The following is a 60,827-nucleotide window of genomic DNA, read 5'->3' on the forward strand; positions in this document are numbered from 1 at the left end:
ATTTAGTTTTAACCTAAAATTTGATAAGCTTGTATGTGTTTGATTGAATCTGGGCTTGGGATTGAAGAATTTTTTTATTTTCTATATTCTATTGCAGTTGGGTCTGAGGAAACTCTTGATTCTCTCTAACAGTGAAATGAAGTTTAAGGCATTTATGATTGAGAATGGTGGGAGTCTTTTAGAGAAGATGTTTCTTCCAACATTTGAAAAAATGGGGAAGACCTGTCATCTTCTTCTCACTAAAGAACACTAGGTATTCCTTTATAACTTTCTCAACGATGATGGAGTGTTCAGCTTCGCAAAGATGTTCTCTTTGAATGTTGTTTTTCTGTACCAAGCAGTTAGAAACATTGTTAGTATTTGTACTGAGTTCAGTGGTGGGTTAGCTTCAAATAAATTGTAGATCACTAGTGAAAAATCAAATCTTAGGTGTTTCTTATTGTGATTTAATTTTGTGTAGTAAATCGTCAGATGCTTCTACTGTATAGTTGTTGATGTTCAGATGATCGTGTATTAATTCGTTTCATAGTCACATTTGAAGATTAAGGAAGCATTGTTGAGAATTCATGAAGACTTTCCTGAAAATTATTCCATGATTTCAATATTTATTGCAGGAAATGGGGTTGTAGATTTCTCTAACCTACGTGTTCTATCTCAGATGACACAAGATGCAAGTATACTTTGGATATCTGCTGATGAAACTGTGTTCCTTTATTCAGTTTTACTTTATATATTGTTTAGACATATATGATGTTTATGTTAGGATTTTGCTTTAACTGTGACTGAACTTCATGAAAGATTGTATGAAATTCGAGAAGAATTCTATGAAATTTAGGAAGGATTGTACGAAATTCAGGAAGAATTCTATGAAACTCAAGAAGGATTTCCTTGAACTTCATGATGACTTTCATAGAAAATTTAGAATTCCAAAAATAAGTTTTTTTTTTTGACACAACAACTAGCTAGATTGGCTCATACAAGCCTATATGATCCAAACATCAGAATGTAAATGTCATTACCCCTCACTAGTGGAGTAATCTACAACTATTTGACACATTGAAGCAAAACACACAAAAATAGAGTTTTAGAAACACATTTGTTCAAATTTAGTAAAATTACAATAGTACTCAAGAAGGACACTTTGAAATTCAGGATATTTTTCATAAAAGTAGTGGAGTAATGATTGAAAACAATAAAGTGCATGAATTCATCATAGTTGAGTAATCAATGATACATATAAATAGAAGATTAAAAATTCATTTATTCTAATGTAGGAAGAATTTCATAATGTTTAGGAAGGATTGCATAATGTTTAGGAATGCGTTCATGAATTTTAGGAAGCTATTCCTAAATATACCAAAATCTCAAAACGGGAATAACTAGAACCAGAAGATACAAGCAGATTCATATAACTTTCACGCCAAATACACAAAGCAATCAATTTTGAAACTAAGAAGCCACAAATTCCAATGAAACCCATCAAAAGGGAAATTATCGAGGCTTGTGTACTCGAGACCATGTTTGTAATGACGAGTTCTCCTAAGCTCTTCACCGCAGTAATTGAAAGTCTCAATCTGAAAATCATGCTCCTCATTTCGTCTTTCTCCTACGATTCCAATGGTGATTCTTCAACAAGCGAGCTTCCAATTGATGCGTCAACACTGTACGACTTCGAGAATCGTGATGATTTAAACGACAACAACGAAGTTTCTTACTTTTTACCAACTACTTTGTTCCCAATGATATTATAACAAACACTTGGTATGCAACAACTGTGGTGTTGATATCTGCTGACTTCGTATAACACCCATCCAGTTTGGACATGTGATTCATCAAAGAATAAACATTGTTAGAAATTTCAAAACCAAACATAATCCATTAAACAATACTCTCAAGTTCTTATTCAATATGTCAAAACTGAATCAAAGTGACAAGAAAAGCTGCAAAACTGTACTCTCACATAATCCATTAAAAGTGATTTGCATCTTCTCCAACAATCACTAAACAATTTGTTTTATTTATTTTTTATTAGAATAGGTAGAACGCAACCTAATAAGATGAATAAAGTAAAACACTAATTACCTTTAGGATTTGTCTTTCCCTGAAGTTTTACCTCGTTTTCAATCACCTTCGTACATGCACCCATCTGCCGAAGATACTTGCCAGATCTGTGTCTAAATCTGCTGAAGAAGCTTTCAATGTAGAGATCTCTGTTGGGATTTGGGAAGCAGTTTCTAAACATCAACTAAAACGTGGGAGTCACATGCCTAGTCGTTTCTTGAGATCTCGATCTCAAGAAATTTAAGCTGCAAGTGGAGAAAGAGACTGGTGCCATAATCAAGACATTCCGGACAGATCGGGGAGGAGAATTCACGTCACACGAATTCAACTTGTTTTGTGAAACCACTGGAATTGAGAGACATTTGACCGCACCATATTCTCCTACACAGAACGGAGTGGTAGAGAGGAGGAATAGAACATTAATAGAGATGACCAGGAGCACGTTGAAGCATATTAAAGTACCCAATTACTTGTGGAGTGAGGCGGTAAAACATGCTACGTATCTTCTAAACAGAGTTGCAACAAGGGTCTTGATCGAGAAAACTCTGTATGAGGTCTTCAAGGGACGGAAACCAAATATCGAGCATCTTCGTGTCTTTGGATGTATCGGGCTTGCAAAAACATAGACACCGCTTCTCAAGAAGCTGGACGATTGTTCAAGACCGTTAGTTCACCTCGGTACGAAGGCCTATCGGTTGTTACACCCAACTACTCGAAGAATTGTGGTCAGTAGGAACGTGGTCTTTGATGAATCAAAAGGATGGGAATGGAGCAGTGTAGTTAGTGAAGAATCTGGAAAACCAGGAGTGTTAAGGTTCAAGTTTGGGGAGTTTGGAAACAATGGTCTTCAAGGAGAAGATGCAGTCGAAGAAGGAAATTGATGTGTCTGTATTTTATAGGTTTTTAACCATAGTTTTATATTTGTTTTGGGTCTTTTATTGAGTCAAAGTGTGTTTTTAGAGTCTTTTTAGTCTTTTGAGAGTTTGTATAGGTTATAGGTTACTTTGGAAGGAAGCTGAGTGTTTTGGGGATCAAAACAAGCTTCTGGAGCCAGTTTGGTGAAGACTGATCGGACTAGCAAGCAGATGGAGCAAACAGAAAAAAACATCCAAGATCGGCTGATCCGCATTCGGGATCGACCAGTCCCGTACCCGACTCAAGTTTTCCTTTTTTTGTTTTAAATCAACGTTTAGGGTTTTATTTTGATATTTAAGTTAGAGGCTCAGCCTCCAAAGACATAAGCTTTATTTTCGGAGACTATTTTGTATATAGAGCTGGGAGAGAAGATCTCTAATCCTTCTTGACACTTTGGAGAAGATTTCTAAACCCTATTTTCTATTCTTTTGCAATTCAATTATGTTTTCTTCATCTTTAATTTGCTGTTTCTGTTTCTCCATGTCTGAGTAGTTTCTCTATTGGGTTTTGGGTTTCAAAGGGGTTTATGATTCTCTAATGATGGTGTTTTAGATTTGGGGTTGATCTCTTTTGTTCTTCATATATAGTTGTTCTTAAAGCCTAAACTAGATTAGCTACCTAGTTTATGATCATAGGTTTAATTCATCGTGGCACCAAAAGTGTTGTTGAGTTGCTGGAAAATAACTTAGGTGAGAAAGGTGGACTTTAGCCAACAAAAGATGAAGTTGAGGCACCTTGTGAACAGATCAAACTTGAACTTTTATTGCTTGCTTGGTTTGCTAGATCCAAATGACGGTTTAGGGTTTAGTGAATTCATTGCATAAATTGTTAACGCTGCGAAAGTAGGTTAGCTTTACAACCGTGATTTGAGTTTTAGAACTGTGTCTAATGCATCCCCATCTAACCACCTTAGTCCGAGATTATATTCCCCATAGATTCCATGTGCCCAATATTTCCTTTTTGATTTAGAAACAACTTATTTACTTTCCGTTTGTTTAATTATTACTTGTTTCACAAACTTCCTCTTTTGTCTTAGCTATATTTGATCTTCATAGTTTCATAGTGCATTGCTTGGTCCCTGTGGATTCGATCCTGAAGTGTTACAACGATACCATTAGATCGTGGTGGAGTACACATTGGGTTTTAATTGACCTGTTGATCAGAAATCCTGAAGCAGAACATGATACAGAGAAAGATGAGAGTGACGTTGATGGAGATGAAACCACAAATGATATTCCCAGGCTCGAAACAGAGGATGTATCTGTACAAGAACAGAGTCAGCCGATGTTGAGGAGATCGCAGCGACAAGTTATAAAGCCCAAATATCTTGATAATTATGTTTTGATGGCTGAATTGGAGAGTGAGAAACTGTTACAAGTAGTGAATGGAGAACCATGGGATTATGATGAAGCCAAACAGCTTAAAGCATGGAGAGAAGCGTGTGAAGAAGAAATCTTTTCCATTGAAAAGAACAAAACTTGGGACTTAGTTGATCTTCCTTCTGGAGTTAAGCCAATTGGTTTGAAGTGGGTGTTTAAGCTGAAAAAAAAACTCAGACGGAAGCATTAACAAACACAAAGCGAGGCTGGTGGCTAGAGGTTATGTGCAGAAACATGGTGTTGACTTCGATGAGGTATTTGCTCCGGTAGCAAGGATTGAGACGGTACGGTTCATCATTGCAATGGCAGATTCTCACGGGTGGGAAGTTCACCATCTTGACATCAAAACCGCGTTTCTTCACGGTGGACTAAAGGAAGTAGTATACCTAACTCAGCGGGAAGGATTTACAGTCGAGGGAGGAGAGGATAAAGTGTATAAGCTGAATAAAGCACTTTACGGATTAAGACAAGCGCCTAGGGCTTGGAATCACAAGCTAAACGAGATTCTTAAGGAACTCAAGTTCATAAGGTGCTTGAAGGAACCGTCATTGTATCATAAACAAGAACAGGGTCACCTTCTTCTTGTTGCAGTTTATGTGGATGACCTCTTGGTCACAGGTTCGGGTTTAAGCATGATACTCGATTTCAAGAGAGGAATGGCCTCAAAGTTTGTAATGAGTGACTTGGGAAAGTTGACTTATTACCTTGGAATCTAAGTTGTTCAGCTTAACGGTAGTATAGTGCTCAAACAAGAAAAATATGCGTAGAAGATTCTTAAGGAAGCTGGAATGAGTAAATGCAATCTGGTTCAAATACCAATGGACTCGGGGTTGAAACTGTCTAAAGAAGCAAGAGAAGAGTGTATCGATGGACAAGAATATAGAAGGAACATTGGGTGCTTAAGGTATTTACTCAACACGGCCTGATCTCTCTTATTCCGTTGGTGTACTAAGCAGGTATATACATGAACCGAAGGTGTCGCATGGAGCAGCATTAAAGCAAGTCCTTTGATACTTGCATGGGACAGTCTCCTATGGTCTCGTGTTTAACCGTATGGATAAGAGCGGACTGGTTTGCTACAGTGATAGTAGTCACAACGTGGATGAGGATGACGATAAGAGTACAACTGGTCATATCTTTTACCTTGATGGGTGTCCTATCACATGGTGTACGCAGAAACAAGAGACGGTGGCTTTATCCTCATGTGAGGCAGAATTCATGGCAGCCACGGAGGCAGCAAAACATGTGATTTGGTTACAAGACCTTCCTGGAGAGTCCACTGGTGCGACAAGTGAGAGGGTAACACTTCGTGTTGATAACAAGTCTGCCATTGCACTTACTAAGAACCCGGTGTTTCACGGTCGGAGCAAGCACATACATACTAGGTACCATTTCATCCGCGAATGTGTTGAGTGTGAGCAGATAGAGGTTGAGCATGTTCCCGGGAGTGTGCAAAAGGCTGTCATTTTAACAAAGGGACTTGCAAGGATCAAATTTAAGGAAATGAGAAGTCTTATTGGAGTACAAGATGTGAAGGAAGATGATTTCAAGCTTAGAGGGGACAATGTTGGTGTAAGCTTGAAATAGCTTGGGGATCAAGCTAAGTATATTTAGGAGATATCTAAATATACATATCTAAAGATTTGGGAGTTATCTAAATTATGTAATATTTCCTAAAGGTTGATAGGAAAAATATTTACCTCTTCTCTATATAAACTCTAATGTTGAGTTGTGACATTAGACGTGAGAGAATAGAGATTTGAGAGAAGAGAACTTAAGTTTTTAAGTGATTTTTCTTAAGCAAATAAAGTGAGTTTTACTTTTAATCTTCTTGAAATTCTTAAACCTTGATTCAATAGACATAACATCTTAAAGACTAACCGTAGAGATGATCACTCATAAACATTTTCACTGATCGACCGACCATTTTCTATGCTAAAAAAAAGACTGGCTGATGTCCACTTGACCTCTAAAATAAACCACTTGAGAATAAAGTGATCGACTAATCTCACTTGTATTAGTAAAACTGTGAAAAATGAATTAAGTTTACGCTTCCTAAACCTAATTTTTAGTTAATCACCTTCTCATACAGTTATAAATCGCTGTCTTGACTGTCGAATTACAACTTGATAGCTTTTTCTCTACAACAGTCCACTTGTCCCTAGGCTTAAGACTCTCAACCCCTTTCTCATCCACAACTTTAGGAGGCTCCCAACCAAGCTCAATCGAATTCCAGCAATCTTCATCAAGGTTACTAATAAACGCTTGCATACGAACCTTCCAATACTCGTAATTCGTTGAATCAAGCAATGGTGGTCTTGACATAGATGTGCCTTCTCTGTATGAATTCATCACAAATAATTCAAAGCTATGCCTTACTTCCTGAACTACCCTCAACCTTGATCTACCCGAAACTAGACTTAATCTCTATCGAGAACCCGCTCTGATACCACTTGTAAATGCGGATGAGACAATAATAAAGTGCAGAAAGTAAATAACATAAGAACTTTGTTAACAAGGTTCGGTTTTTCCTACTCCCAGGGACCATGTCCAGATTTCGATTTCACTAGAATAAAAAAGCAAATACAACCTATTCGCAAACGCGTAAATCAAGCACAACCCTCTTAATTCACCATTTTGTTCTATAACATTAAATACATCTTCATGGCGTGCTTCAAGACCAAGAAAGTAGTGTATATCTTTGGGGTCTTTGAGTCTGAAACGTTGTGCTAGGGATTGAAGAGTTTGTTGGAGGATAGTGTTGTTGTTTCTAGTGACGATTATGTTGTCCACGTAGAACATGATGTAAATAAGCCGAGTTCCAAGGTGAAGAATGAAAAGAGAATCATCCGCCAAGGATTTTTTGAAACATGCACAAAGGATCAAACGTTTGAGTTCCTCATACCAAGCACAAAGAGCATGTTTAAGGCCATAGAGACCTTATGGAGGCAACACACATGATTAGGGCAATTGACATCGACAAAACCCTCGTTACTTGACATACACCTCCTTAGTTAAAGACCCTTGAAGGAATGCGTTGTTGACGTCAAGATGTTAGATTGTCCAATCAAAGTTGATGATGGTTTGAAGAACAATACGAAGAGTAGTTGCCTTGATCACTGGACTAAAAGTCTCAGTATAGTCGATGCCCTTGCGTATATTATACCCTTTGGCGACGAACCTTGCTTTGTATCTATGCATAGACCCTTTAGGTGAGTCCTTCAATCGAAAAATCCATTTCATATCAAGGACGTTTTGTCCTAGAGCAGGAGGAAACAGAGACCAGGTAAAGTAACATATCTGGGAGATGAATTCATTAGACATGGCAGCCCGCCATTTTTCATCGGCATGGGCTTGAATCACCGTGCATGGTTCGACAGCTTGTTTGGAGATGGCAAGGGCGTACTTGGAATTGGTTTTGACAATCCTTTTCTTGGTTCTAGTGGCCATGGGTGATGATTTATGAGTGGTGGTGGTGGAAGAACCGCAGCAAGAGGAGATACAGTCGGTGAGGCAGATCGCGATGAAGGAGTAACACTTGGGCCCTGATTGTTTGGTGGACTTGATGGTGTTATTGGGCTTTTGCGTGATGGTCTGGAGTGAGATGTTGATGCTGATGGGCTTGTGGGTCGAGAAGAATGAGCCGAATTAGTGATATTGTGCTCCAAAGGAGTATTGAGAGATGTGGGTGATGAGGAAAACAAAGCACCGACGAGTGAAGATGATGATGTCGGAATCGGATCGGTGGTAGAAAGAAACGGCGAGAGAGTGGCATGGATTGACGATGTGGAGGTTACCGGTGATGATGAATGATTTGAGCCTAGGGTCACCGGAGAAGATCTCACGACGTCTACGAGCGGTGCTGCAGTGAGCGGACCTTCCGTCAGTGGAGGAATCCAATCGCCGATTGGCTCAGATACATTGGGCACCATGGATAAGGTATGAAATGGAAATCGATTTTCATCAAATTGGACATGGCGAGAAACATATAAGTGTTGTGTTGAGGGATCGAGGAAAAAAAGGCGCTATGGGTGAGAGAGTAACCGAGAAAGATGCATGGGGTAGAACGGGTTTTAAGTTTGTAAAAACGGGATGGTCTTAGCCATGGAATATAGAGGCAGCCAAAAATTTTGAGTTTGGAATAGTTATGAGGTGTCCCAAATAGACGATGAAACAAAGAAGATAGAGAGAGAACTGAAGTGGGAAGTCTGTTTATGATATAGACAACAGTGACAAAGGCGTAAGACCAGTAGGTGATTGGAATATTTGATTTTGTGAAGAAGAGAGAGGCCAGTTTCAATGATATGATGATGGTGTCTTTCGGCGAGAACATTGTGTTCGGGTGTGTGAGGAGGAGACATTAAGTGATACTGGCGGTAGATAGGAAATCATGGAGGGCAATGAATTCTCCACCGTTATCGGAGAAGAGAGTACCAATTTTTGTTTGAAACCGGGTTTCAGTGAGAGCTTTGAATCTTATGAAGGTGTCTTTGACATGAGATTTCAGATTTAGTGGATAGAACCAGGTGTATCGAGTGAAGTGGTAAAAAATAATGAAATAGTGCTTAAAGGAGTCTATGGAGAGAATTGTAAAAGTCCACAGGTCGATAAAGATAAATTGCATAGGTCTTGTAGAAGAGATGGAGGTTTGAGAAAAAAGCTAGTTTATGAATTCTATTGAAAAGCAATCAACGCATGACAACTGTTTGGATAAAGATTCAGAAAATGGTAAAGAAATTTTTTGAAATAACAGTTTTGATAATCAGACGAGAAGGATGCCCATGTCTTGAGTGCAACTCGGAGACTAAAGTCTTTACTGTGAGAGTTGCAAATGTAGTTACTTTTGGAATTGGCCACTCTTATAGTTCATTTTTAGTCCTTCCTTGGAGTAGGCGGGTCCCCCGAGCTGAGATCCTTCACTTGAAAGGAGGCCGGGAAAAAATTCAATAGACAAGTTATTGCCATTGCATAAGCCATAAACTGAGATCAAATTCTTTTGGATATTAGGTACATGAAGAATATTTGTAGGAGAGAGTGAACATGTTGAAGAAGGAAGAGAAGTGGAAACTGTATTGACAATGGGAAGCACTGCCATCACTGATGAGAACTTCATCGCCACCGGTGTACGGCTGACAAGTTGGCTAGATTAGAACTGATGTGGTGAGTGGAGCTAGAGTCCATGAGCCATGGATTTGAGCTTGAGGCATGAGCAAGGTTAGCACATGGCATCCATGAGGTTGGTGGAGTGGGCAGCAGTAGAGGCTGAGAGTAAGCATGAATTCGGATTAGGTTTTTACAAAATTGTTGAGGAACTATGATGACAGAATCTAATGATTTGAATCGATCAGAATCCGAGTCTGGTATCAGTGCCGCCACCCAAGTTATTTCTACCCTTTCAATTGACTTTTCTCGAGGGTATATTTTAATTTTGTTCGTTTCTGAATTGTATACATATATTGTGGCTACTTATTATGATGGATTTTGTTTTTTTTTTTTGTTTTTTTTGTGGTAAAAGATGCAAAAGAGTGAGTGGTCCTACGAGAAGATCAACTAAAGGAGGATGGACTTCTGAAGAGGTATGTAGATCTTTTGCAAGTTTTCATGTTTTGTGTGATTGAATTATTTTTTCCATGCATCATCTACAGGACGAACTTTGGACGAATGTTGTGCAGATGTACAAAGGGCTTACCAGCTGGAAAAATATTGGTAATTGATATTATTGTTATACTCTAAAACCAAATTTGTAACTCTTGGTCTCTTTGTTTAGTTGAGCGTGTTCCTGGATTGAAGGACAAGAGGAGCGAAGTCCAGTGTCAGCACCGTTGGCTAAAGGTTCTTGATCCAAACCTCTACAAAGGAAATTGGACAAAAGATGTAATTTTTGGTTTCCTTTATCGATATATGCTAGCTATACCGACGTTGTTTCATTAGTACTGAGTGGTCATATCTCTTGCTATATATATATATAAACAGGAAGATGACCTCTTAAGTAAATTGGTTGAGAATCATATGAAGAATGATAGGCCTCAATGGTCGAAAATTTCAAAGCAACTCCCTGGTCGCATCGGCAAGCAATGTCGTGAAAGACCTTTTACATTGTTTTTCTTTTCGCATTTGGTTTCCATGCATCACATTTTTCCCATAAAGCTGGTTATGTTAATTTTTTGTTATGTATTTTAGGTGGCATAATCATTTGAATCCGACTATTATAAAAACTGTGTGGACTAGAGAAGAGGAACTCATTCTCGTTCAATCACAAAGAGAACACGGCAATAGGTGGGCAGAGATTGCCAAGCTCTTGCCTGGAAGGTTTGTGCTAATTATAACTTAGAATAATACTGATCAACTTTGTCAGGTTTTAGATGAAGAGATAGTGGGGCTGGTTTGCCTTTTATTTCTCTCTAAAATCTTGGTCATGGAAACTCACAGGACGAAGAACAATATTAAGAACCACTGGAATTGCCGAGTGTGGACAACGTTTTGTCAAATAGAGTAAGCATGAATAGGCTGAAACTGTGGACAACGTTTTGCTGAGTGTCCTTTTGTACCACAGATTTGACAGCGTCTGAGATAAGTTTTAGGAGTCCGATGACTAGCAGAGTGCTGCTAGTTAGACCAGGTTGATGGAGAGTTGTTTTTGGACGCTGGTGATTGTTCTTGAAAGAGCGAGGAAGGTTGTTGGTGTAGTTCACAGAGATCGAAAAAGAGGAAGTAGTGGGAGCAGAGGCAAGCAACTTTGCTTCATAATTGAGGAGCTTCTCATGGAGTTTCGAGAGTGAGGGGGGCGGGGAGTGTCGTGAGCTTTAGTCTTATCAATGATGGGTTTGTAGTCCTCGGGAAGACCATCGAGGATGTAATCAATCTGATCTTCATAGGTTTCAGGTTTTCCCAGAAGAGAAAGTTGATCAAAATTGATGGTAAGTCCTTGAAAATACTCAACAATAATACGAGATTCTTTCTTCCAGACATCAAGTTGGTGCTTGAGTTGACGATCGTGACTCTTGCTTAGGTTGGCATAGGTGGTTACCAAGGTATCCCATATTTCAGCAGCCGTGAAAGCTCGAGAGAGAATTGGTTGGAAAGAGATGGAGATGGCACCAAGAATAGCTTTGTAGATCAGCTTGTCCTGGCGTTTTCACACGGTGAAGGTTGGGTTAGCAGAGGTAATCCCATTCTTGGTGATTGTGGGATCCAGTTTGGTGATGGCAGAGTCGAGAAATGGAACCAGATCATAGCCATCGACGAGAGCGTGGACTTGACGGCTCCACATAAGGTAGTTGGAGGCAGTGACTTTTGTCACGTTGTCCATGTTGATGTTGAGCATAGAGAAGGTGTTGAGAGGAACAACTTCAGTGGAGGCAGCGACCTCTGGGTTTTGGGCGTTTGTGTTTGAGGAAGACATGGTTTTTGCAGAAAAAGAGAGTAGAGGATGAAGGAGAAGGAGACGTGAGAAAGAAGAAGCGGTTAGAAGTTTAGGTTAGGTTAGGAGCGATCAGCTCTGATACCATATAAGATTAATGTGATTGATGATCATTAAGAATAGCATTGTACAACATATATACAAGGCTATGACTTGCTGATCAAGTATAAGACATAATTACAAGATATAAAGTTTACATATTTAGGTGATATGATTTAATCCTCTTCATATCTACACAAATCCAAAGAATTAGGTCGGTTATCTTTGTTTTTAATTAAGACTAGATGATCTCCAGTATACCGCGGAACAAGTTTTAATTTTAATTTTTTGTTAATGTATTTTTTAATATTAGTTTTGTTAATGTACTATTTTGTTAATTCTAGTGATTGTGTATATAACCTGCGGTATACCGCACAACAATATTTGTATAATACAATCATAATCATATCAGTTTGATTCCATATATTTTATATTGGTATTATTAAAATAGTAAAATGAGGATTTAATCCATATTGAAGTATCATATTAATAATATTTTATTTTTTAGTATTAAATCAATTCAACCATGTCATGTCATATATAACTTATCCTACAATATAACTCATTTCTATTATTTTCAATTATAATATTTTAAACTTCTTAAAAGTTTATTATTATATATGGATAAATTAAACAGTTCAATTAATAACTGTAACGTCCTGACCGCCACTTCTTAATGCGCCTCATGTCCAATCTCAGTGCATGGGCCCACTTTCCTTAATGGGTCTTACATCCTCTCACTATGCCTTTGAGTCCATCTCTATTTGACGGTCGGTTTGCTACGTCCGAGAGATTTTAAAAACTTATTATCGTCCCTACAAATGACCACATGATCTTTCCCTGTGTTTTGTTCTCACTCGCACAGTTCCGACAATCACTTCTCGGAAGGCCACCCCTCCTGATACTACTCCAGCTCAAGCACGATTAACTCTAGAGTTCTCTCATGACCCTTGACCAAAAAGATAAGTGCACATTGGTGACATAGGTGGCCAAATCAATTTTTTTAAACATCTCCGCAAGTCTCTGAAACCGGGGTGTCATAATTCACTCCTACTAACAGATCGCAACGTCTTCGTTGCGCATCAAGACCGTCACCCCCTGACGGTGTGAGCCCACTCGACTCCACACTCATCTGGGTTCGGCTCTGATACCACTTGTAACACCCCGACCGCCACTTCTTAGTGGGCCCCATTTTCAATCCCAGTCCATGGGCCCACTTTCCTTAATGGGCCTCACTTCCTCTCACTAGGCACGTGAGCCCATCTTTATCCGACGGTCAGTCTGCTACGTCCGGAAGATTTTAAAGACTTTTTATCATCCCTACAAATCACCACATTATCTTTGCTTGTGTTTTGTCCTCACTCGCACAGTTCCGACAGTCACTTCCCGGAAGGTCACCCATCCTAAGACTACTCCAGCTCAAGCACGCTTAACTCTGGAGTTCTCTCCGGACCCTTGACCGAAAAGATAAGTGTACTTTGGTGACATAGGTGGTCAAATCAATTCTTTTAAACCTTTCCGCAAGTCTCTGAAACCGAGGTGTCACAATAACTCAAATTAAACTCGCGATATACCCTAGAACTATATTTGTTTAACACAATCTTATTTAAGTTTGACATACATTGGTGTTGTTAAAATATTAAAATTAAAATTTAACCTGTATTGAAGTATCAGATTAATGGTATTTTATTATGATTATTGTTGATTCAAAATCGTCCCGTTATATATATATATATATGACGTCATGCAATATAACTCGTCTATGTTATTTAAAATTATAATATTTTAAATTTTTTATTAAGTTTAGATATATCATTTATTTATTTTAAACTTCTTAAACATTTAAAATTTATTTATTATATACAGTAAATTTAATATATATGTATGTTGAACACACATTTTTATATTAATTGGTAATATATGTCCGTTTAAAAAAAATTAAATCACAACATATTCAGAAAAATACAGTTTTATTAACTTTATCTATTATAATATGATTCATAACAATTAAAATTAATTTCAAACAAAAATGATAAAAAAATAAAAAATTTAAATATCAAATACATCTTCTAAATCTATATATACATTTTTGAAGTACATTTTGGGTTCTATCCTTTTATTTGTATTTATTTAAAAACTTATTTACAAATATAATCCCTATATATTTCAAAAATACCATTATTTCAGATTTTGTTTCCTAAATATTTTACATTCCATTCCAACTAAAACAAATTACAGCAAAATAATTATGGAAACAGAAACTATGATATATTTAACTACACATTCTATTGTGTTTTGAAGATATTCTATCTCTGAATCATTTGCAAACAAAGAAAACAACAGTTTAATTCCCATTTTGTTTTCCAATACATGTTAGCTTTGATTTTTAACGTAAGAAGAATTTCGATTCACATTTATTTAAATATTATAATTAATATATATGTATATATCAACTTAATAAATTTTAAAAATATTACGAATATGTAAAATTAAAAAAAATTAAAAATACTATGTAATATGGTTATATAGTAGATGAGTTATAAAGAGGACATTTTGAAATTAAGAAAATATCATTAAATTTGTACTAGCACGGGTTAAATCCTCATTTTATTATTTTTCAACACTATTAATATTAGAATATTGGACATATAAATTCAAGTTGATTTAACTAAGCTTGTATAAAATAGTTAAATCATTAGGAACAATGTGACTTAATCATAGCGTATAAATGACTTATTATGTTTTCAAATCTCTTAATTTTTATAATAATTAAAAATCAAAATAGAATTTCAAACATTAAACAAAACAAACTAAATATAACAAACAAATGGTCATGAAGTATATTGCGGTTAAAAAATTAATATAAATATTTAGCCGTATAAATGGCCGGAAAATCATCTATTTACAAAACATCCAATACTTAACGAACAAATACAACATAAAATATAGATAATAATAAAAATTATATGCACGCGGTGTACCGCGAGTTTTAAAATCTAGTATCAATATTAATTATTAAAAATTTATATATATGGATATTTAAAATATTTTAATTATCTATATTAACATTTTTGAAGTACATTTGTGTTATGCCCTTTTACTTTTGTTTATTTAAAAAATTATTTACAACATTAACCCCTAAAAAATTTCCAAAACTAACATTACTCCAGATTTTGTTTCCTAAATAGTTTACATTTTATTTCAGTTAAAAAAATAACCATACATTATGTTGTGGAAATATAAACTATCATATATTTAACCATACATTATGTTGTGTTTTGAAGATATTCTATATCTGAATTCTTCGTAAACAAAGAAAAAAACAATTTAATTCCCATGTTGTTTTCAAAAATCTGTGAGCTTCGATTGACAATTATTTAAATATTATAATTAACATATATAAACTTAATAAAAAATTAATTATTATGAATATGTGAAATTCTAAAATTCTAAAATACTATATAATGTGGTTATGTAGTAGATGAGTTATAAAGAGAACATGTTGAAATTAATAAAATATTATTAAATTTGTGTTAATACGGGTTAAGTCTTCATTTAATTATTTATCAACACTACTAATATTAGAATATTTGACCTAAAATCAAGTTGATTTAACTAAGTTGTATAAAATAATTAAATTATTAGGAAAAATGTGACTTAATCACAGCGTATAATTACTGATTATGTATTTAGATCCCTTATTTGTTGTTATAATAATTAAAAATCAAAATAGAATCTCAAACACTAAACAAAACAAACTAAATATAACAAAGAAATGGTCATGATTCATGAAGTGTATTGCGGGTTAAAAAATAATATAAATATTTAGCCGCACTACAACTAGAAAATTTAGTTATTCCTCTATTTACAAAACATTCAATATTTAACAAATAGATACAACATAAAATAGAAATTATAATAAAAAGTATATGCCCGCGATGTACCGCGGATTAAAATCTAGTGTTTGGTTATAAGAATAGTAGAGAAAGTTAACTAAAGTTGTTTAGATATGGATTTAAATAATTAATGGTATTCAATGCTAATAGTTTCCAAAACAAAGATTCTACAAAAAATACTAGTATATATGAGGCAAAGTTTTCCATAATGAAACCCAATATAAGTCAATTAAGTAGAAGTTTTGCAATCCGAACAAACCAAAGAACCATAACGAATGAGCTAAGCAAATATATATATAGTTGATTATTATTGTTGGTCTTCCCAACATAACTAGACCAACCTGCCATTTAGTCCAATGCATAATCCCCTAATAATCTTGGAAAAAAAAATCAAAATCTCTAACAACTATCATTACCAAATACAGTAAAACCTCTATAAATTAATAAATTAATAAACCCTATAAATTAATAAATTTTGGTAGTTCCAAGTCGGGACAGTGTAAAAAATAAAAAAATTCGATAAGATAATAAGATAATTTTTTTTTTGAAATCCCTATGTAAAATATAGTCCCAATAATATCATAAATTAATAATCTTGTAAATTTACATATACTTTTTTCTGCTTCGTAAATTTATATATATATATATATATATATGTTTATACAGTAAAGTATGATTCTCTTAAACCTCATATTATAAAATAACTTTTATGTTGTATCTTCAAACTATAATGATATAAAATATTCTATAACATTTCATAAAACAGCTAAGACTTTTAAAAGTTTTCAATTTCTAAATATGCATCATTTACATTTTGATAGTTTGATAGACTATTAAAATAGTATAATTGATATTCTTATTCATAAATTTGAATATTTATGTCATTTGTATAAGTGAATTTATCTATAATATTTGTAATTCATTGTCAATAATATTTTTTAATTATTTCAAATTCAATTCCAATACCATAAAATTTACAACATCCAAAATTCTAATCTTATTTTGCAAAAATTGTCTCAATTCATAATTTTTTAAAAATTAAACAATTAAAAATATACCTATAAATTAATAATTATTAATTTATACTATAAAATAAGAGTTATTAATTTATAGATAAATTAATATCACTATAAATTAATAAAATTTTTTGGTACCAACATTATTAATTTATAGAGGTTTTACTGTAATACGTTCGGCGTGTCTTGTGGAATGCTTGGAGAGCTGTTAAAAAATAGGAACATCATCCACAAGCTGGAACTGTAGGAACTAACGGCAATGATGTGTCTCTATCACACATATCCGAAGTAATGTTTATGACTCGTTCACCCTGCCATGTTTAATTATGAAGTTAAAAAAATATGCAACTTAGAAACCAATTAATGTAAATGATATTTTCTTGAATTAAAACTACATTATATGAATATGTGGGTTGTGTTATTGACCAATCTGGCTTTGGTTTGTAGTTAGTCCACCAAACTAGGGAATAAATTCATATAAACTAAATCACAAGGAAATGATTTTGTTACCTTAGTGATGAAGAGATTTAAAAAAATTTCGAAGTAGTAAGATATTAGGGTTGGCTAGGTTTTGTTACCTTAGCGATGTTTCTGAAGTATGAAGTTGTATAGTTTCCCGTTGGAAACAAGGCTTCCACAATATCAGCCAGTACTAGGTTTGGTTGTGAGATTGCTCCGTCGTACCAGTCTTCTCAGTTTCAAATTCCAAAACACGGTTGTTAGCTTAAACCGATAGAAAAAAAAACAAAAAAAAAAAACAATGTAGTAAGACTTTCTTACCAAGAGTTGTTCCGTTTCTAACCCTTTTGTCATATCTCCAGATGCTCTGATTCGCAAGAAACGCAAAACAAGAGTTATCATCCACGTTTATGTTCGCCAAAAACGTTGTCTGTGTGTAATTTTGAGGGTCTGACGATAGCGTTTCATCGATCACCGCATCCACAGTCTAATAAAATCAAATTTGTAGAAGCAGATAAGTTTTTTGGTCATCAAAAAGATAAAAGCAAAACAAGTGTGTCCCGCTTACGCATAAAATGGCATGGAGTGCTTCCAAATCATCATGATCAGTGATATTGTACGAGACTTTGTTTATAGATTTGTCGATATTTTCTCCACCCGCATCTTCTATAAACTGTTGTATTTGTAAGCAGCATGTTCAGTTGCAAAGATGCTTTCCAGATATTTAAAGGAGTAATTAGAAGTTCCAAATGTTGCATTCCTGAGTACCTTTAGCTTGTGTGATTCCTTAGTGAAACTCCAAATGCATCCCTTGAATGAAAAAATACACACCATGAGTTCGTAAACACTGATGAGCAAAACTACCAGTTAGAACAATCAAGTTTTCTTAACATTTTGATCATATCCCATCCAGGCTACAATTGGCTTGAAGGATTTTTTCTTGTTGGCACCCATTTGAGACAAGCAAGTATAGCTTGCTTTAACCTACAAGGTTCCATAAACATACTTTATTAAGAGCAAGAATAGGCCATGTAGACAATTGCTTCAAAGAGAAGCACGAGTTGTGTCACTCACCGCATCATAGACTTGATTGGCTTTAGTTTCAAGATTGGTAAAAGCTCCAAGGAATTTGATCCACTCCGCTCGCTTATTCAAGATTAAAAAACCAGCATAAACACAGATCAAAATGTGTAAAGTTGATCACTATTGGTTAGGTTCAAATGTATGCAAATATTATAATTTGATACCTGAAGAGGTGTGCCTTCACTGAGTGGGAAAAAATTTGCAAAATTGCAAGTCTGAGGTTGGTCAGTGTCGCTGATGAAATGCGCTGCGAACTGAGATAACACCTGCCCTTGTTGTCACCTTCGTCAAGCTTAACCACTTCCCTGCCTCATACAGTTTCAGAACACACGGTGAAGCTACCGCTTCCGATGTTATTCCCTTCAAGCTCCCAAGTAATCCAAGTAGCTGTGGATATAACAACAAACTTTGTTGTTCTGCTTAGAAACCAAATTTTCACCCATTCTAATGCGTGATCCTAAAGAATTGTTTACACTAGTGCCAACCAAATCTAGATCTGATTTAACGCAAATCCAAATCTTAAAATTAGCTATAAAGGAGTGTTTACCTCAAAGAAAGAAACGGAATGCCTCCTGAATAAGCAAACACAGAGAGATCTAAAAAACAAAGTCTCTAAAACAAAACAGGGCAAAAAAACAGAGCATACCTTGAGAAGATTGAGTGTCAACTGAGTAGTTGATTAGTGGAATCACATATGACTTAATCCTGAAGTACAATACTTTGTCCGAACGGCCATTCTAGAAGAGTTCTACATATTATCCTCAGATTTTCAGACACGGACCATACCATACATTGGGAAGCAAAAGATAAGAAAAAGACAAGTTAATGATAAGAAGCAAGGACCTGAATAAGGAGATAGCTCTTGCCATCAATGGCGTTCTTGATGACTTAAAGGTTTGTCCATAATAGATATGGAAATTCTCAGCATCTTCCACTTTTGAAATGCTTCCAACTTTTACATTGTTGGGAGCTCCCGTTTGATTCTCTAACTACCATGCACCACAATACTAAAAACAGTACCAGAGGCCAGGAACCTTTAGACAATGAAGACATTATCACTGTTAATGGTGTTAAAGAACGAAGATAAAATCAACTAAACCCTTTATGAATTTAGATAGGCTCTTTTTGAATTCACACTACAAGTATCTGTAATGTTTCAAGAGGGTAGGAGAGAGAGAGAGAGAGAAATATTTTATGACTATTGTTTTCTTTTGGAATGATATACTTTTTTTTAATATAGGCTAGCAATTCTATTGAATGTACTTTTGTTTTTTGTTTGGTTTTTAAACAATTGTGGAATTCAGATGGAATATTTTGCCTCACTGGACTTCCTTATTTAAGAGTAAATTTATATGCAATGCAAACACTATTTTATTATAAAGACCGGTACAATATTACATTCTACATATTTATGATGACTATATGGAGCTTTCTCTTATGAAAGTTCAAACATATATAAAAACTTAGGTGTCAACATTGCTAAGTCATGCGAATAAACCACTTACTCACTTGCCCATTACCATATAGAGTTTACAAACTCTAAAAAGAATAAAATGTCAAAACTTAACATTTCATTAAAAAAAAAAAAAAAAAAAACAAGAAGAATGAGGTATAGTAAGGACTAAGGACTAAGAATATTATGTTCATTTTTACTGATGGTAAATATTAGTTTGATTTACCGTCAAGCTATTTCGACCTACCTTCTTCATTACTCTTAAATGTAGAATAAGATTCCGGTTTAGAAATATAAAAAAAAACTGTATTATTTTTTTTTTACTATGCACAACAAATAAGGATTGTAAAAAAATCTAGTTGTATGTATAATGATTTAGTTCTTTTAGTGAAAGTTAAAAGTCAGCCTGAATGGAGTGTAATCATGTTGAGGTCATGAAAAGATTGTAACACATACAAATAACTTCTTATAAAAAAAATATCACAAAGAAAATAGAAACTGATCAGGTTTTTTGATTGGAAGTGAGAACAATAGAGGTGGTGACCGTGAAGAGAGAGCACGCGACTATTATTGATTTGTCATTTTGTGTTTCAATAGTTAGCACTTTCGCTTTCTTGTGATTTTCTGTCTTCACCCATTACGTCTCACCACGTGCATCCCATCCCCATTACCACAAAGCTCGAGTGCTCGACTCCAAAGCTTTCTGAGATCGTAAAGTAAAGAGATAATAATGCAAATCATGGTCATTTTTAAAGTATTATAGCTACTGCTAATAAATAATAGTAAAGGTATTAACACTATTGAATCTTGAAAGATATGGGGAGTTGATTTTTGTCCTTCTTTAATGTACCCAAGTAGGGATTTATCATATAGTCCACGCAAGCAATAGCCAAAGCCATAGTAGTACGTACGTAACGTATATAATAGATTGTAACACTTCAATTCAATAATCATAAATAACTTAAAAACATTCGATGAACTTTGTAACGTAACACTTCAATCCGGCCCATTAAAGCCCAAATACCCAAGTCATTAAACGGCAAAGAGATGTGGGTATGTGTTGCTCGTGTGTATATCCTCCACTTGGTTAAGCCGCATAAGTCACCAACGCATCTCAATTTTAAACCCTAAACAGAAGAAGAAACTCTCGAGCCGCAGCCACCATTGAGTTTGCAACTGTTCGTTGTTGTTGTGGTCCGATCTGATCTGAAGGAGTTAAGATCGAGTTTTTTGCAGTGGTGAATAGATCTCGCTGCGAGGAAACCGTAGATAAAGATGTCTGATCAATTTGAGGTAAACCTTAGTTTTTCATATAAAATTTCCTGATTCAAGAATTCTAATTCTAACCATACGTGAGCAAGTATGGCTATATTAATTATTAAAGCTGATTTCCCACAAAGAGGAAGCCGTAAAAAAAAAGATTTAGCTGTCACATAGTATTCTAGCTTGTCGTGTCAACAATAATTGTATTTGTCAAAATATCCAAAACTCCTAATCTATTTTTGAACTGTTTCTTGTGTTAGAAGTTAGAAAGTGCAATAACTGGTTTGAACTACATTTCTGGATTTTTGACATATACAGATGACTCTTGCATGACAAGCTAATATTGTGACGGCTCGGCTTTATCTTTTTGGTGATTTCAATAGCCTCTCTAGACCTTTGATCTAGCGGGTAACAAGTCTATTTCAACATTTACACTTTTCATTGTACTTATTTATACCCTAACTTTGATATTATGCTGATTTGAATTGAGATTTAGTGATCAAGCCTTACTTGCTTAGGTTTGGCCAAAATTCTCTTCCGAAAGAATCTGAAATTCATTTTTAAAAAAATATGAAGTCAATGAATTTTCACCAACGGGCTAGACAAATTGCAAATGGAGTTAACCTTTGATTGATGAAGTGTTTGTGTCTATGGTAAAGTGTGACTGTGAGATCAATAACGATGAGAAGGAAGATGATCTAGGGACTTATCGAAACGACCGACTCATTTTTTTGTTTTTAATTCAATATTAAACTATTGATCTCATACTTAATAACATCTTAACCTCAATAAAACACAACAACAGAAATAAACATCAATAAACCAATAACATCAACCAGCAAATATCCAATAACCAATAAACCAATAATAATTCAATAGCAACTAAACCAATAAATCATTCCAAGATAAACCAAGGAACTAACAATCCTAAACAACATTCTAAAGACTCAATTCTTGCAACCTAGCAGAAGTCAGACAACAACCAATCGAGTCACTAGAACATCCTCCTCCTCATTGCCTTGATTCCACGATCACACTTTGTCTTTACCTGCACCACAAACAACAATTGAGATGCATGAGTATTGTCATAAACACTCAGTAAGACAATCCTTTCATCTACTGGGCTATAAACACAAGCGACTCATGGGCAAAATACCCGAACCCAATCCGAAAATCCCAATCCGAAATCGTATCCGAAATTTTAAAATACCGAATGGTTCTAGGATTTATTTAAATCGGATACCTAAACCCGATCGGGTATTATCCGATATCCAAACGGATACCCGAACTAATACGAACATATATATATATTACTCTTAAACCAGTGCAAAATAGTAACTAGTGGGATATGACCCAATCACCTTAAGCATTTAATGGGTGCATTTTAACCATTTTCCGACTTTAATCTTTATGACTAATATTAAAACCTTGAGTATTTATATATTATTAAGTGCAACTTTTTTTTTTTTTTGGAATTTTAGATAAGAGAGATTTTAATTATTATATTTTTTATTGCATTTTTTAATTCACACTCATGAATTCTGGATAGTAAAATATTGTTTTTACATAGAAAAAAAATATAAAAAATGAAAAATACAAAACAAATAGAATATTTTCAACAATAAATATGTTTGCTATAGTTTTTCTTCACCGTTAGTATCTGAGTCCGAAAGATTTGAATTCAGATTTGTTTGTAATTCGAATTAAATTCTAGTATTTTCGTTAAGTTTAAGATGTAAATATTCAAAACGAAACTCAAATCTGAAATATATTTTGGGTAATCGGATACCCGAACCCGATCCAAACCCGATGGGTGTTTATCCGAACCCGACCTGAATACTAGAAATACCTGAATGGGTCTAGGACTCCTTTACCGAAATACCCGAAAATCCAAAATACCCGACCCGAACCCAAACGGGTACCCGAACGCCCAGGCCTAAGCGACTGACACTTTTTAACAATCAACAAACAACCAAGATAAACAAGTACCAGCCCCCTATTGAAAGGGTTGGTGTCGACCAACACTTTCTCCCAGTGTCGACCAACACTGCCTCCTGGTGTCGATGGACACCCTTCTTCGACCCGAAAACCTTAGCATCGACACTTGTCCAAGTCTCAGCGTCGTCAAATTCCTTGGTGTATCGACACTGACCCCGAAAATGCGCTCGAAGCCAAGAATCTGTTTATCGCTTCCCACTGCCTCCAAATCGTTCAAGGCTCACCCAAAAGCCACATAAGGCCATAGGAACCATGAAACAACCACAACAAGCAAGAAAATAATCACAATCTGACATAAAGCAAGCAAAACAAAGAAAATTCAGGCTTAAATTAGCCATGGTCATGCAGTCACCTTTCTAACAGAAGATTATGACCAGCAATTGACGAAAGCACACTCTTAGCAAGTCTTTAACACCATCCTAGCCTCAGATCTCTCAATAACATGTAGATTTCTCCAACAATCTCCCAAAAGTCTTAAGAACTTCTCTTTCTCTCTAGTTCTCTCTAAAAACGACAATGAGCGGCCACTGAAACCCTCAAGTCGACTTCTCCCTTAAATACTTTGGTTTAGGGATGTCACTTAAATCAAACCGAACTGAATCAAAGATTTAAGGAAAACCCATCGAACCGAAAATTGGTGGTGCACTCCCCCCCCCCCCCACCCCCAAAATCTCATAATTTGGTTCGTGGATGTTACACTTATTGATTGTAATGGCTTTCTATGATTTATTGTCAGCTAGGTTGTTAGTTTTCGAGCTGTTGTTGGTTAGAATTGCCGATTAAGTTATTTGGTTATTGGATATTTGATTTATGACAATTGATGATTATTTGGTTTATTGTTGGTTTATGTTTCCGCATTGGTCTGATGACATGTTTAATGTTGGAATTTATTAGTAATTATGGAGTTATTAATTAATGAATTAAAAAAACGAGTTGGTTAATTTCAGTTTGGTTTCAGAGCCCTTACGTAGGACATCTTGAATGGATCGTTTTAGACTGATTTAGGAATATTTAATTGGTTTAATTATTTCTTATTGCATGATGCTTGATGTGATTCATTAATTGATTTAATTAATTATGTGGTAGTTAATCAATTGTGTGTGGCATTGAGTCCTAAAATCAACTTATTCAAGTCTTTATTGAGATTCTTCGATGAGAATACATGGTAAGTTGTATGTTTTGTTGTGTGGTGGTTTATAGTTCTTAGTTTTTATTCTTTGTAGCACAGATGGCAAGAGGAGCTGGCAGACGTGGTCGTGGAGGAGCCTCGAGAGTGACGGGAGTGTGGCCTAGAGTACCACCGCGGAGCAAGTTGGAGGTTCTCATGTGCATCAGGAGGAGTTCGTAAGTGTGCCCAGTGTAGGTGCTAATGAGCCCGGTTTGGAAGCCGGTGTGGGAGCCGGTGAGGCTGACATTAGTGCTTGTTTTGCTTTTGTGGCCAATGTGGGTGCCAGTGGTGTTGGAGTTATGGGTGTGTGGGCATAGATGTCAATCGGGCTTGTGGCCCGCGGGCATAGCCCGTTAGGTGGCATAGCGGAGCGGATATGGGCCTTGTAATTGAAGCCCAAAAAATAGCGGGTCTGGAGGATTCATACCGTTTTGTCTGCGGGTGCGGCGGTCATGTCCATCGCGGGCAGTGGGTTATCCGATGGGCGATGAAAAATTCTGCTGCATCGTCTTTGTTAGTCTCCTAATTGGATGGTGAATCAGAGATTCGAATACGGAAGATATTAGGGATTCAGATGCGGAAGAGATTACGAGAGTGATTGGAAAGATGAATCGAGAGCACAAAAGTTTAATGCTACGGAAAACTACGAGAAAGATCTTGCAAGAGGTTCTTCTTCTTTTTCCATCATAATTCATAAGTCTCTTAAGATCTCTCAGTTTGTAATCCTACTTTACATGGGTTTGAGTATTTGCAGAGGTTGAACAACTTCTTGAACCCAAAGAAAGAGCAATTCTTCAACAAATCTGAAGATGATATCAACAGTAAGTTCTCTCAAGTGATTTTATCTTTAAGATTACATTTCACAGTCATTCTCATAGCAATCTAATGACCATTTGCTTCGGTTTAAATTCACAGTCATTTTTTTGATTGAGCTTTGTGCTTTGAGTTAGTACTCTATTGATGGTTTCAACGGTTCAACACTTTGTTTTTGTTTTTTTCCAGAGCTGAATTAGTGATTTGTTTTTGTTTTTGTTACTCTCTTTACTGTTTGTTCTCTCAATTTGGAAGGATACTTCATGTGGTTGCGTTAAAGACACCTAAGCTCCGGGGACAAGCATGGTTGTCTTCACTGAAGTCACAAGCCAATGGTACCTTTTCTCATGTCTTAAGTTCCAGCTCTTTCCATTATAAATTTGAGACTATAAAAAGCTCAGAAAGTTGCAGAGATTAACTTAGGAGTGGTAATTGAGTTTGATTGCTGATTATATTAAATTGAAGGAAATATGATGACATTAGATGTTGAGGGCAGACACAAGTGATTGCTAAGTAGTATACTAGTGAAATCTGAATTGCCATTACACATTACTATTCATATCATGGTGATGTGTGATGATCTGTTTGGGTGCAGCGGATACAATATGCAAAATCAAAGTCAGATTGTGTTCCTAAAGCCGAAGGGACTTTTGTGTTAATTTAGACGAAGCCACTTATTTTTTTAATTTTCTTTTGTTTTGTAGCTGGTGACATTGTTTGCTCTTGGGGTCGAGGAAAGGATGGGCAATTAGGTTACGGAGATGCAGTGGATCGACCTTCTCAAGTAACATGTTTACGTTGTTGCCATGTGAGATTCTTTTTTATTTGTCTTTAAAGTAATGAACAAAATTGCAGGATTTGGTTTCATGTGCGGACTTGAGTTTGCATCTAGTAACTCACGTCTTTTGGCTTTTCAGGTACTCAAGTCAATAGAGGAGAACATCGAGCTTCAGTGCAGGCACTATTGAGGATTCAATAGGATAGACCCATCAAAGTAGATACCAACAGTGGGACATGCACTATTGAGGATTCAATAGGATAGACCCATCAAAGTAGATACCAACAGTGGGACATGAACTTTGGTTTGGCTACAGCCTACAACAACCTTTAGGTAACCTTTGTCTAGCTTGTTTTAAAGTTCAAACCAAACCCTGTGACACACCTAGAAGCTTTGAAAGATAATTGAAAAATAAATATTTAGTAATTAGTAAATACTAACTAGATATTAAAAGATTTAGTCGTTTAGAGGTTGTATAAAAGCTGAAACCCTAAATAGTTTAGCAAATCACACACGACTTCATCGAGACACACGACTTCACGAGACACACCAAACCACGTGAAGTATTTGAATGCAGATGTGAAGTTTATAAGCCGGAACACAGCTGCAGCAGACGTTTACAAGTTCTATGAGAATGAAACAGAGAATTTAAAGAGAGAATTAGCTCACCTTCCAGGGAGGATTAGCCTCACTTCTGATTTGTGGACTGCAATCACTCATGAGGGCTACATGTGTCGAACAACACATTATGTTGACAGGAACTGGAAATTAAACAGCAAGATTATTGCTTTCTATGCTTTTCCCGCCTCCACATTCAGGTATGCACATAGCAATGGAGATTCTAGAGAAGTGGAAGGATTGGGGAATTGAGAAAAAAGTGTTTTCCATCACGTTAGACAATGCTACTAACAATGACACAACACAAGAAATTCTGAAATCTCAGCTTATGTTGCGGAATGATTTGTTGTGTGGAGGAGACTATTTTCATGTGTGATGTACAACACATATTCTCAACATCATTGTTCAGATTGGCATGACAAATATAGGTGATACAATGGATAAGATCAGAGAGAGTATCAAATATGTTCAAGCTTCTGAAAAACGTGAGATATTTTTTGGAAAATGTTGAAGCGGTTGGTCTACAGTTGATACTGGGCTTGATTATGGATGTGAAAACTAGATGGAATTCAACATACAAGATGCTTGATAGGGCTCTCAAGTATGGAGCTGCCTTTGGTAATCTCAAAGTCATTGATGGGAGAAACTATAAGTTTCACCCTACAGAAGTTGAATGGTACCGATTGAAGCAGATTTGTGAGTTTTTGGAGCCTTTTGATGAAAACACTAATCTGATCTCAGGTTCAACATATCCAACTTCAAACTTGTATTTCATGCGAGTTTGGAAGATCAACAATTGGTTGATATCGAATTCACATAGTCAAGATGAAGTCACCACCTCTTAAGCGGTATGTGAAGAGAATGGTATCAAATGGTTTCAGCCCTGAGGAAGGAGCATTGCTTACCAAGGATGTCAATGCAGTTCTTTTGAACCAGCCTCCACAGAGGAAGAAGGAGAGAAAGCATGATGTGGTTGTCTCTAAGGAAGTGAGTCCAATAATTCAGTGTAGAGTTGCAGAGAAATTACCATATCTTGGAAGCTTTGTACTTGATTGCTCTATCTTTGCAAAACGGTTTGCTTACTCACTTTGTGATCTAGGCTCTAGTATTAACTTGATGCCACATTTTGTTGCTGTGAAACTAGGGATGACAGAGTTCAAGCCAACTCAGATTGCTCTTATCTTAGCTGATAGATCCAAAAGAATTCCTGAAGGTGTCTTAGAGGATATTCAAATTAAGATTGAAAACTTCATGATTCTCACTGACTTTGTGGTGCTGAAGTATGATAAAGAGCATAAGGACTCTCTCATCTTAGGAAGATCTTTCTTGGCTACAGCAGGTGCCATCATAGTTGTACAGAAGGGCCACATAGCATTGAATGTGGTAGGTTTGAGTATTAACTTTGAGATGGATAAGCTGAGGAGGGCTCCTACTATTGATGGACAAACTTTTTCGGTTGAGAAAGTTTCTGTTACTCGAGTTGCAGGCTTAGCATCGATCGATGCTACATTAGCATCGGTCTACATCCCTCCACATCCAAGACCGAACTTGTCCAAAACAGTTGCTCCTAGTCAGAAACCTGTTTCCAAACAGAAACCTCCCCATTCCACACTCCATAATCCTCAGGTAAGGCAAATGTACACATCTTCTGCACCCAAACCCCCTCCTATCATCAACAAGGCTTTCAAAGGTACAAAAACTGTTTTGCAGTTAACCAAGCTACAAGATTATCGTAGAGCGCTTGTTTCTTTTGTTGATGATTTTGCAGGACACAAAAAAAGCAAACCCATCCCAAAATCCTGCCTGGTCCTGTTCCTCATGTCCTTGGTAGACCTCACTCTTCTACTGCTTATACACCACCTTGGATGAAGAGGTCATGCTATGGAAGGCATTCACTGCCACGTTCTGATCCACCCGATGCCTCAGCTTCAACGCAGTCCAGCTAATGACTGAAAACAATCGCTTAGTGGGAGGCAACCCACTTCTAGGTTTTTATTTTCCTTTTGAATCATTTTTTTTTGGCATTGAGTCAATTTTTGTTTGAATTTTGTTTGAAATTATGAACTGTCTATCTATCATGTTGCTTTTAACTTGTGTTTGAGTGCTTCTTAACAGAATAATCATCCAAGGATTGATCCAACAACTCATTAACACAACTAACTGCAACTAACAAGGAGTCTCGGCCAAGAATTCACCATTCGTCGAGAGCATCGATCGACACTGCAATGGTGTCAGTCGACGCTAATGGGTAACAGAAACAGTTCATCTTTTCATTACAATTTTCAATACGTTTTGTTTCTTTTAGCTTTCCTCTTACTTGAAAACACTAGGGAAAGTGTCGTTTAAGTCTGGGGGAGGTTAGTACTAACTACTAACATAGTTTTGGTTTTTAGTGTGTCAAAACCGATTTTTGAGTCAAATTTTTCAAAATTGTGTTGGGGACTATGGGGGATGTATTCAACTTGACATTTTAAGTGATTTGTGTGAAAATTACAAATTCTATGTTATTCAATCATGGATTTTAAAAAGTCTATTAAAATTCACTGTTATTGAACTGATGATTTAAAAATCTACTTTAAAATCCATTAAAATCCACAGTTATTGAACTGATGATTTAAACATCTACTTTAAAATCCACTATTATTCAAAACAGTTTTGTGGATTAGGATTTTAATAATTTTTAGGATTCTGGAAGATTCTAGAGGATTTGTTTAGTTAAAAATATAGAAATCCAAATCTCATGGTTTTAGGTGGGATTTGAAAGAATTTTACAGAAAATCATATGAACTTCTCTAAAATCTATCAAAATTCTAAATTTCCTAAATCCCATCAAATTCTCCAAAATCATGGTTTGAATACACCCCCCCTATGATTTTTCTTTTTAGGTGTATTGTCTTGGTTGATTAATGTTGCAGATTGAATCCACTAATCCGACTAATGAAAAATCCAATGGTTGACCAGTAAACCAGAGACATCCAAATTTCCAACGGAATTCATAAAAGCCTAAGGTAACTTCTGCACTTTTCTTTTATCTCATCAAGGAGATTGATGTTCATAGAGCTTGACTCCTTGTTCATACATGACAAGTAAGATTTTCAAAAGAAAATGGTATTCCTCTCCCTTATTTAAGTTGAAAAGATTATTCCTGAGAGCTTTGTTTAGAAAAAAAAAAGAGAATAAAAGATGAGATGATTTTGATCAGTTTAGAAAGGTAGGTAAATTACCTGTGACCTCATTATTCTACTCTTGAGTCAAATGATCACACAAAGCTTGGAAACGAGGATAGGTAAATTATCGATGACCCCATTATTCGCCTACAACTTTGAGAAAAAGAATTAAAAAAAAACAGCAAAGTAAGGCTCAAAGGAGGATAATAATAGAATAAGTCTGGGGGAGAGGAAGAATACCATATGTTGTAAAGAGTTATATCTTGCTTGTTATGGTATAGTACGGGAATGAGTCTAGAAGATTCTTGACATTGATCAAATTAATGAGACCCACCGATGAAGGCTTAACGGAGGAAGTAGTAGAATTTAGTTTGAATTTGGGATGCTATGAAAGTTAACGGAGAAGTACATGGTAGTTCAATTTGGATTTGTCTGCTAAGCATATGGATTATGGTTTGGATGATCATGGCATTACCTTAGAGAGAAACTGAGTTTCTGTGTTTTCAAACCTCTTTCACAGGTCTAAGTTTCTGTTTTGCTTGAGGGCAAGCAAATGCTAAGTCTGAGGGAGTTGATATATCATGGTTTTTATGGTTTTTAACCATGATATAAGGAGTCTTTTAGAGTCTTTTGATTTGGTTTCTAGGATGTTTTTGAGTCTATATAGGTTTTCTAGGATTTTGGCATGAAATGAGCAAAATAGAGCAATTAGAAAGGATTTTGGAGCATTTAATCAAAAAAATCAATTTGGAGTCTGATCCTATGAAGAGCATCGACCGACACCAAAGGAGCATCGGTTGACACCAAGCTGATCCGACACAAGACTTCAAAATTGGAAGTTTTACAAAGTTGCTCGAAGTTTTCCATATTTGCATCATTGGTCCCTGACGTGTTTTAGGACATATATATAGTGTTTTTGGGTTTTGTAAACCTTTAAGTTTTATTCAAGCAAGTTTTATTTTTCTGTAATCCTGTGAGATTTTGAGAGCTTTTGGGAGAGAGATCTGATCTGCTTTGAGAGAAGAATTCTTAAACCCCCTCTTTATTCTTTTAATCTCAATTGCTTATTATTCAGAATTATGTTTTGTTCTTCATTGAATATGTCTGAGTAGTTTGCTTGTTAGGTTCAGGATTTTTCACAGGGATTTTATGATTTATTAGATCTGTTTATTTAGAATTCATTATCTTTCTAGATCTTTATCATAGGTTGTTATTCATATTAATCATTGATTGGCCATCTAAAATTAATAACCTAGGAAAATAAATTGATATGAGAATATCATTGATTTTCCTGATAAAAACTTTTGATGAGCAAAATTATTTTCTGCAAAGAGATTTGATTTAGTAATTTTGGAAACTTATGTAAACTTGTTTTTAAAGCTGATTTTTAACCTAAAATTTTACAAAGAGATTTGGATTTTCTGGTTTTAAATTTAGATAATATTTGCAGTGAGAACTGAATTATTTTACAAAACTGTTTAGAGTTCTAGATCTGATCTTAATTGCTTGAATCCTAATTAATTTATTGATTTAATATTTCATAATTTCCTGAGAACTTCTCTGGACCTAGCTTTTTGATCATCTGAATTTACATAGCTTTTATTTAATATTTTGCATTGCTTTTCTTTATTTAAATCAACTTGTTTAGCGTAATCATAAAACTCTATAATTTATTGTGTAGACTTGAGTCCTTGTGGAATTCGACCCCTAAGTATTACAGTGACCTCTTAATTTGAGAGTGTAGCTTTAGGGTTAAATTTGAGCATATCACTCATTATCTGAGCAAGTTTGTTTGTGGATTCAACAACCTGTCAACAAAGCAAAACAAGAAGAAAGTGAAGGTTGTTAGTAGAGAAGTCATGGCCCGCGGGCATGCCCATTAGTCTGCAAAGCTAGGTGATACTAGGATTTTTGTTTGTCCTAGCAGGTTCAATTAACCTTACGTGTTGTAGTACTTAAGGTGTCAATCCAAATGGGATGTTGCTACCACTCAAAATTCAATCAAGATTTCACAAGTCCAGCCAATTCAAAAGAGTGTTTGTCTAACAATCCTAGAATGATGAAAATGCAAAACAAAAATGGACTACAGAACTAGAAACAAAGATGTACGACAAGAAGTAAATATGAGTAAAAAGCATAAATGAGTCTAAGCGTGAACTAAACAACAAGAACCGAAACAGTCTCATGAAAGCAATAAAAATCAGAAAGATGGAAGTCCTAAGGATGGGAGTAATTGATGTCGGTGGAATATCCTAGTCTACATAGTGTTTAACATGCCGCAAGCAAACTATCCCTAAACAATGAACATCACGACTTAGCTAATCCAATCTCTTGACAGAAGCTACTCAGACTCAACCACTTCCATACCTAGCTCTTGCTAGAGAAACATGGTCGAGCAGGCATGACAAACAAGTTCATTCACGTCAACATACATCCTAGACAACTAATCTCTTAGGCTAGGAATGCAAGTCTTTGGCAAAAGTTGGTCAGACATTTCATCGAACATCTTTTGGGTGTGGAAATATCTAAGACCTAGTTCCAATTGATCAGAGAGAAACTAATATTTCTAACTCTAGTCCAGAAGGGAATCATACAAATCAAAGCTTAAACACCCTACATCCTAAAATCCTCCATATAGTATATCCCATCCCCAAGAACTCTAACACTACTCAGATCCGAAATTCATCATCAAGAATGCAAACCCAGAAAACATTGAACAAAACATAGTAAGATAGATAGAAATGAGAAGAACAACTTTGTAGAAGAAATCCAATGCAAAAAACTCAATAAAATCAAAGCTATCGGGATTACAAGATCGGAGAACGTTTTTGGTGGCTAGATAAACCTTTAGAAAAGAAACGAGATAAAAGATGTCTACGACAAAGACTTAACAAAATGTATATATAGTCCAACATGGAAAGCCCTAAACATAAAACGACAAGGTAAAGAGACGGTTTGGGAATCTCCTGAAGCGTGTAAGACAAAGCGTCTTCTGACATGTGTGATCGAGTCGGTGTGCGTCTAGTGGCTCGATTGGTATATGAAAGTGGCTCGAATGGTGTGAGTAGGATTGGCTCGAGCGGTGTGAGTGAAAGTGGCTCGAGCGTGGTTGGTGAAAGTGGCTCGAGTGTGGTCAGCTCGAAGGAGGTGCGGGGAGGTTGGCTCGAGCTGGGTATATACGCATCCACTAAAACGATGATAAATCTTGAACCACACCTCCGATTGGCTTGAAATAAACGACATTGGAAATATAACTCAATTCTGTACAACTTTTTTTAAGACGTCAAAAGCTGAATACCTAGACCAGGGGCTCGAGTGATGGCTCGAGAGTGGCTCGAGTGGTGGCTCGAGTGGTGGCTCGAGTGGTGACTCGAGTGTGGCTCGAGTGGTGGCTCGAGTGGTGACTCGAGAGTGGCTCGAGTGAGTGGCTCCACTGGTGACTTGAGAGTGGCTCGATTGGTGGTTCGAGTGGTGACTCGAGAGTGGCTCGAGAGACGGTTCCGGGAGTGTTGTGAGATTGGCTCAAGAGAGGGTTCCAGGAGTGTTGTGAGATTGGCTCAAGAGAGGGTTCCGGGAGTGTTGTGAGATTGGCTCGAGAGAGGGTTCCGGAGTGTTGTGCAGCGGATGGGTCGAGTGATGCGTTCCTGACGTCTCCTAGATACCTGAAATACTCTGAAATGCACAATATATGCAAGGATGATGCAAGAACTACCTAGACATGCAAAATGTATAGAAAGGACTAGAAATGATGCAAAACAATGAGTTATCCTAGCTAAATGCATGATAAATATATGCTAGGTATAGACAAAATATAGACATATCACTAGGCGGAGCGGGCATGGGAAGTGATACGTCGCTCGCCGCTCGTGGCAGACCTGTCTGCGGCGGATCACTGAAAATACAGGACCGTCACGGTCAGTCCGAACGGGCGCGGGCATGCCAGTTTGACATCTCTAGGTGTGGGATGAAATTGGAGAGAAATTTCCTCTCTATCAGATGTCTCTTGAAGTGTACCAGGTTGACCTAGTGGTTCAAAACCTGGATGAATGTGGCTGCCAGGAGGGTGCAAGCTGATTTGGTGTGGGTGCCTTTGTGGCAGAATTTAATGCCAAGTTTTCCTCTAGTAGGCGGGGGGGAGCGGTTGGAGTCGCAATCCCTTTGTGGTAGAATATAATGTCAATCTAAATGTCCATTGCATCATGCACAAAGAAATTGGAGTTGAATTCAACCACAAAATCATCCCAAATCATCTTAGCATGCACTCTTCTGGAAATCAGTCCTCCACCACGGATGTGCATCTCCCGTCATGTAGTGCATCGTTAGGTCAACCTAGTACCTCTTGGGACATCAGAGAGATTGGAAGTTATGCTTCAACCTACTCATCCACTCATTAGGCTCACCAGGTCAGTACTTCCCGAGAAGAAACCTGTACCAATTCTTTGCAACTGCTCCATCATCCTGAGATACGATGGGAGCTCCTCAGAAACTACAGCCCTCAACTACACTCCCACCACATGTATCACAACTGGAACTTGCACTAGTACAGATCTCGATAATCGTTGCAATAGAAATGTTAGTAGGTCCCCCAGCCAATCATCCCAATTCTAGGCTAACCGTGTTACAACTTCCCCACCCGGGAGTCCAGCACCAGAGGCCAAACCAGCACCGATATCGACTCCATCGGCTCCCCCGGCCCCGGCATCACCTCCACTGGCCACACTCACATACCTTTATGCCTCAAGCAACATAAAAATAATTCACCAATTAAATTTCTAAACCGTTCTAAACACTCATTCAATCCGTTCTACAACATGACCTGATTAAAATTCTTTAATTAATGATCCCAAGAATTCCAACAATTTACTTTGAAGCATTAAGCTCATTTTAATTGAGATATCACTTGGTAGACATTTCTTTTCGGGTTTGAACCATTGGTTAATAAAAAAATTGATAAGAAACATAATCTGGATATTAATGTTTAAATATTATAGTCTATGTATGCATTACAACAAAAAAAATAAGAAAAATATCTTTAGTAATAAAATTAACAAGTAAACAGTTTTCCACCCAATTTATCTCATATGGGCTGATCTTTTGTTGTCAAAAAGAATAATAATAACATTAACAAAAAAAACAATTAAACTTACTCATATTTTATATTGTACAGTGAATACTGAAATCGTTGACGTCCCAATCTATTCATGTATATGGCATGAATCTGCTCAGATATAATCTTACATAACAAAGGAAAAGAAACAAAAGATTGATCGTTCAGTCTGAGAGGTCATATAACTTAATACAGAAACAGAAAAGAACCACATATAATTCGAAGAAATCAGTTTGGTTTAGAGAAATGGGAAAAACAAAAGAGAGGAAATATGACCTAGCTAGTTTAAGGCATATATGACTTCAATACTCAAATAAGACTTATGGTAGAAACAGCTAAGATGATAGCAAGGGAAATCCCCAACTTCTTCAACAAGAAAATATCTTGAACCCACAAACCACGTTCATCAACTCTGCCTTTTTCCTTCTTCAAATTTTTCTTCTCTCGACAGCATTTTCCATCATGAGTATTGTGCCCGGATTGTTGCAATCTCCTACCTTGGGCTGCGCCGAGTACCTTTCACTGCTTTGGTTTTTGTTATTGTTACCTCTTTGATGAACACAACGCATCAATAGAAGCATAGGAATGAAACCAAAAACATACGCGAGTTTTCTCCATGGTCCGAGAAATGTTGAGACTACTCCGTTCGTTTGAGGATTTATCTTTTCACGGACACGAGCCTCCTCTTTTGATGTCACGTTATGACAGAATTCATGGACACCCGTTGGATTTATATAAACTATAACGGTTTGCGATGGTACAATCTGTTGAAAGAATGTATTGGTTACTTGACGAGTTGTAACAAACAGTCCATGGCTAACCTCAACTTTCTTAACCACGTCAAAACGTGGCGAAATCTTTGTGTCATGATCACTCTTGTCCAAAAGAATCTCATTATGTTCGTTTTCTGAGAACTCAAGTGTAAAAAGCATCATCCACATCTCCATTGTTGTTGTTAACGTCCATAAGATCTTCAAAAAAAAATAAATAAATAACAAAAACAAATAAAGAAATGACACTAAAATTAATAAGATAAACTTAATTCAAGATATTTAAAAAAAAAAAAAAAAGCTACCTTGATTTTCGTGTTCTTGAGTATCTCTATGATAGCTCCAAATATCTTCTATAGGAACCACCGTTGAGTGTTCTTCAATGAAGCTCTGAAATTTGAAACAAGATCAAACATAAAGTTATATTTGATAACACCAGTCACATATAAAATATTTTGCACTTAAAATATATTGAAGTACCACTACCTTTTCTAGTTCCTTGCTTGATACTCCTACCCATCTCAAGTTTTCAACAAGCCTTTCTTCCTTATACCTCCCATAATGTTCTTGCATATCTACAGCCTTCATGTTCGCCTGTATGCATGCGAGTTTTTCTCCGGAATAATTAAAGTCTCCATTGAAGGTTCCAGACGCAGAATCAAGACTGTTCCGTGGCTCTTGGGAGGATTGAGCCAATGCTATGATCTTGCTCAACATTTCATCTGTATCATTAGCTACGTTGTTTCCCAAATATTCTCCGTGTGTGAGATCTTCTACATAAAGTGGTGGCACCGTTGGCAACATACGATTTTGTAGTCTTGCACATTCTAACTCTATCTCAACCTATTATGAGAGGAGAACTAAAGATTAGTTTGAAAAAAAAAGTTTACATTTCCATTATCATTTAAATTTACCTTCGTTGGAGGATATGAGATTGTTCCATATTGAGACTGAGCTGGGAAGTTGAAGGAGGTGTCATGCGACATAAACTGATTCCATTTGTTTTCTATCGTTTCCATTTCTAGCGATGACGTATTACCGAGTTGAGTTAAGCCTCCTGTGTCGGGTGAGATTGGATATTCCGAGTTTTCTAGGTTTTCATACATTCCATCGGTATACAAACAAGTACTAGAAGTAGATTGTTCACTATTAGTCGTTGCTTTGTTCTTCATGCCATGGTGTTGTTTTTCTTCTATCTTGTTGGCTAAACCACTCTTCTTGAACACTCGACAAAGTGCATACGCATCCTGGAATGTTCATATATACTTGGTAATTAATATAATAATTAAGAAAAAAACTTTTAAAAAATTATAACTTTGCCGTTTGGTTACTTGTATGCCGGATTTAGATTCACATTCTTGCTCTTCAAGACGGTACTCATGCATGACCCAGTCGGTACGTGAGCCATGAGGCGCTCTACCTCGGTAATATACTAACGTTTTCTTTGTTCCAACCGTCCGCGAATGTGAATTGACTTTACGATCTTTCCCCGTAGCTTTCCAGTAACCGGCTTTTGTTGCCCGGTTTGTTCTTGATCCATTTGGATATTTCCGGTCTCGAGGACTGAAGAAAAACCATTCTAGGTCTTTACTTGGCAGCAAGGACTTCCCTGCAAGTTTAGCAAACAAGGATCACATGATTAATAGAACATTGTAATTAGGTTTATCCAACATTAATTTGTATACACTACTTAAAGAAGCCATAACATGACATGAAAATCCAAAAGATAAGGAAATAAGAAAAGAAAGACATATAAAATTGAAGGTGAAGTTGAGGGTGTAAGAGAAGCTTCCAAAACCCTAAAGCACATGTGAAATTATGAGTTACTTTTTTTTTTTTAATCTTCTTAACTTTTTTGACTCGGTCTTCCGAATTTGTCTCACTAGTCATCACCGCATCTCTCGGTTTTATTACAATCTATTTAAAGAATAAAGATGAGGGTGGGTCCATTTAAATTTTATTCTAAGATAAAGTTGGGATCGTTATTATATAGATTTAGTTCATAAAGCATTCACGTTAGATGCTAAGTTCGATGCGTGTCCTAGAGATACATAACTTGGTACGTACAATATGATAAAATAAACTAAAAATAATATAAGTACGTTAGGAAAATAAATATAAAAAGAAAAGAACATATATCTTTGAAAAGAAAGGACATCAAGTGTGTTGAACAAAAAAAAAAGAGAGACATTAAGTGTCTCTTCTCTCTAGGGTTAAACTTTCAAAAGGTAGTTTCACATTATGTAGTTTTTAGAAATGAATCTGTAATTCGTTATCCTAATTAAAGTCCAAAAAGATTGATCTTACAATAAACGTATCAGTTAAATGATTATGACCTAAATAATTAGAGGAAAAACAAGATAGCCTCTTCTCGGTTGCTATAATATATATATTGTCGTATGATTCGAGTGTAGTTTTCTTGTGTTTTATTTTCTTAGTAAACTAGGGGCTTTGCCCCTTTGTCCGACCAAAAAAAAAAAAATCTATATATATTGTCTTATTTAATTTGAACATGACACACAACAGCTTGATGTATAGACGATGCAGAATCATAAACGTATACCTTCCTCGATGGTAAATGTGGATGACAATAAAATGATGGATATGCATATGATGAGAACAACATAAGAGGGAAGAGAGAAATATACCGGGTAAATCCCAAGGTTCGCATTTGTAAAGATCAATCTCGGGAATGATCTCTAACTCGATCGTTCGACCATTAATCTTTCGCTTGAGGTAGTATATGACAAGCTCTTCGTCAGTTGGATGAAACCGGAAACCAGGAGGCATTGAAACAGGAGCCATATCCACTTCCCAATGTTGTAGCTAGAACCAAAATGATTGAAGGGACAAATATGAACATAAATATGTAGAACTTGAGAGAGAAAAAAAGGAGAAGGAGAAGGAGTGTGAATATAAAGAGAGAGTTATATATAAGAAAGAGGCGTAACATAAGGGTTTGAATTCGATCGATCAGTGATGGAATTGTAAGAAAGACAAAAAGAGATTAAAATTATGTAAAAGAAGATGCAAAAAGCATTTAGGGTCGGTTGCCAATTGCAAACCCCACAACATATCTTCTTCCACTTTAAGTCTTTACCTTTTCTTTTTACTTTAATGTGTTTATATATTTCCGTGTAAATTTGATTCTCAGTACCGTTCTTATTAAGCTTTTTTTTTAGTATCATCTTCCTCAATATTGGAAAATTTAAAATATCAAGCCAAGTTATGGTTAGGCTTAAACCTTCAATTCATTATCTTTTGACATTTTGAGATTTGGTTCTATTGGAGTTGCATGTTTTAACGATTTCATATCACCGTAAAAATTATCACTTTCTTTTTCTCCTCTCTTTTTTTTGTTTTTAATTTTTTTTCCTTCATCTGTTTATTCCTCGTAAAATCAGAACCCCAAAACTAAAAATAAAGTATTTTCTCATATAATTAATTATTTCGTTCCTTTCCATCATTTCTCCGTTTGATTCCGTCAACAAATTTCACCAAGATGATAGGTTGGTTATAAAAAGTAGAGAACAATATATCAATGTAATTATAATTTTACAAATAAGCTAGTTGTGTAAATCTAAAATCAATATAACTAATTTTAAAAAGTTTCTGACTCATCACACTTTTTTATTTTTGAATTATATTTAAATAATCTTCTATTGTTAAAAAATAAGTACGTAACATTGGTATGTTATGAAATAGGTGCATTAAGTAAAAAAAATTGAAAATAGACTTCAATCATATCATTTCAAAATCAAACAAAATTTTCTAACATCTACTGAAAATTGCATTTTTTTTTTTGTTGGCAACATTGTGTTTTATTGAATACTAGATGAGGATCCGCCCGATGTGCGAGTTTAAAGTTTTATAAATGAAATTAAATTTATTAAAATTTGTTGTATGTTATATATAAATTTTATTTTTGTTATAATACACTGATTTATATCCATTTACAAATCTTTATCTATGTTACTATTAAAAGTATATTTTTTATACCTAAATGTACTCTTGTATGTTACAAAAATATTATTTATCACCATCTAGAAACTGTTTATATAAACACATAAGCCAAGTATATTACTTTCACTTCTGCATAGTTTTTTAATTACTAAAATTGTTCGCTCAAAAAACATTTTGAATAAAAAATGTATTACATAATATACTAATCAATGATGTATCATCACAATAATGTGTGACCACCATGGAGAAAACATCGGCTCCGCCTTCATCCCTTATGGAGAGAACCTTGCGTCCAACCTCCTCCACCATGGAGAGAACTTTGGCTCCGCCCTTCTCCATTGGAGAGATAATCTTGCGTCCAATCTCCTCCACCTTCATCCCTTACGGAGATAACTTTGTGTCCAACCTTCTCTACCATAGGGAGAACCTCGGCTCTGCCCCCCTTCTGTGTGGAGAAAATATGTTCACGTCTTTTTGATATCTCAAAATGGGTTGTTCCGACAACCAATGAAAGTAAAAACAATTTTCTAACTTCACAAAAAAATCTTTTGATAGTAACTAATGTTAAATTTCTCAATGTATTCGTGATAGTAACTATGCCAAAGTGAAAGTAAAATATTTGGCTTAATGTGTTTATAGATAACATAATATACTAATCAATGATGTATCATCACAATAATGTATGACCGCCATGGAAAAAACCTCGGCTCCGCCCTCATCCCTTATAAAGAGAACTTTGCGTCCAACTTCCTCCATCATGGAGAGAACCTTGGCTCCGTCTTCCTCCCTTAGAGAGATAACCTTGCGTCCAACCTCCTCCACCTTCCTATGTTGGGTAGATAACCTTGTGTCCAACCTTCACCATCATAGAGAGAACCTCGGCTCTGCCCTCATCCTGTGTGGAGAGAAAATGTTCACGTCTTTTTGCTATCTCAAAATAGCTTGCTCCGACGACCAATAAACGTCAAAACCTTTTTCAATCGTCACAAAATCTTTTGATAGTAACTAATGCTAAATTTCTCAATGTATTGGTGGAAGTGTCTTTGACACACCATGATGTAGCCTCTATCTCTATAACGCTTCAATCGCCACATTGTTTAGTGAGCCCATGTCTACTCTCAGTCTATGGGCCCATCTTCCCAAGTGGGTCCTACATCTATTTCCGGCTTGTGGACCAACCCATATTCGATGGTCGGTTTGTTACGTCTGGAAGTCTTTAAAAACTTGATTACCGACCTTACAAATCAACAAATGATATTTTCTTGTGTTTTGTCCTCACTCGCACAATTTCGACAATCACTTCCAGAAAGGTCACCCCATCATGAAGTTCTCTCAAGACCTTTGACTGAAAAAATAAGTGCATTTTAGTGACATATGTGGCTAAATCAATTCTTTTAAATATTTCCGCAAACCAGGGTGTCAGAGTCTTTGAGCTCCTATGGATCTATCAACAACGATTTATTTTTTTCCAATCTATCTATCTATGTTTGTTGTACGCTTGTGTTTGATTAGCCTATTTTATCAATTCATTAGGTTGATGAGCTTTTATTCGTTATCTCCCTTTGGGATTGAATGAATAATGGTAACAATTATGTTTGAAAAAAAAAAAAAAGGGTTTATGACCAACCAAGCAAGGTTGAGAAATTGAAAGAAAATTAATTTGGCATAATTAAATAAACAATAGAAAATTATAAGCATGTTAATATATGAATCCCAAATCATTCAAAGATTAAAATATAAATTTAAACAATCTAAAAATACTACAATAAATTTTAAAATACAGTATTAGAAAAAAAAGACTTATATATTAATCTTTTTTTTTGTCAACATATTAATCTTACCTATTCCCAACTGAAAAAGGAGAAAGTAGTAGAAATTTTGGCTTAAGAAAATAAGAAAAATTTACCTTCCCATTAAAATATATTTCCAATTAAACAAAATTGAAAGCAATGTTTTTTAATAAATTATTTAAATATGAGGCGATCTTTGATTGTATAGAAGTGAGTACAAAATTTTAGAATTAATAATTAAAAGTATATTTTCCTTAATCCTTTTTCTATTTTTTTAATAATTAATCACTTAAATTAAAAATAAGAAATAATATTATAATTTCGAATTTTATGAAATATATATATATATATAATCTCCTTATAATTATTTTAAAAAACTTTGTTTTTTTTTCTAAATTCTGAAATTTTTTATAATTATATTTTTACTTTATTAATATTTTTTAAAACAAAAAATATTTTCTTTTTGTTGTAATCAAATTCTTCCTATTAAATATCGACACATGTCAAAATCTTGTTAATGACTAACTTTCAAAACCCAACTTTATATAATAAGATAGTGGAATAAATAAAATAACATAAACTATAATTTAACCCGAAAAATATGTTTAACCACCATCATAATTGGATCAATTTAATTTGAAATATTTAATATTTTAATATTGATTATGCTAATAAAGATTACACAAAACGGATTAATTATATTTGAATTTATGTTAATGTCGTTCCAAACATGTCCTGATATGTACCCACAATGAAGTAAATTAAAAAAATTGGATATTCTGTTCAAAATGAAGAAATCTAATGTCACATTTTTCAAAGTAAGTTGAAATAAATTAAAAGATTCTCTTAAAAAATACATCAAAAATAATAATCTAGATTTTAGGAGGTAGATTTATAGAAAATGTACAGCTCTTTGCACCTATTCTAAATATATATATATATATATATATATATATATAACAAGATAAGTTAAGTTCTATTATATGAATAATAATGAATTTACTAATATAATAATTATTTAAAGTTATATTAGAAATAAATTACCTTTGAATTTAAACTGTTATTTTAAATTAATGTGTTTCGTTAATTAAAAATGTAAGAAAATAGAATGTATATTATGTCAAAATACATTTAAATATCCAAAATAGAAGAAAAAGTAAATGAATATATCATTTTCAATAGGACTAGTAAGAAAATAGAAAATTACTAGAAGTTGTGGAATGTAGTAGAGCCAAAAAAAAATTACTAAATCTCTTAGATGGACTCAATTACAGTCCGTAATAATATATATATATATATATATATATATATATAATCTTTTGCACATATTGTAGGTAAAAAACATTTATTTAAAAAAAAAATATAACTAAAATGAGATCAACCGATTTATGAAGTTATTATAATTGGTTAAGAAATTTTTTGACACTTTTCTTCTATTTTTTTAAATTTAAAGAAATGCCTTATGATTAAGTAATTATTGTTTGTGCGATAAAGAAATTGAACCTGGTCTAAATAGAAACATTTCAATGTATGAAAAATATGTACAAATATGTAAAACTGATGATTCTAAGTTATAATGTCTATTGAAATTTTTTGTCACAAAAGCTTTTCAGGATAAATGCAGAGTATAATATATTTTTTTGGCTCTTGGCTAACAATAGAAAAACTGAGAAAATAAGTATAGATTGTTTGTGATCATGTTGATGTGTTAGTATTTTATTTCAGCATACGCGTTAGATATGATCTTATTATTCTGCATTTTTGATAAAGTTAGAACAACAAAAGTCCAAATTCAATTTATCATAAATAAATTATTCGAATTAAATCATTAAATTATTGAACATGCAACTAGCAATTCAACAATAAAAATAAGCCGACAAAACCAAATAAATGTTAAATAATATTTTGTTATGTAAAAATAAGAACGAATTAAACTTTGTATTTAGCTAAAAAATTATAAAATGGAATAGAGGAAGTATGATTGTAGCTTGTATAATTTTTAAATTAATCTAAGAAGTTATACGTATGAATAGAGATTTGGTTGTTGTTTGTTAGACGCCGTCCAAATAATTTTTTTTATGTGAATTTTGATTATTATTATTATTATTACTAGTTGTAATTTTTATATTATATCTTTGACCTATATTATAAAAGTTTATGATTTTCATCACGTTACGAGGAATTTTGTTTCATTGCTCAAAACCACAACAGTTTTCGTCACGCACATATTATATCTTAGTTGATCATCAGAATGTTTTTTATTAATATATACCATATTTATTAGAATTGTATTTCCTGTAATTTTATGTTCAATTTTTCTTAAATACATAATAATTTTTAGAAATAAAGAAATACTTTCTGCAATAGATATAATCACTAGCAAACATCAAAATGAATTTAAAACACGTTCAAGAAATCTACTCAGAGTTAGTTCATGCTTCAGCATCATAAGTTAGTTCATGCTTCAGCATCATACTTGTTATAGACCAAAACCTGCTTCTCTTCCCACCATCTTTGTGCTTCCTTCTCTGAAAACCTCTTCCGACTACAACCAAAGTTAGAAACAAATCACATAAACACTTAAAGCATACATCAAATCACATAAAACACTTAATCACACTTCACATTTTCTTTACCTAAACCGTACGCGTTTAAGCGTCTTCCGACCGCAAGGCAAAGCCGTGAAAGTTATATATACACCAGGCTCGTATTGCTCCACTTGTTCTGCTGTCGAGTCTTGTGTTCCGTTTTGGTGATGTCCTGTTCTTGTGATGGCAGGCGATGCATCTACTAATAGCTTAACGTTGCTGTCACGGTTCGAGGATTTCGTGACACATTTCTCTACAAGTTGTCTGTTTTCGGGTTGGGAACGAGATGTAGTGATTGGTGTGAGATATGGAATGGACACTGAGTCATCAAAGATTGGTGAGACTTGAGAAGGATTGCATGCAATGACGGTTTTAGGAGGATTGCTCGGTTTCTCTTTATTCGTTTGAAGCTGCAAGGAAGATACCGCGAAAATGTGAGTCACATAAATAAACAGAAAAGAGAAAGATGAAAAAGAGAACTATGTATCTTTCTTTACCTTAGACGCCAAGGCTTTGATTATCTCTTTCGCAGCTTTCGACTTCTCGGCTTCTTCTTTAGCAACTTCCCATGTCTTGTCGAGTTCTTGTTGGCATTCTTGCATCTTCTCATTGCCAAGTTCACATTGTGTCTGGAGATTTCTTATCTACATGATCATATAAGTGTACCTTTAGTGTCTAAAATGTTGATATTGTTACTAGTAAGAAAAGAAAAAAAAATTGTTTACCTCGGCTTTTAGCCTTTCGATTTCTTCAATTAAGATCTTATTCGACTCAGACGAGGTTGATGTCATTGTAGAAGATGGTCGCCTCGATGATACTGACAGATTCATAGGGAGAACTAGTCGAAACTTTATCGAAATGAAACAGAGAAGGAACAGAGACTTGTCCCCATCGAGGCTGTTCACCTTGTGGAAGATTCTGCATCTCATTCTCTATTTCTTTTTCAGTCCAATCCTCAGATACCCTTCGTGTAGTAACCAGCTGCATCCTTGGAGTATGATTCTCCGTCTTGACATTTCTTGAAAACTCTGTTATACTCCATAGATGATCGAAGCAAGAATCACAAACCCTAGAGAGCTTGCTTTTGTTTGGTGCCAAGGAAGCATTTACAGCTTTCTTGCTACTACAAGCGTTACAAAACAAGAGACCACAGTTGTAACAGTTATGTTTTTTCCTTGTGAATCCAAAAGCTGATTTGCAAGAACTGCAAGCTGTTTGATCAGTCAAAGAGATCTCTTTATGCAAACATATCGCAGCCGTCAAGTTCAACCCACAAGCTATACTCTCTACCAACCTATCACCTAAAGGCTCAACAAGAACCGGCGAGTTTCTATCTCTAACGTCACCTAACCCAAGTTGTCCGTTCGTGCCTTTTCCCCAAGTATAAACATTTCCAAACGAAGTTAACACAGCTACATGGTGTGAACCGGAAGCAACATCCTTAACAAACTGCCGTGTTAGATTGCCCAAAACAACATTTATCGACTTGTCCTTTGCTCTTGGACATCCCAACTGCCCATGGATCGAGCTACCCATTGTATAAACCGTTCCTGAAATGCTGAGTGCAACAGTTAAAGTCCATCCACAAGAGACTTTTGTAAAATCATGATCAATGAGCTCTGTAACACAAGTTGGCACTAGCTTTCTCTTGCTATCTGTATGTCCTAGCCGTCCTTTATCTCCATCTCCCCAAGTAAACAGCTTTCCACAACTCTTAGCATTGTAAAACTTCCGGTCGGACGCGGTTTCAACTACCGCAGCAGTGTGCCATGGTCCACAAGAAACATATAGTACCTTCATACGTCTCAAAGACTCCACTTCTTTTGGTTTTGTTACACTCTCAAGACTCCCATGTCCAAGAACTCCAAAAGTTCCACTACCGTAAGTGAAAAGCTGACCACAACTAGTCACAATCGCCGTGTGCCACGCGCCACAAGCGACAATATAAACACTCTGAGATCCGCTTAAAACGTCGGATACTTTTCGAGTCAAGAACTGGCTTCCTGATTGTTCAATGGTTCCACCATCGATTCCCCATAGATACATCTCTCCTGACTCCGTAACAGCACACGTTTGATGATCACTACAAGCAACTGATCTAACAGCAACATCCTCGAGTGACTCAACGCGTTTTGGATGGTCGGTGTCGATGTTAACTTTAAGTCCGAGCTTACCACTGTTCCCATTGCCCCAACAAAACACTTCACCTTGTCTTGTAACCAGCGCAGCATGTTTTGCACCTAGAGAAATACTCTGTACATCAAACATTTTGGCAGATTCTAAAAGCTTAGGAGATAACGCATCGTTTCTGATTCTTCGAGCCATCGATAAGACCAGTTATAGCTCCCCATATCATTATGTCCTTGAGGACATTGGATCTTGTAACCGGCTGTGTTATGACAGAAGGAGGTGGAGAAGCAACAAATCTCTGTGATGAGTTCTTGCAAAGTTCTGAACCTGTAGATTCAAAATCCGAGTTCCTAATATCATAATCTGTTTCATAGTAATAAGAAACAGGACCAATGGCATCAGATGCAGCAAAACTGTCGGAAGAACATGACAACCCGTTAGATAAACACCGCTCTTCAAGTAACGTAGATGGACTTCCACATAAACTGCGTATCTTCAAGAACATAACAATATACATCAAGAAATCGAAAAACAATCTCTAAAATATATAAAAAGAAATGGTTCTTTAGCTACCTGAGTGTAGTCAGGGGTCTCTTCAAGAAGTCCGAGATTCTGTTTCCTTCGGATAAAACCCGCAGGACTATTAATACAACTTTGAGCTCCCCTACTAGTCCGAAGATTCGTAGAGGTCCTAACGTTATGGTGCTTTGTTATCACAGCTCTAAGGCCTTTAAACCAAGATTCTGCTTGTGCTTTATCTTTACATATCTACATATATAACCAACAAAACATCTATAAGAAGTCTTGAATATTGCAACTAACTTGTTAAACAACATAATAACCAAAACTTACAAGATCAAGAGTGTGTTCTCCATTAGCATAAATGAGTGAAAAAGACTGTTCCTTTCGATCCGATTGAGCTTGTTTCTGAAAGTTTGGCTAAGAACAAGATAGGAAAACATTTCATCATCATCATCATCATGTTCCTTAATCTGAAAGAAATGTTTAAAATGAACTACATACCGTAATTTGTCCTCGGACAATTGTAATAACCGAACTCAATCTCAATTGTCTCTCCTCTTGTCCTGAGTACCAAATCAAGTACTTCTCATCCTTCAAAAAAACCAAAAGAGCAAAACTGTAAGCACCACAACTCTTTAAAGCTAAATGGTTTTTTTTTGTACACTCAAGTTTTTGGAATTGAAAGATCATAGAAAAAGAAACTTACCATTGAGAGTTTAAAAGGACAGAACTTTGGGTTTCCTCTTCTCCTACATTTCAGAAGCTGTGCACCTTTCTTCAAAGCCAAGATTGCCTGTAAATAAAACCATCAATAATTCATAACTACAAAAACCAAGAAAGATCTTGAATTGTATGATAGATCTCTAAATCATTTCGAAAACTAACTATGAAACAGAGTGATTGATTATAAATGTGACAGAGTGAGGACTAAAATTGTCATTTGAGGGAAAAAGAACAAAAACAAGAATTAAGACATAGTGTGAACAGTGATCTCTCTCTGTGGAGATAAAACTAGGAAAAATTCAAGAAATGCATCAGTTTCTTGATTTCTATAACCCAAAACAGAGTTTCAAAATCAAGAATCAGTATATGTGGAAGGGTAAAGCAGAGGAGAAACAAAAAGAACCTGTTCATCAGTTCTATCACGAGGAACTGTAGCTGAGATTTGCTGTTCGCCCATAGCTTTGTTTGTCAGAGAAGAAGAAGAAGAAGAAGTAGATTGGTGTATAAATAAATTTGTTTGGAATTTAGAGGAATGTGAAACAAATTTGTGTACTCTCTCCTCTCTCTCTCTCTCTCACACACACACAGCAACTCTTAAGGTGTTTTATATTCTTAGAATAATATTGATTTTTTTTTTTTTGCTTTTTTTGGTTTCAAGTTTAGTAGTAGCTAAAACAAGTGTAGTACAAATCGTAATTTAATACTTTTGTTTCCTTAATCGTAATTCAAGATTCTCCCAACGTTTATGCCACCGAGTTTGCTTGATTTAATTTTGTTTGCTGTTTTTTCTTGTCTTTTTGAATTTTTGATATCTTAGTAAATCGATTAAATTTAAATACATTTAGTTCACAAGTTCGAAGAGATTGTGCAAGGAAAAAGATTTGTAAGAAAACTTAATTTCTTGGTCAAAGTATTTAAGGACCATAACCCAAACTTCCAAAATTTAGATATAATAATCCAATCTTCGCACACACAAAAAATATATATATATATATATATATATAATAATCTAATTTAAATTCATAGTAATGAAATTGACTTAGAACTTAGGAAAATATCTTTGACAATTCTTGTTTTAGTAATTTACAATGAAACATTTTTTGATGTGATTATAAATAATCTTTTTTTAAGTTTTAATAGTTTTGAAAGAAATGTTGTGTTTACTTTCGTGATTTATAACTAATAGAACTTTAAAACTAAATAATGATATATAATCACTTTTTTTTACTATTCACTTTTCAAAAAACATGAACTAACTATTCAATATTTTAACATATCGAGCAATCAATCAAAAAACTTTGTTTTAATAATAATTTATCATTGATAAAAGCAAACTAGTTATACATTCTTGTCCAATCAATTAAGATCAGAAAATTTGTTTTTGGGGATGTATATATTTTATTTAATATTGTAAAATATTATCTGTATAACTTTAGTGGTGTATTTTTGTGATTTTTAGAGCTGCATATTTTAGTTGATTTAAATCATAAATCGTTTATTTTAAATAGTATTTAATTTAATTAAAATGATGATTATAAATTTGTGCAAAAGTTAAATAGTGATTTGTTACTATCTAATCAGAATTCAAGTCTTAGAAATAATGTGTTGGCAATGTACGAGTATATAGATAGTGAGTCATTAGTTATATACTGTGTATACTCTTTAAAGCTAATTTTAACTTCATTAAGAAGAAAAAAAATAAGAGGAGGGAGAGAGTCGCACGTGTGCAGAAAACCACATGGGTTACTTTCAGTATTTTCTTAATTATTACTTCTTTTCTTCTGCAATTTATTAAGTTTCTCTTTTTTTCTTAAATTTTTTGTTTTTATTTTCCGCAATTATTAGTTTCTTACTGGTTGCCTCTCTATTTTCTTGTCCTTTTCCTCATTCTTTATTTTTTACTTTTGTTATTTTTCCATTAGACAACTGGCATCAAGACAATGAGTACGACACAAACCCAACATTGTCAACCTCTTTTGTAAGAAACCAAGCAAACACATACAAAACTCTACGTATTTTGCATATGTTTAGATTTTTTAGCAAAACTAAAGTTGTAACTTGTGATTTCTCATGTGTGGGCCGAAAATATCGAATAAAAATGAAAAAACTGACGTAATCATGATTTCAGCTGGTGTCAAAAAAGAACAGTATATAAGATGTTTTTAACTTTTAAGGATGGAAAATATCATGATCATTAATAGTATTTATTCAAACTCTTTAATTGTCGAAATTCTTGCATGATTTTACTACAAATTCAATAATTATTTTTTTGTAGACAAAGAATACGTTTTGAAATTAGTAACATATCATAATCGTTCAGTAAAATAGTGTGGTGGATCAGGTAAATGTAAAATCAGTGTGTTAAAAAATACAATATATTTTTTTAATTTCTTTTGTTTTTTTAAGGCTATAGGATCTTATCCAACCGGCCATCGTATTGTAATAACCTATCTATTCAACCATAAATAATGGCTATAACATATTATTAAATAAACATTAGTTATGCAAAACAGTATGAGAACATCTAATAGAATTAAACAAGAAAAAGAAAAAGTTAAAAAGTTAAAATATATCCTATAATTTGGAAATTTGGATTTGGAATATAGAGAGTACTATGTTTTACATAGGGGTATATATGTATAGACACTTTTAGCAATATCTCTCTTTTTCCGTAATTGGTTTTGGCGATAATTATATTTAGGGTTTAGCAGGAAGCCTCTGAACTCTGAAGGGATGTTGTACAAAGTCCCGAGTTCTAGTTCTGACAGTCGGAGAAGACTGCTTGCAAAAAGTATTTGAATTTTTTTTTTTATTTAATGATTCTTGAATTAAAGAACACATGTGCCGCAAACTCAAGCATTCCATGGTCACAAAAGAAAACCTTTTAATGTATAATATATATAAAAAACGTAGAAATTAGGTGGTCATTTTTGTACCATATAAACAAGTATTGTTAACCTACGCAATATAGTCAATGACCGTATCGTATGAGTATCTCTAATGTTGAAAAAAGTACCCATCACTAACTTTAGTTCTTTTTTTACTAACTTTAGTTTTTCATTTAAATAAATTTGAAAAGAAGACAATCAGTATCTTACGTACATAGCATAACATACATGCATGTATATGCATCACATCTGGTTTGGGTCACTAAAAAGTATATTCACGATTGGATGGTATCCCTTCGATACCAGAACAAGCCACACCTTAGGAGCCTTTTTTCAACGTTGATTCCATGCCTGAGGAGTTTGGGATCACCTAAGTGTCACGTTGGTCGTTGGTCATATCCAAATTATAACAATTCTTATAGATTGACTTTCAGTTCTATCAGATGCTCTAGAATGATTGCCATGATAATAATCATGTGTTGAGTAAAGGTTGGAGGATTTAATTTGGATGGTATGGACGGAAAATTCTAGAAATGATTTACAACTGTTTTAAAAAGTTCTAATTGAAATCGCCAAAGATAATCCAAAGATAGGATTCCAAAAGAGCAAGGGGCCCTAAGATATAATATCTACTTTATTGTAAAAAGGATTAGCTGGTTATCGTTTTGTTATTTGATATATTTTTTTTCTATCTTATAAATTGTGTCGTTTCATTTCTAATGTCAATTATAAATTTCCATAAAAATGACTTTTTCTAATTATTTTTAATGGACAACACTTTTTATATTAGAAAACAATATGTACTTCAAAACAACATTCGTTGTCTTTTAAACAAAAAAAAAAAAAAAAAAAAAACAACATTCGTTGTAAAACGAAATAGATTTAATGGATATTTATTTCCAAAGTGAATGATAAGAAATGGTTTATTGGTATAACCGTATAAGTTAATTTAAGCACGTTAACACATCAGAGTAATTTAATTGATAGTTTCTTGGAACCTCCGACCTCATACATTGAACCGACGCATGAAATGTACGTAGTATATACGTGCCGAGGACGAACACACATGCCCATGCATCCTCGAACACTCACACACACTCACACTTCTATAAATATACATGTTTAGTTAATGTAGGCCGATGGCTATCTGTACGTACGTGGATATGCTAAAAACGATTTATTAATATTAATTTATTTCAAAGCTTATTATTATTCCATGAAAACGTGAGGCATTCATGCATGTAAAGCACTGAAAAAATATATTTATCTAATTAACAAAAGAACTATAGTTCGAGGGATGAATAATCTAATTAGGTCTCTGCCCAAATCGAGAAGAATTATGAACCCAAAGATCTTGATTACAATAATAATAATAAAAAAATTCTATTGCCATTCTAAAAATTACCATATTTTTGTTATTTCCCAAAATGTGGTTTATGAAGTCGATTACGAAGTTCTTTTCAGTTTGCTAAACACCTTCATAAATATGCTGAAAAAAAATAATAATTTTTTTGTTGTTATATTTTGTGGTATGTTTGGTAATCCTCATAATTAAATGTTCTCACATTGGCCATTGGGGATACCGGATTTGGATCCATCAGCCAATGTTATGCATCTGTTTAGAAGAGTTCAAGAACGTTGTCAGAGTATAGGTACGTTCGGTACAACCAAATGTTATGCATCTGTTTTTGCCTAGAACATAGAAAATAAAAGCCAAACCAATAAAAATTGTTGGATTTGATTGATTGGTTTAGATAAAAAAAAATCATGATAGTATTTGAAGAAGATTTGATTGGTTAGTGGGCATAAGATTTGATTCGTTATATTCAGTTTCTTGGGTCCCAAATGATAATAAAGAAAAAAACATTTCGTTTGTCATTTTTGTAATTGATGTATCAATTATTGTGGCGATAAACATTCATGATTGTAAACTTAATTATAGGCCGTATGTCTTGGGATAATATCATATGTAATACAAATTCCAACTTCTACAAATACATAGTATTGTATACAAATTAATGTATATACTATATTATAGTTGAAACTTAAATAAAATTTGGGAGGGATAATACCAAACCCTATGATCTTAGGCCACATACCAGACTTAATTTTATCCTACCTCGACTTCTTTTAAGGCTTCTTTGAAGTCGCTTTGGAACTTGATATCTTTGTTTTCCGTCTTTTTATTTGTTGTGCTTAGGATTTTAATAAGATTTACAAATTTTGTTAGTAATCGAGACGAGAGCCATAGTTGCCTATGCTGTCTTTTAGTCTCATTATTTTTCTATCTACCGGGTTTTTTTACTAACCAAATAAACTATAGATCTTATGATCTATTGTCATGCCGGGTTAGAGATCTAAACATGCTGAACTAGTCTTTTCCCGATTATCAAGATTCGATTTCGAGATATTGCCTACTTGGCTACTTTCCTAAAAAGATTTGTATAATTCAATAGGTTGAACTATATATCGATAGTGCATACTAGATTTACAAAGCGCTGTATACTCTATTAATAGATATATATATATTTTTTAAATTTGTCGTTTGGATTTTATTTTCAATCTTTTGGAGAGAGGAGGATTCAAACTTCATGTGCAAGAATCCTTGAGAGGTAGCAACGTCACTTATTCTTACGGATCCGAACAATGAAAAAAATAGATTATAGTTCCATCTTCGTTTTGTGATATTCACTTTTTCCCATGAAAAATGGTGATCGAGTTTACTATATATGTACTTGAATTCAAAATAGTCTCATGATTCGAAGCAAAGTTATAGATCATGCATGTTAAGTCGTCGTCTTATAGCTACATTTTTCAGTTATGATGTGTGTATATTGTTCTTGACTTTTGAATACTCTCTCTTTTTTGGGTTCATTGGTTGTATGTAAGTTTCGTTTAAAAATAACTTTGCAAAAGAAAAAGAGCATGTGTGTGGCTATATATACAAACAAATGTTATGAAATTCAACTCATAAAGATCTAGTTGACTTGCCCAAAAACAGAAAACAAAAAAACAAAAAACAAAAGAAAAAGGTCTAATTGATAGTCAAAAACCAAATGCAAATTAATGATATTAAAGATCTCGTTGAGCTAGCTTTCAAAGAGACCATTCTTGATGGCTCTATCATATGACGATTGGCAGTTCCATGTGTACGGAGATCGATTTGTGTCATTTGTTGTTGCCGCCAGTCCATATATAAGTGACAACGTTTAATTAGTGATGATTTTCCTCAAAGGTGGTGAGAGACTTAGAATCTACAGGCCAATCAACGAGTTGAGTTCAATTGTGCGAAGAGAGATACCATTTAGATATCGAGTAATCACGATCATTTGTCTCAATGCATGGTCTATATGCAACGGTGGCTTCCCTCCTCTATCTACGTACAAATCCTACATATAACCGTGGTTAGCGTATCATATGAAATGATATTTGTCAAGTTGTATGTTTTGCGTTCAAGCATGGCTGGTAATCTGATTTCTTTGCAATAGCAACACAATAAGGGAAGGAAATAATGATTTAGACGTATAAATTAAGCTTGTGTCACTAGACGCAATTTTGTCCATTTCAAAAAATTAATATATATATATATATATATAATATATTCACTTAATTAACTACAAGAAGAAATGTCTTTAGTAGCACTCTGATTACAAAGTAATTTTCCTAAACTAGCAAGAAATGGAAAAAAAGAATACAAAATATCCGTCTTTATTAGACAAAAGTATAATTACAGCTTTGAGAAAACCTGAAAGGCTGAAACGTTGTGCTATTGTGGTAGTTTTTTTAATAAAAATGATCTTGATTTTTTTTCGGTTCAGATTGCTATTACAAAATTAACCCACACAGAAATATATAAAATTCGAAATCTCACAAAAATAAAATATATATAAAATTCAAAAAATTCTATTATAAAAAAAATGGAATTAAATAAAATCCAACAGTATTGTTTATTTATACATGGCTTTGTATTTAATTAACTAGTCGGAGACAAGTCAGAGAAGTGCTTTCTACCATGTCTTTTAATGTTTGTCAATTAGCTCATACCACAATGTCTTGTTTTCATCACCTATGTCCATGTGGCATTTATAATAGCTGAAGAAATTATAAATAAAATCTAATTTTATGGGCACATATATGGCTATAAATAATTTAGAAGTATCCAAACCAAATCTTATTATGATATATTGTTTTGAATATTTTGTGAAACAATTGCATTTCAGTAATCAGTAATACTTAAACTCATTGAACAGATAGATGGATCTCCAAAGCATTCTCACTATAACACTAATACAAATCATTACACTACAAGAAAGCTGCCTATTTTCAAAATACAAATCATTTGGTTAAAAACTCATCGAAAATTTTGTAATTAAATTAATTTATGAGGATTAAAAGTGGCCAAACTTTATGATCAACCACTTATTCGAACCAAATTTTGACCAACTTTATCTTGTTTGAAATTTCAATTATAATGTTAAAATATTGAATTAAAATAATAACATTCTAACTAAAGCAAGTCTTAAAGAGTTTGTCCAAAAAAAAAAAAGCAAGTCTTAAAGATAGTATAGAGAACTAAATAAATATGGTTTTAACTAGTATATTTATGATTTGTATTACTTTTAACTTTTAAGACTCGTTTTAGTTGTCTAGGACATATTTTAAGCTAAAAGGCCACTTTTTCAATAATACAAATACTTTGCCCATATTTTTTAGTATTTAACGTAAACATGAACTCGTGTATGGTACTTGTAGATATTTCCTTCAGAATGTTTTTTTTTTTACGAAATATATTTCTCACCGACCTTTGTAGGTAGTGTTTTACAAATAGCCCTTCTTTTTAAAGGCGAGGGAAAAAATTAAATGGTTTGTCCAGCCAAATTTCTAATTTAATAACTCTTTTTTCAACAATATTTCAATGTAGACGTAACAATCAACCACTTTGAATTGTAAGTAACACAATAGTGAATATCAAAGCCTATAGTGTCGGAAATGTCAACTGAGTGACCATGTAATAGTTAAAGATTCATTTGATCGGGGCTTCCTGGTTTTGTACGTAGGACCTTTACAATAAATAAGGTAAAATCATTTATGTGACTGCTAAATTATACGTGCGAAGAGACGAGATTTTGTGTGTATAGAGAAGATGGGCTTCATATGTAAAAAAGAATTGGGAGAAGTAGGGTATCGCATTGTTCATACAATGTTCCCTTTCGACTACGAAACATATATACAAGTCACCAAGGCCATGTTCCTTGTTAGGTATTTGTATTATCCGAGGATGTGAAGATAAAGAGTTTTTTTTTTTATATAGTTCTAATGAATCCAAAACTTTATGTATAATTTTCTGAACCAATTCTTGGACGGATCCAAATCTATCTTATATAAGTTTATATAACCTACACGGCCCACATGTTGTTTAGGTTACTAAATTATTAGAACGGAACTTATTAAAAAATCAAAAACAGAAGAGAACGTCCTTCCTAGTTCGAGCCGTTTTGGATGTGATTCTTATTTTATTTAACAGCTATCCCGGGGCCAAAGGAGATAAAGGTCATGCCTCTAACTTCCAAGGGAAAACAATACTGCAAGAAACAAAAAAATATATATCCGAGGAGTATCCTAAGAATTCTAGCGAGTTAGTTCGAACCATAAGGACCATAAGCCATGTAATTCATGTGTCTCCTCATAAAACAGACTGGGAATTTAACAAAGATTTTGAAATGTATTTACCAACAAAACCAAAACCAATTTTGACAATTGCGGTTTGCGGTACATATCAGCAACTGAAAAGAGGGGCTCTGCACAAAATGCAGCTAAAAGATTTTTATGTCAATGGACTTATGTAGACCCATTTCCCAAATGCTCTTGGCCTCTCGGATTAAAACAGATCTTTACCATATTTTAGAAGGCTTATTGTCTTCTAAAATTTTAAATCGTTATTGTGTTTGGGCTCAAGATATTTATAAAGCAAACCCAATATAAAGTCTATGTACAAAAAAATATTTTATATCACAACTTCTTTTAGAAATACATCTACGTATAACTTATGTTTGTTTATATGAATTTTGATCATATCTCTAAACGGCAAGTCCACCGTGTTTGCTACTTCATTTCTTCAATCTATTGCAACTCATTAACTTCACTAATTGAAGTGCTTTGAGTGTTTATCACTATCTGATATATATTCCTCGTACACTCTCTCAAATCGGTTATCTTTTTTTGTCAACAAAAGATTAGTTAGACGAGTCAACTATGTGGAAAAAAGTTTACATATAAAACATGGTGCGGGGAAATACGCGCTTGGCGTTGTAAAAGAATTCGTACTTACATTGCGTTTTCTAGAAATAAAAGATAACGAGAAGGTTGAGAACTCTTCCTTGTCTATCCTGATGTCGTCGAGGTACGCCGAGAACGCTGACCAGTCCGAAGGAAAAAGACACCATCTTCACCAAGTCTGAAAAATTTGTAAAGAATGCCACATCTCTGAAGTCATGTCCAATCATGCACCGCATCGCCCAAATGAAAACTTCTATTTCAGCATGTAAGGGAGAGAAACTTTGTCGGAAATTTGTGGCTCCTCTGGTCGGCGACGTGTCTTGAAAGGAGGTATAAACCCAGCCTGCACCGGCAAACGGATCATCCGCTTTCCAAGATCCATCAACAAAGCAGTGATAACCCGTTAATAACGGAGGGAGAATGATGGCAGCCACCCTTTGCCGAGACTCGGTAGCGAGAGGGGGTACAGATCAAATCCATACAATCCCCATCCACCTGAGCATGTTGCCACGACAATGCCTCACCTTCCGCAACCAAAACAATCTCTTCTGGTCACTCAACAATGTTCTCATAAGCCTGTGCATTCTTGGCTTTCCAGATATACCACATTAGCCATGGGAAACACCAAAACCTGGGATGTATACATACTCTGACGGGAAAGAGTGTGATCTCACCATTATCTGTGCTAAAGCCTAAATCTGTCGAGCCATACACTAATTCATAACTGGTTTTATGTTTTTGTTTGTTTGTTTTTCTTACAAATATATGACTTTGTGAATACGCAAGTTTAGAATTTTACCAAAAACAAATGATGCTTTTTTTTGGTAAATGTAGTTTAGATAAATAAATAAAATTATTTAGATGTATTTCTTTATCTAAACTACATTTACAAAAAAAAAACATTATGTGTTCGTTTAATACACTTTTTTAAAAAGTTGCCATATAAAATATGTTTGTTTAATTACATTTCCATCCAATTGGCTCGTTTGAATTAATTTAATATATACTAACAAAAAAACATATTTACATCCAAATGCATCGTCCAAATTAATATTTTAAGTCTTGTTCGTTTGATTATTTGACATTCCAATCATTCACATAAAATATGTGGATAATTTAGATGCATCTGCCAAAGGAACAAGACTTTAATCAGTTCATCTTGCATTTTGAGTAAGCAACATTATATACGGATATAGAATGAGTTCTTTGCATCTACAGGCTCGGTAGAGTATGTATGTATTGTTTTGTATAAAAATTAGGTTGCTAACCTAATTTGTACGTATTGCTTTTCTAATTATACTATAATTATGATTAATTTAATAAACAAATATATATATATATAAATATTTGATAAAGAGAACTTCACCAAGAATATTTGGTTATTATTCTCACTACTAACCAAAGTAAGCTGCATATCAACTAGGATAACTGGATAAGGGTAGAAAGGATGAGAATAACATATGTAATAATATTATTGTTAGTGGTTTTGGGTAGATTATTTTAAATCTTTGATACATATATATTTTATATGGTGTTGTAGCCCCTTAACCAAAGACATTTCTTGTCTAGTGTATTTATGAGCTCTTGATTGGATCCTATCAATTTTCATTATATAGAAGTTTTATATAAAAAAACAAATATAAGACAAGTTTTAGATGAAACAACGAAAATTGTATTCATGAATGAAAGAATTTTTTAATATAGAATCAAAGAAAATTTAGTAACTAATGGTATTAAACGGTAACTAACGATGTTATTGAAATTCTTTTTTTTTTTTTATTGTGTCTAACGAAAATTAGATTATTATTAGGAATGTCTCTTAGATTAATTAGATTCGTACGTCCAATCTCCTCTCCTAGTTAAACTACGTACTCGCGCGCCACTAATAAAACACTAGATCATTAACTTTAATTAAGGCAAAAGAAGGGAATGATAAGTGGAGTTTGATGAGAGCCCTGAAACGTCCACATCGAAATGGTTTTGGATAAAGTTTTGAGAATGCTAAGGTTTTAGTTAGATGACTGTTCCTCTCTTGAAGAGTCTTTTCATTGTTAACCATCAGAAAATAATCCATCTGATCCGTAAGACGACAAGGACACTCCAAAAGGAACAAAACTCATATATTCAGTTTTTGCTTCTTTTGTTAGGTGGCAAAAGTATCCCCACATCTATGATCATCTTCTTCTTTTTTTTTGGTAAACCATCTAAGATGATCTATGTACATAATGTTAGAGAGACAAAATTCCACGTGTCAATTTTGGATCAGCTACGAAAAACATTGTCCTACACAGCAGAAGTGGTATTGGTTTGAGATTTATGAAATTTTTTGAAGAGTTCAACAAATTAATTAAAAGTGAATAAATGAAAGATTGTTAAAAATTGCTAGAGAGTTTTGTTGATTAGTTTTCTAAAATCCTCCAAACAATCCCTATATTTTTATGATACTTTTCATGCCTTTATTTTGTAAAGAAAGTGTCTAAAATTATGAACCAATAACATATTAATTGAACTCATTAACAATTCTAGATTCTTTTGTTTTAATTGAATAACACAAAACTTTTAATGACTTTATAAAAGTCTGAATCTAATAACCATATTGTTAAAATTTTAAATGACTTTTTACAAATCACTATCTAATAACACTAAACTTTAACAGAGTTTAACAAAATCTTGATCTAATAACAACAGATTCTACATAACATTAAAATCTTTAAAAACCCAATTCAAATCTCAAACCAATAACCCCTAAAAGTGATTAAACTTTTTTTTCTGTGTTAAATAATAATAATTAGTTTGTACAAATTGTACTATATTGCCTGCCATATTGAATTAATGATACTAATGCATTAAATAACTACATATAGTATATGTTTGATGTTTCGTGTCTAAACTTTTGTAGTTATGAGCTTATGACGTTAAGAACAACATTATTGTCAAATTTAAAAACTAGGAACCATCAATATAAAAAATTATTTTCATAAATATTTTAGCAATTTTTAATATAATAGTTTAGATAATTTTTTTTTTCATTTTTAAAATATTTTAACGAAAGTTAATTTAATTTCTCTAATCTCACTTTTTGATTTCATATTAGGGCTAATATATTAACTATTGCTAATTATATGTTTTTTAACAAGTATCCATACTTTTTTTTTTTTTTTTTTGTCAACCAAACATTAAATTAGAAAATAATCTCAAGGTTGGTTGCCCAAACTGCAGGGAAAAAAGTTTACAAATGAAGTTTCAAAAGATAAAGATCGCGAAGAACGAGCAAAGGACAGTCGGCCCGGACATTTGACGACCGCGGGATCCGTGAAAGCATGAAGACCGGAAAGGAGGATCGAAGTAAGCAGAATTCGTCCAACATGTTAGAGAAGGCGGGCCATTCATCAGGAGATTGCACCATCGCTACTAATTTTTCACAATCCGTCTCGAAACTTTGACAATCAACACCTGCCGGCAGAAGGGATTCCATCGCCCATATCAACGCCTGTACCTCCGAATGTAGGGGGGAAGGACTACGTCGCAGACTCCGTGCTCCTAATAGCAGATTGATATCCTCACTGTTACAAAACCACCAGCCCAGACCCACTAAAGGATCAGATGCCTTCCAAGATCCATCGACCTGACACCGAGGAGAAGGAACCCGAACCTCCACAGGCAAAAGCTCTATGGAGTCTGAATAAGAGGACTTGGCCTCTTCCCATAACACTCTATCATTGGCTGCCTGATTGATAACGTCAATAGGCTTTGTCGTAAGTCCTTGGAAATTTTTTTTATTCCCTGTCCTTCCAAATTGACCAGACAAGCCATGATAAGCGAAGGCTTATATCCGAAACGTTCGACTGGAATGGCGCTCGCCAGAATAGGAAATCTAGATCAAGCCATAAGGAAAGTCCCCGGAACATATGTCATCCGGAATAAATCCCAGATCTGCCGCGAATGAGAGCACTCAAAAAGTGCATGATTTATGGTCTCCACCTCCGAACCACAGCGTTTGCATAAAGTATCACACCGAACACCCCGCTGAGCAAGACGTTCCATCACAAGGAGGGAACCGGAGGCAACCTGCCAGAAAAATGTTGGACCTTTGTGGGAATCTCAAGTTTCCATGCATGTGCCCTAAGGGCCGTACACGTCGGCCCATATTCAACCTCTTTAATTAATTCACGTGCGAGCCGATAACCCGATTTGACCGAATATTTTCCTGACTTAGTATAGTGCGAGATCAATCTATCGGGTTTAAAGACTTTACTGACCTCCATAGATTGAATAATCTGTATATCCTCCGGGTTCATAAACTCTTCCAGGATTGGCATATGCCACTCCTTAGTAACTGGGTTTATTAAATGATTAACCATTAGATTGGGATGTAGCAATCTCTCGACCATTAGCTGGTCTTGGCTGAGAATCCAGTATCTAAGGATTTCGCCATACCGAAACCTAACAGTCCGAACCTATCAAGTAAAGGATATTTCAAAATTAATATTTATTCACTAAAACTAAATTATCTATACAAGTATATATAACCATTAGTATAGTTT

The 60,827-nt window shown here is 34.5% G+C and overlaps 3 protein-coding genes and 3 pseudogenes across 13 annotated transcripts in view; 2 read left to right on the top strand and 4 right to left on the bottom strand.

The window, feature by feature from the left end:
* Window positions 1-8,016: 8,016 nt before the first annotated feature.
* LOC104750370 (transcription factor MYB3R-2-like) lies at window positions 8,017-11,984 on the top strand. Of its 8 annotated transcripts, XM_010472157.3 has the most exons (10): window positions 8,017-8,294; window positions 9,363-9,623; window positions 9,704-9,770; window positions 9,871-9,931; window positions 10,001-10,061; window positions 10,123-10,229; window positions 10,329-10,431; window positions 10,536-10,664; window positions 10,785-11,272; window positions 11,365-11,984. In XM_010472157.3, exons 2-8 carry the CDS (start codon window positions 9,578-9,580, stop codon window positions 10,550-10,552), a joined length of 462 nt encoding a protein of 153 aa, XP_010470459.1. In that variant the 5' UTR covers window positions 8,017-8,294; window positions 9,363-9,577; the 3' UTR covers window positions 10,553-10,664; window positions 10,785-11,272; window positions 11,365-11,984. The 8 variants fall into 8 exon arrangements, with proteins under 8 accessions (XP_010470459.1, XP_010470460.1, XP_087349244.1 ...); XM_010472158.3 differs by lacking the exon at window positions 10,329-10,431 and having other exon boundaries at window positions 8,030-8,294; XM_087493118.1 differs by lacking the exon at window positions 10,329-10,431 and having other exon boundaries at window positions 8,030-8,294; window positions 10,146-10,187.
* A 4,832-nt stretch (window positions 11,985-16,816) lies between these two features.
* Window positions 16,817-19,454, bottom strand: LOC104750372 (uncharacterized; annotated as a pseudogene). The gene is made up of 11 exons (XR_015585330.1): window positions 19,112-19,454; window positions 18,911-19,016; window positions 18,816-18,837; window positions 18,433-18,655; window positions 18,260-18,331; window positions 18,077-18,169; window positions 17,954-17,995; window positions 17,754-17,858; window positions 17,507-17,672; window positions 17,305-17,414; window positions 16,817-17,037 (listed from the first exon to the last, which is right to left on the bottom strand). The product of XR_015585330.1 is annotated as an uncharacterized LOC104750372 (transcript).
* A 1,356-nt stretch (window positions 19,455-20,810) lies between these two features.
* LOC147925607 (uncharacterized) lies at window positions 20,811-29,541 on the top strand. Its single transcript, XM_087490556.1, has 7 exons — window positions 20,811-21,014; window positions 21,303-21,392; window positions 24,211-24,816; window positions 24,905-24,971; window positions 25,219-25,298; window positions 25,668-25,771; window positions 25,881-29,541. The coding sequence occupies exon 7, from the start codon at window positions 27,185-27,187 to the stop codon at window positions 28,226-28,228; it is 1,044 nt and encodes a 347-aa protein (XP_087346682.1). The 5' UTR covers window positions 20,811-21,014; window positions 21,303-21,392; window positions 24,211-24,816; window positions 24,905-24,971; window positions 25,219-25,298; window positions 25,668-25,771; window positions 25,881-27,184; the 3' UTR covers window positions 28,229-29,541.
* Window positions 29,542-34,697: 5,156 nt separating this feature from the next.
* LOC147925608 (NAC domain-containing protein 86-like) lies at window positions 34,698-38,304 on the bottom strand (annotated as a pseudogene). Its single transcript, XR_015583825.1, has 6 exons — window positions 38,052-38,304; window positions 36,735-37,012; window positions 36,318-36,650; window positions 35,890-36,246; window positions 35,709-35,793; window positions 34,698-35,604 (listed from the first exon to the last, which is right to left on the bottom strand). The product of XR_015583825.1 is annotated as an NAC domain-containing protein 86-like (transcript).
* A 5,106-nt stretch (window positions 38,305-43,410) lies between these two features.
* LOC147925609 (PH, RCC1 and FYVE domains-containing protein 1-like) lies at window positions 43,411-47,698 on the bottom strand (annotated as a pseudogene). The gene is made up of 9 exons (XR_015583536.1): window positions 47,523-47,698; window positions 47,103-47,189; window positions 46,898-46,987; window positions 46,727-46,813; window positions 46,448-46,642; window positions 44,470-46,367; window positions 44,242-44,388; window positions 43,793-44,154; window positions 43,411-43,701 (listed from the first exon to the last, which is right to left on the bottom strand). The product of XR_015583536.1 is annotated as a PH, RCC1 and FYVE domains-containing protein 1-like (transcript).
* An 11,814-nt stretch (window positions 47,699-59,512) lies between these two features.
* LOC147925610 (uncharacterized) overlaps window positions 59,513-60,827 on the bottom strand; it is a 95,671-nt gene continuing 94,356 nt past the window's right edge. Inside the window, exons 7-9 of the mRNA XM_087492693.1 lie at window positions 60,543-60,740; window positions 60,299-60,351; window positions 59,513-60,071 (exon numbers count right to left, since the gene is read on the bottom strand). Of these exons, the coding sequence (XP_087348819.1) occupies window positions 59,513-60,071; window positions 60,299-60,351; window positions 60,543-60,740 (810 nt within the window). The remainder of the gene's footprint in view (window positions 60,072-60,298; window positions 60,352-60,542; window positions 60,741-60,827) is intronic.

This window comes from Camelina sativa, chromosome 16 (genome assembly GCF_030686135.1).
Source record: "Camelina sativa cultivar CO46 ecotype springtype chromosome 16, ASM3068613v1".
Lineage (NCBI taxonomy): Eukaryota > Viridiplantae > Streptophyta > Magnoliopsida > Brassicales > Brassicaceae > Camelina > Camelina sativa.

Bases quoted from the DNA above. Each gene is read 5' to 3' on its own strand.
- LOC104750370 (XM_087493119.1), top strand. From the start codon at position 9,670: ATGATGACAGAATCTAATGATTTGAATCGATCAGAATCCGAGTCTGGT. The intron at 9,932-10,000 runs GTATGTAGATCT...CATCATCTACAG, and splicing joins GAGGATGGACTTCTGAAGAG to GACGAACTTTGGACGAATGT. The intron at 10,230-10,328 runs GTAATTTTTGGT...ATATATAAACAG, and splicing joins AAGGAAATTGGACAAAAGAT to GAAGATGACCTCTTAAGTAA.
- LOC147925607 (XM_087490556.1), top strand. From the start codon at position 27,185: ATGAAGTCACCACCTCTTAAGCGGTATGTGAAGAGAATGGTATCAAAT.